The 72,089-nt window shown below is 41.0% G+C and overlaps 1 protein-coding gene across 1 annotated transcript; it reads left to right on the forward strand.

Moving 5' to 3' along the window:
• The first annotated feature begins 2,511 nt into the window (after positions 1 to 2,511).
• On the forward strand, positions 2,512 to 47,942 carry SLC16A9 (solute carrier family 16 member 9). Its single transcript, XM_068983077.1, has 5 exons — positions 2,512 to 2,707; positions 20,328 to 20,471; positions 40,477 to 40,572; positions 45,903 to 46,820; positions 47,755 to 47,942. The coding sequence occupies exons 1-5, from the start codon at positions 2,512 to 2,514 to the stop codon at positions 47,940 to 47,942; spliced, it is 1,542 nt and encodes a 513-aa protein (XP_068839178.1).
• Positions 47,943 to 72,089: the final 24,147 nt, after the last annotated feature.

Raw genomic sequence — 72,089 nt, forward strand, 5'->3', positions numbered from 1 at the left:
GGAACTAAGATCCCGCAAGCCACAAGGATTGGCCAAAAGAAATAGAAAGACTTAATTGTTAAACAAATTTGGTAATGGTGGGTGACTAGACAGATCATTGGAACAGAAAGAAAAATCCAGAAACACCCATATATACCCAAGAATTAGATACGAATTACAAATGACTTTTCACCTATGAAACAACACATATCTTTCAGAGAATGCTGAGAAATTCACGTTAAAGCCAACAAATTGGCAAAAATCCAGAAGTTTCGCAGCACACCCAAAGTTTGCTGGGGCTCAGATAAATTGGTTTAATCCCTTGAAGTCGATTTGCTAATACTAGTTACAATTACAAATCTATATTTGTAGTTGACTCAGCAATTCTTTTCAGATGTGTATAAAGATATATGTGAATGTGAGGTTATTCATTACAGCATTGTTTTTCATTGGGAGCAGTGGTTAAAGAATTAAGAATTACTGGGACACAACGTAGCCGAAAGAAAGGAGTAAGGATGGTTATTACGCGTTGATGTGAAAGATCTTCAAGGTATTTTTCAAGTGAGAAAAAGCAAGACACATACCAATATACATATAACATGCTATTTTTTTGTGTCTTAAAAAAAATTAGAGGGAATCTGTACTTGAGTTTGCTTATGTATTTATAAGGTAATTCTGTGTGAGTGTGTGCTAAGTTGCTTCAGTTCTAGAAACAAGAGAAACGAGAAGCGTTGGTTACCTTTGAAGGGTATGGAAATTAGACAGCAACTAGGTAGTGGGAGACTGTATATCTTCTGTCATTTTTTTTCCATTTTGAACCAGATGAATGTTTTGTTGAAAAAAGGATGTCTAAGACTATTTGCTCATTTTTGCTTGTGATATTCATAAAGAAACTCTTGAAGGGGACTTCCCTGGTAGTCCAGTGGTTAAGAATCCACCTCCCAGTGTGGGGGACATGGATTCCATCCCTGATCTGGGAAGATCCCCCATGCCGTGGTGCAACTAAGCCCGTGTGCCGTAACTACCAAGCCTGTGCCCTAGAGCGCGGGGGCAGGAGCCACGGTTACTGCATCCCAAGTCTAGAGCCTGTACTCTGCAGCAAGAGAAGCCCCTGCAGTGCGAAGCCTGCACGAAGCACAGGGAAGACCCAGTGCAAAAAAATAAATCAACGTGTTCTTTTGAAAAAAAGAAACTCAGGAGGGATATTTGAGTTGGTGAACATTGTGACGTGCTGCCTACCCTCCCTCGAGACCCCCTTTAGGAATGAAAGATTTCTTGCCCCTGAAACTGAAACTGAAGGGCTGCTGACAGATGGCTTCAGGTAACACCCCCCAGGGGTAATGGTTGCCCCTTTTGAATAGAGTCACCTCACCCGAGGTCACGTCCCCTTCCCAGGTGGCCTGCAACTGGTGAGTTATCAACATGGGGCTGTGAAGGGCCAGCTCCTCTTGCCCCACTCAGGGCAACTCTGAGAGGTCAGCCGGCTTTGGAAATCTCCTTAGCCCTTAACTCTGTATGGTGGCTTGCCTTCTCTTGCTGCTGTCTGTTCTCTTCCAATGAGGACACTTTTAATAAACCTGCTCTTGCTAAGATCTTCTTCATGGGGAACTCAACATGCAACAAGAATCCAAAACAGTCATTTTCTGTGGTTGGCTTGGGCTGGGAACCTGGTGAATGGGGATAAATTTGGGAAGGAGGCTTTTCACCCTATGCCTTTTAAAAAAATTTTGAAGTGTAGTTGATTTACAGTGTCATGTTAGTTATAGGTGTACAGCACCGTGATTGAGTTGTACATATATTATGTGTGTGTATATATATATGTATGTATATATACAACTATATATATATATATGTACACACACACATATATGTATTCTTTTTAGATTCTTTCCCTTATAGGTTATTACAAAATATTGATTATAGTTCTCCATGCTATACAGTAGGTGCCTGTTGGTTATCTAGTTTATATATGCTGCTGCTAAGTTGCTTCAGTCGTGTCCAACTCTGTGCGACCCCATAGATGGCAGCCCACCAGGCTCCCCTGTCCCCAGGATTCTCCAGCCAAGAAAACTGGAGTGGGCTGCCATTTGCTTCTCCAACGCATGAAAGAGAAAAGTGAAAGTGAAGTCGCTCAGTTGTGTCCGACTCTTAGCGACCCCATGGACTGCAGCCCACCAGGCTCCTCTGTCCATGGGATTTTCCAGGCAAGAGTACTGGAGCGGGGTGCCTATATAGTAGTGCATATATGTTTATTCCGAACTCCTAATGTATCCTTTTTATAATATAAAAACATTTTTTGGAACCATGTGGATATAGTACTTATTCAAATCAGAAATAAAGATTTTAAAGTTAACTTGATATGTCAGTGATCTCTTATCCTTTTCCTTGTGTATTTTTAGGGAACTTTTAATATTTTAATTTAGGAGGAGCTGTTTTAAATCTAGAATACCATGCCTTACCATACTCTAAATATGCTTTTCCTTTTTTTTGCTTAGGACCCACTGAGAGACGCCCACTTGACCTCACGTCACAATGGAATTCAAAAAGTCGCCTGACGGTGGCTGGGGCTGGGTGATTGTAGCTGTCTCCTTCTTCACTCAGTTTTTGTGTTATGGATCGCCATTAGCTGTTGGTGTCTTGTACATAGAATGGCTGGATGCCTTTGGTGAAGGAAAAGGAAAAACGGCCTGGATTGGATCCCTTGCAAGTGGAGTTGGCTTGCTTGCGAGTAAGTGGATTACTTTGTGCTTCTCCTCACTCATTAATCGTTTAATTACATAATTGTTTCCTGCCTCATTAACACTGTACAAGGCATAGGAGGCTACACTTTTTTTTTTTAAGTATAATACCTACTTTTCTGCCTTCACTGAGATTATAAACCTCTCCTTCACTGTAATAGTGTGTCTGACACACAGTTGTGTCTGACTCTTTGCGACTCTATGGACTGTAGCCCACCAGGCTCCTCTGTCCATGGGAATTTCCAGGCCAGAATAGTACGGTGGGTTGCCATTTTCTTCTCCAGGAGACCTTCCTGACCCAGGGACCAAACCGAAGTCTCTCGCATTGCAGACAGATTCTTTACTGTCTAAGCTACCAGGGAAGCCCTCACTGTACTAAATCGTGTGAAAATACAGAAATTCCACAAGATATTGAAGAATTCATATCTTTATTCATTTATTTGCTGCTGTGTACTAGGCATTGATGTGGGATATGAAAGGATGAATGGCTAACACATCATTTATTTCTGCCTTAAAGAGGTTCAGTCTAGTGAGACAAATACTTCCACAAGTAAGAAAGATACAAGGGCGTGAGGACAGTGATCCACGTATGTCCGATGAATGCTGGTGACCAAACGGCCAAGTGTTCTGCATTAGCCCTGGAAACAGTTCCTCTGTGATTCATTGTTACTCCTCTCTGATTCAGATACACTGTGATCAAATTGCACGTCCTACATTTGTGTCACCTTCTTAAGAAAAATTTGACATGGCAAAGGCTAGTCCCATCTCACAATGATGATGCCACTAAGGATTTAAATGTAGTGTTATGTATGTGATGCATTTTGTGTGATGTTTATATAATGTATCCAGAAGTAATATTCTTGATTAGCACTTATCAAGTATGATACAATAGTGATTCTTAACATCTTTAGAGAGCATAGTGAAGGGTTTTTGTTTTTTTTTAAGGATTATATGCACTTCAATTTCTAGAGTTGTAGTTTGAACTCTGCAGTATATTTAGTGATTGTCAGTCTAACTTACTTGGAACTGGTTAAGAATAGACATGCTAAAACGTAGCCCTGGAGTCTCTTTCTGTGCTTTGAACTTGACATGATGATTCACTGAGCAAATCACAATCTCTGTTCTTATGGGAAAATAAGGACAACGCATGTGGTGATTTATAGGATCTTTTTGCAGCTCTAAAATGATTTCCAAAGAAAATGCAATGGCTATTCCTTCTTTTAAATTTGTTGTCTTTCCTGATCACTAAAGGGGACTTCTTAGAACAAAATAAAACATAAACAGTTGCTTCCAACGGATGCATTACCTTGTTAAATTAAAAACAAGACTTGAAAAACAATGCTGGATCATCTGGCCATGTCAGATAAGATAACTAAGCATAACTAAACAAATGAAAATAACACTGTCATAAGCTTAAGAAAAACAGGAAACATTTGCCAAGATTTGTTTGCAAGAATTTTTCAAAATGTGGGCTGTTTGTAAAGCTGTCAGAGTACAAGTGAATAGTGGTTGATATGTTTGAAAGTATAATTTTTAGAGAATGATCTGGTGAGAAGAGAATTTTTAAATGTTTTCCAATTAGTCATCATTTCTATTAGCAAATTCAAAGTTAAATAGAATGCAATTACTTGCCTTCCAGCAAGAGTCAAAGGGTAATTGAAATACTATCTCCATTAGCACATACCTGGAGAACAGAGCTCTTTTCCATGAAGTTTGTCCAGGTAGGACTTGAGGGTTTGAGGGTTCAGGGAAGCTAAGATCATCTTAGGGATGGGTAAGGTGGTCAGAGCTGACGTTGAGATTTTGAACTGTGGCTCTCCACTTTCTGCAGGTTCCCAGGTGAATGATTAGTTTGTCTCAGGGCCATGAGCAGCCCTCTTCACTTATAGGCAGGAACAGATACGTAATTTGCAAGCCCATGTGCGAAATGAAAATTCAGGACCTTCTGTTAAAAAAGTTAAGAATTTCCAGATAGCAAGAGCAGGGCAGCAGACCAAGTGCATGGCCCTTTTTAGAGCCAAGTCCTGTCCCGCTGGTTGGGCTGGAGAGAGAGCATCCCACTGAATGTCCAGGGAGTGAACAAGTACTGAGGGAAATGTTGGGCTGAAGTCAGAGTTAGTCTGAGCCCTGGCTCTACTACCCTCTAGCTGAGGGGCCACATGCAAGTCACTTAGCTTCAGTGTCTACAGCTAGATGAGGAGACACTTAGACCAGGTAATCAAAACTTTTGAAGATAAACATAGACTATGGAGACCGGAGGGTTCCAGAACGAGGAAGCAGTGAGAAGAAAATGCTGACAGGAGACCTAAGACTTATGGGTGTGTGTGCGTGTGTGTGTGTGTGTACATGCAAACGTGCCTGTGTGCACTTTAGTTAGTGGCCACTGAATATCCGTGTTGTTGGCCTCTCTTGGCTCTTCATAGCATAAATTAGGGGACAAATCCTGAGAGCTACGGTAATACAATGTTAGCGAGAAGTGTTGAGCAGTGTTTGAGCCACATCCAGCTTCTACTTTGTCTACCACTTTGTCCTACGCAGAAGTAAACAGATCTGTACTACCTTGGAAACAGGGAAAGTACACCTCCCAATTTTTATCAGTGATTCTTTTTCTTTTAACTCTATTAACTTACTTACTCTTGGCTGTGCCGCGTCTTTGCTGCTGCACATGAGCTTTCTCTAGTTGGTGGAGAGTGGAGACTACTTTCTGACTTCTCCTTGCAGTAGCTTTTCTTGTTGCGGAGCTCGGGTTCAGTAGTTGTGGGGCACAGGCTTAGTTGTCCCGTGGAATGTGAGATCTTCCTGGAACAGGGATAGAACCTATGTCCCTTGCCTTGGCAGATGGATTCTGGACCAGTGGACCACCAGGGAAGTCCTATCAGTGATTCTAAAATAGGGAGATAATCAGAATCATTTGCAGAAAATTTCAGCATATAAATGCCTAGATTAGACCTTAGGTATTCTAATTCAGTTTATAAATGGGGCCCACATACATGATTATTTTTCCAAGAAGCTTCCAAAGTGATTTTCAAGTTGGAACTGCCACTGGCTTAAGCCCTCTCTAGTTAGATTTCATTCTGGCACTTTTTGATATTTTTCAAATATATGATTGCTGTTGACTTATTTAGAAGGATAAACACTGTAGATTTCTGCTTGAATGTGTCACTGTGCTCATTCTGTCTAAATCATGACAAATAAATTATGTCCAGTGGCTCCAGTCTGGTGTTTGCATCCTTTTTGATAAAAATTAATATAATTTGTACATATATATGTGTGTGTGTGTGCATATATGTATTTATATAAGTACATCTTTGATAGTTGTTCTTCAGTTTAGGAGTGTATATGAATTACTTGAGCTTTAAAAAGCCCATTTCTTACTCATCAGTGCTGTGACGGTGGGGATGGTCCCAAGAATCTTCATTTTTTATCATTAAAAGTATATATATGTATTTATTTATTTATTTGGCTGCTCAGGTCTTAGCTGTGGCATGCTGGATCTCTGATCTTTGTTGCTACATGTGAGACCTGGTTCCCTGACCAGGAATCAGGCCCGGGCTCCCTGCATTGGGAGTGCAGAGTCTTAGCCACTAGACCACTAGGGAAGTCCTAGGAATCTTCATTTTAACTAGCTCCCCAGACGATTCTTCTGCAGCAAGCTATATCATAGCTGAGAAACACAAGTTGTTTTCTTTACCCAGTTTTGTCCAGAGAAGGTCTGGTAGGTGTCATCCTTACCAATTTTGTGATCCAACCTCTGGAGATGATAGCTGAGCAAGTATATCTACATAGGGATATCACCAGATGGCCGACACCAAAATCAGATTGATTATATTTTTTGCAGCCAAAGATGGAGAAGCTGTATACAGTCAGCAAAAACAAGACCAGGAGCTGACTGTGGCTCAGATCATGAACTCCTTATTGCCAGATTCAGACTTAAATTGAAGAAAGTGGGGAAAACCACTAGACCATTCAGGTATGACCTAAATTAAATTCCTTATGACTACACAGTGGAAGTGAGAAAGAGATTTAAGGGACTAGATCTGATAGACAGAGTGCCTGATGAACTATGGACGGAGGTTCGTGACATTGTACAGGAGACAGGGATCAAGACCATCCCCAAGAAAAAGAAATGCAAAAAACCAAAATGGCTCTCTGAGGAGGCCATACAAATAGCTGTGAAAAGAAGAGAAGTGAAAAGCAAAGGAGAAAAGGAAAGATATAAGCATCTGAATGCAGAATTCCATAGAATAGCAAGATAAGACAGCCTTCCTCAGCGATCAGTGCAAAAAAATAGAGGAAAACAGTAGAATGGGAAACACTAGAAATCTCTAAGAAAATTAGAGATACATTTTCATGCAAAGGAGCATTTCATGCAAAGATGGGCTCAATAAAGGACAGAAATGGTATGGATCTAACAGAAGCCAAGGATATTAAGAAGAGGTGGCAAGAATACACAGAAGAACTGTACAAAAAAGATCTTTATGATCCAGATAATCACGGTGGTATGATCACTCACCTAGAGCCAGACATCCTGGAATGTGAAGTCAAGTGGGCCTTAAGAAGCATCGCTACAAACAAAGCTAGTGGAGGTGATGGAATTCCAGTTGAGCTCTTTCAAATCCTGAAAGATGATGCTGTGAAAGTGCTGCACTCAATATGCCAGCAAATTTGGAAAACTCAGCAGTGGCCACAGGACTGGAAAAGGTCAGTTTTCATTCCAATCCCAAAGAAAGGCAATGCCAAGGAATGCTCAAACTATCGCACAATTGCGCTCATCTCACATGCTAGTAAAGTGATGCTCAAAATTCTCCAAGCCAGGCTTAAGCAGTATGTGAACCATGAACTTCCTGATGTTCAAGCTGGTTTTAGAAAAGGCAGAGGAACCAGAGATCAAATTGCTAAAATCCGCTGGGTCATTGAAAAAGCAAGAGAGTTCCAAAAAAACATCTATTTCTGCTTTATTGACTATGCCAAAGCCTTTGACTGTGTGGATCACAATAAACTGACAAATTCTGAAAGAGATGGGAATACCAGACCACCTGACCTGCCTCTTGAGAAACCTGTATGCAGGTCAGGAAGCAATAGTTAGAACTTGACATGGACCAACAGACTGGTTCCAAATAGGAAAAGGAGTATGTCAAGGCTGTATATTATCACCCTGCTTATTTAACTTATATGCAGAGTATGTCATAAGAAATGCTGGGGTGGAAGAAGCACAGCTGGAATCAAGATTGCCGGGAGAAATATCAATAACCTTAGATATGCAGATGACACCACCCTTATGGCAGACAGTGAAGAAGAACTAAAGAGCCTCTTGATGAAAGTGAAAGAGGAGAGTGAAAAAATTGGCTTAAAGCTCAACATTCAGAAACTGAAGATCATGGCATCTGGTCCCATCACTTCATGGCAAATAGATGGGGAAACAGTGGAAACAGTGTCAGACTTTATTTTTCGGGGCTCCAAAATCACTGCAGATGGTGATTGCAGCCATGAAATTAAAAGACGCTTACTCCTTGAAAGGAAAGTTACGACCAACCTAGACAGCATATTAAAAAGCAGATACATTACTTTATCAAGAAAGGTCCATCGAGTCAAGGCTATGGTTTTTCCAGTAGTCATTTATGGATGTGAGAGTTGGACTATAAAGAAAGCTGAGCACTGGAGATGATGCTTTTTGAACTGTGGTGTTGGAGAAGACTCTTAAGAGTCCCTTGGATTTCAAGGAGATCGAACCAGTCAATCCTAAAGGAGACCAGTCCTGAGTGTTCATTGGAAGAACTGATGTTGAAGCTGACACTCCAATACTTTGGCCACTTGATGCAAAGAGCTGACTCATTTGAAGAGACCCTGATGCTGGGAAAGATTGAGGGCAGGAGGAGAAGGGGATGACAGAGGGTGAGATGGTTGGATGGCATCACCGACTCAATGGACCTGGATTTGGGTGGACTGTGGGAGTTCGTGATGGACAGGGAGGCCTGGTGTGCTGTGGTTCATGGGGTCGCAAAGAGTCGGACATGACTGATCGACTGGACTGAACTGAACTGAAGTATAGCAGGAGTACTTTGCCAAGCAACATACAAATTCTCCTTTTTAAAAAATATTTGTTTAACTGTATTTATCTGGCTGCACCGAGTCTTAGCTGTGGCACATGGGATCTTTAGCTGTAGCATGTGAACTCTTAGCTGTGGCATCTGGGATCTAGTTCTGTCACCAAGGATCGAACCTTGGCCCCCCTGAATTTGGAGCATGCAGTCTTAGCCACTGAACCACCAGGGAAGTCCCACAAATTCTGTTTTTCATCTGTTTGTCCCTTTAGTTTGAAAAGTGCCCCTTGTGTGTCTGGCAGTCACCTTCGCTTACTTGATCCTTATAACAATACACTCTGTGTGTGTGTGTGTGTGTGTGTGTGTGTGTGTGTGTGTGAGAGAGAGAGAGAGAGAGAAAGTCGCTCAGTCATGTCTGACTCTTTGTGACCCCATGGACTATACAGTCCATGGAATTCTCTAGGCCAGAATACTGGAGTAGGTAGCCTTCCCCTTCTCCAGGGGATCTTCCCAACCCAGGGATCGAACCCAGGTACAATACAGTGAAGTTGGCGTTATTGTCCTTAGGGTTTTGTGACCTGCCCAAGATGAAGTACACTGTCTAAGGGTTTTTTCTGACCTGTTAAGTCTGTTTCTTCATCTTTAAATGGGAGATAATGAAAGTACCTACTTCATAGGATTGCTTTGTAGGAAAACAGAGATGGTGCTTGGCATATGGTAAGTTCTCAGCAAATATTAGTAAGTAGAGAAGAGCAGTTCCCCACAAATAAAATTACTCTCCCAGGCAGTTCCAACCATGCTGTAGAATCTGCAAAAGAAAGGGGCCATTCAGAATGAAAGATGAAGACACTTCTAGGGTGATGGGCAGGCGGGGGAGCTGTCAAGATTGTACCGGCCTGTGTGCTAAGCTGTTTCAGTCGTGTCTGACTCTTTCTGACCCCGAGGACTGTTAGCCTGCCAGTCTCCTCTGTCCATGGGATTCTCCAGGCAAGAATAACTGGAGTGGGTTGCCATTTCGTTCTCCAGGGAATCTTCCCGACCCAAGGATCAAACCTGTGTCTTTTATGTCTCCTGCATTAACAGGCAGGTTTTTTACCACTAGCACCACCTGGGAAGCCCGAAGATTGTACCTAAGCATATGGAATTTAAAGCACACCAATTTTCTTTAACAAATCTAGAATAGTGAAAAGACATGCAATTCTCATCTTTACACTCTTTATAATCTTAATTCTTTTCCTTTGAAACTTGAGTAACTGAGAAATACTAAGAAGTAGGCCTCGCATCTGGGTTGTTTTCCCAGATGATCTTTGGGATGAATAAAGCTGAATGTTAAGGATTTGGTCTCCCTAGGTTATACATAGTCATTACAGACACTTAGAGAGCCTGGTCTCTATGTTAGGGATGCCCAGACAGAAGACATCTTCTCTGCTATGAGTCGTTTATAATCTCAGGAAAGAGACAGGGAAAAAGGGTCGTGATCCTTTGAGACATCACCGCAAATACCAGGAATAGCAAGAACAAGACAGTCTGTATGGGCTGGGCAAGGCAGATGGGCAGGGAGAGGGCGGTCCAAGGAGAGTCCATGTATGCGGAGCGCTGGTGTCCACACTGCACGTGACGTGGTCTGGTAGAGTAAATTTGGCTGGAGAAGGAGAGATTGTGTTAGGTGTGACACAGGTGTGTTAGGAATATAACACTGTGTTAGGTATAGCCAACAGGTGTGACAGTTGGTGTCAACTTGGCTAGGCTACATTCTGTGGTTGTTGAAACCCCCATGGAGGTGTGGCTGTGAAGGTGTTTTATAGATGTGCTCTAAGTCCACAGTCAGTTGACTCTAAGTCAGAGAGATTATCCTGAATAAACTAGATGGATCTGATTCAATTTGTTGAAAGACTTTATGAGCATAAGAGAGCTTTTCAGAAGAAGAAATTCTGCCTGCGGGCTGTGGGAGAGAGTTCCAACTTGCCCTTACTGATGCCTGTCCTGAGGACACCATACTTGCCTCACCAAGCCCCGCAACCGCATAAGCCACTTCCTTGCAGTAAATCTCCTAACGTACGTCTACTTCTGGTTCGGTTTCTCTGCTCAGAATCTGGAAGATACAGACGGAATGGAAGGTCACTGAACCAAAGGGCAACCATGGCCTTATATATACATATTTTGTTGTTATTGTTGTTGCACTGGATCTTCATTGCTGCACACAGGCTTTCTCTAGTTGCGGAGACTGGGGGCTACTCTCTAGTTGCCATGCACGGGCTTCTCATTGCAGTGACTTCTCTTGCTGTGGAGCAAGGCCTCTAGGCGTGCAGGCTTCGATAGTTGTGGTTGGTGGGCTCTAGAGCTCAAGGGCTCCAGTAGTTGTGGCACGTGGACTTAGTTGCTGCACCGTGTCTGGAATGTTCCCGGAGCAGGGATCAACCGTGTGTCCGGTGCATTGTCAGGCTAATTCTTATCTACTGTACCACTGGGGAGGAAGTCCCTTTATTAATTTTTATTGGAGTATATTTGTGTTACAATACTGTGTTAATTTCTGCTCTACATATATACAGTGGAATATTATTCAGCCTTTTATTAAGTTGAGAGAAAGCACTCTTTGGTAATTCTTCAAATTCAAGGAAAAGGGTGGGGCCATTTTCCCAACAACAGAGATGCTGATGGAACAGAGGGATCTTTTGTTCTGCAGTTTTGTACTCCAGATAGATTGAGTAGTCCCTTCCCTCTCAGTTTTTGCCCTTAGTTCCTTTAAAGGTCTTCAAATTGCTAAGGAGTCAGTACATCTATCCCTGGGTTAATATAATGAGTCAGTATAGCCAGCAGATTTGCTGCTTGAGTTGCAAGTGTTGGCAGAGCTGAGTTTGAGTGTAACCATACAATTTTACCCCCAAGTACTGAAGACTCCTTTGTCTAGGGCTGAATTTCTGCCTCCTGTTACATTGGCCCGCTCCCAGGGTGCTAGGCAGGTCTATGGTTGATTGGTGCGAATCGTGTAGGTTTTGCTGACTTGAAAAAAGCAAATGTGTGTAATATGCCAAACCAGCCCACAAGCAAAGGTGATCAGTATACTTGAGAGCAAGGATTTGAGCGGGTGTGGCTCCATAGTGCCTTTCTCTTCCTCAGGAAGAGAAACTTAAAATTTCTGGTGTCAGCAAGAGTGAGGAATGAAAAACCAGCATTGTTGGGGTCCCTGCATTGTAAGTGGAGGGATGGGAGTCCTGAACCCAAGCAGTCTACTCTGTTAGGGAACCTTTACAGCATTGTGAGCACACAGCCTGGTTATAATTTCATTACACACACACACACACACACACACACACACACACACACACACAGAATGTATGTTCTCAGTTGCTTCAGTCGTGTTCCACTCTTTGGGACCCCAAGGACTGTAGCCTGCCAGGCTCCTTTGCCCATGGTATTTTCCTGGCAAGAATACTGGAGTGGATTGCCATGCTCTCCTCCAGGATCTTCCCAACCTAGGAATCGAATCCACACCTCCTATGTTGTAGGCAGATTCTTTATTGCTGAGCCACCAAGGAAGCCCCATATATATATATATATGTCACATTTCAACCTGCTATAATTTCATTCTTTTTTTTAAGATTTTTTTTTGATGTGGATCATTTTAAAAGACTTTATTGAATTTGTTTCTGTTGTTTGTTGAAGCAAGAATAATATTGCTTCTGTTGTTTATGTTCTGGATTTTTAGCTTGGAGGCCTGTGGAGCTTAGCTCTCCAACCAGGGATCAAACCTGCAGCCCTTGCATTGGAAGCACAGAACCTTAACCACTGGGCCACCAGGGAATTCCCTATGATTTATTTCTCATTCTAATATGAATAGAGTGAGATATTTCTATGCCCTGTGGCAGGCCAGGCCATCCTACCACTCTGGGGACTCTCTGAATCTTTTTGGGAGAGAGGAGTTCATGGAAATTGATTCATTTTTCAAAGGAGATAATTTCTTTCCCAAAGCTTTCTTACAAAATTTATAAGCTGGAAAACTGCATTATGGTTCTGTTGCCTCCACTGAGAATGTTTTTCATTCCCTTTGTCAATATAACCATACTTCACAGCCCACTTCAAGACTCAGTTCGTTGGCCTATGATGATCTCCCTTTTCTGAAATTCCCAAACACATGATCTGAACCTTTCTTTTGGGACTTAATCCCCCATGGCCTTAGGTTTGGACCTTAGTCTCTTTTGCCTTTTGGCCTAGCTTGGAAACTGTGTGTTCCTCCCTGTGTCCTTTTCTACCATGATACGAGACAGGTGCCGTGAGACTGCACACCAGGGCTGTGTGGTCCAGAGCAGTAACTAGCCATATGTGGCTGCTGGGTACTTAAAATGTGGTTATTTCAAGATGAGATGTGATGTAAGTGTCACCAACACATACTGGATTTCAACGACTTAGTACAAAATAAAGGAGTGTAAAATATCTCTAATGATATTGAAATATTGAAGTGATAATGTTTTTGATACAGTCAGTTAGGTAAAATATATTATTGACATCAGTTTTACCTCTTTTTCTTTTTCTCATGGAGCTACTAGAAACTTTAACATTCCATGTGTGGCTTCTTATTTTTCTGTTTTGCTGCAGTGCTTCTCTAATGGATGCTTGGTAAATAGTGGGGGAATGGTAATGGTCAAATATTTGCTTTTTTGTTTGCTTAATGCAGACTTAAATTTATGTTACTATTCATAGCAAATTTTAAAATTTGAATCAGTGTATTCTTTCTCCTTGCTAATCTCAACCACCAGCAAAAGTTTAACACTGCTTCTTCCCACATCACCCTGAAGGGCTAAAGGAAACAATTTCATCCCTTACTAGGAGTTCATTCTGACTTCCTTAAACCAACTCATCCTTCTCGTTTTCTAATTCAACCCTTGGTTATAACAAAACACTTTTTCCATTGGAGTTTTCATTTTCATTTCCCTCATTGACTGAGAATAATATCAATCAGTCTGATCTTCAGTTGGCTATGAACAAATGGTTTTATATTTTTGTTTCATTTTGTATTTAAGAGGTTGTAGGGCTTCCCTTCGGAGAAGGCAATGGCACCCCACTCCAGTACTCTTGTCTGGAAAATCCCATGGATGGAGGAGCCTGGTAGGCTGCAGTCTATGGGGTTGCTAAGAGTTGGACACAACTGAGTGACTTCACTTTCACTTTTTACTTTCGTGCATTGGAGAAGGAAACGGCAACCCACTCCAGTGTTCTTGCCTGGAGAATCCCAGGGACGGGGGAGCCTGGTGGGCTGCCGTCTGTGGGGTCGCACAGGGTTGGACACGACTGAAGCAACTTAGCAGCAGCAGCAACAGGGCTTCCCTGGTGGCTTAGATGGTAAAGAATCTGCCCACAATGCAGGAGACCTGGGTTTGATTCCTGGGTTGGGAAAATCCCCTGGAGGAGGTCATGGCAACGCACTCCAGTATTCTTGCTTGGAGAATCCCATGGACAGAGGTGCCTGGCGGGCTACAGTCCATGGGGTCACAAAGAGTTGGACATGACTGAGTGACTAAGCACAGCTGTCTTAAAACTCATCTGTATCCTCCTTTCATTCTTCATTTCTCACTTTGGTTTATAGGGTTACTCCCTAATATGTAAGTTCTTACCTCTTTTGAAAAATTTATTTATTTTCAATTAGAGGATAATCACTTTACCATATTGTGTTGGTTTCTGCCATACATCAGCATGAATCAACCATAGGTATACATATGTCCCCTTCCTTTTGAACCTTTCCCCCACCTGCCACCCCTCTAGGTAGTCACAGAGCCCTAGTTTTGAGCTCCCTCTGTCATACAGCAAATTCTTACCTTTTTTAGAGGGAAAGTGTCAGCATTGTGCCAAAGATGTTGCCAGACTGCAATGCAGAAGAGTGGGATATCTTTTAGGACCCTGCCTACCTCTTACCAAGGAGGGCATGGCAACCCACTCCAGTATTCTTGCTTGGAGAATCTCATGGACAGAGGAGCCTGGAGGGCTACAGTCCACGGGGTTGCGAAGAGTCGGACACGACTGCACAACCGGGCATGCATACATGCTACCGCTTACCGCTCCCCCATCACCTGCTATCCTGAAACCATTCTTCTGTGCTGACTGCCAGCCCTGCTACTGAGCATTTTCAGTTCATCTAAGCAATCAAGATTAATTACCCAAACAGAAGGTAGTAATAGTAATAATGGCTCCTAAACCCCAATACGTATAAAATTATGAGTTCAAGAAAACTTTTCATGGGGTCTTCCATAGTGGTCCAGTGGTAAGACTCTGAGCTTCCAATGCAAGAGGCATGGGTTTGATCCTTGGTAGGGAAACCAAGATCCCATATGCTGCACAGTATGGCCAAAAAAGAAAAACAATACCAAAAAAAGAAAACAGAAAACTTTTCACAAAAGTCAAAATGAATATGAAGACAGTGATACATTGTATGTGTGTCTGTTTCCCACTATCGTACTGGCCTCCAGTTTACTCTGAAATTATATCCTCCTCACTATTTCCTTACTAAAATATTCCTTCTTCTGCCTTAATGATGAGGCAATGAAAATAGATGGTTATTACATTTAAAAAATGTTTTTATTTGTCGAAGTAAAAAAATCAGCAACCCGATGATGATGCTCCTCCCTCTCTTTTTTTCTAAAATTTTACAGATCCCAAGCAGTGGAATCCCTGGTTCACATTACAAGTTAACCAACTTTTGTTCCAAAGGTTCCTTCTGCAGAGTAAAACACCTGAAGCCTCATCAATCTCCCCTGAGAGTAGTCGTTTGATTTATTTAGTCTCTTGAATAGAAACTAGTCCAATGCTGAGGAGTAATCTATGGTTTACTATCTTGGAGAACTTGCCTGTTACTGTAAAGAGCTAAACACATAAATGTGTCAGGTTTTGTGGATGTGACTTACTGGTCACTTCCAGTTGTACTTTGCCCTAATTGTTATTGATGAAACCTGGGACTGTTGTGGTTTAAAGCTGTGTAAATCAAGTCTAGAAATACCCTGGTTCTGAGGATAAGAATAAAATAATTTGCTCTAAACCTTTAAGCATCAAAATGAGCATAAATGTCATGTTTTCATCTTCCATAAATTCATTAAGCTACTTAAACTGTGAGATAATACCAAAGTATGTAGGTGTTTTTTAAACATATTTCTAGAAAAACATTAAGGTGCCAGTGGAAACACTTCTCAGTTGGGAAGAATGTTGGGCTGACTTTGGCCTTAGCTCTGTCTTTGATTAGCTATGGATTCTTGGTCAAATCACATGATCCTTCTAGGCTCCAGTTTCATCATTTTACCTTTAGACCCTTTCCAAGGCCTCTTTCAGCTCTAAAATTCTTTGTCTTTAACCTCTGACATCAAGATTTTTTTTCATTTCAGTTAGCAGCAGTAGATGGTGTGAAAGTAGAGAATTTTTTTTTTCTAGTTTCATTCAGGAATAATTGACATAAAGTGCTGTATAAGTTTAAGGTGCATAGCATGATTTAACTTATATTTATCATGAAATGATTACTACAGTAAGTTTAGTGAACATCCATCATTTCGTATATGCACAGCATTAAAGAGATAGAAAACTTTTGTTTTCCCTATCATTATGTTTTAGTTTAGTGAACATCTAACATTTTATATATGGACAGCTTTACAGAAGTAAAAAAAAAAAAAATTTCCTTGCAATGAGAACTGTGAGGATTTACTCTCTTAACAACTTTCATATATCAGCAGTGTTACTTATATTTATTATGTTGTACATTTCTACCCTAGTGCTTATTTATCTTATAACTGAAAGTTTGGACCTTTTGACCACTGACCTCCAGTTCTTCCTCCCTCTACTCTCTACCTCTGGTAACCACATACTTGATTTCTCTTCCTATGAGCTTTTTTGTTGGCTTGTTTTTGAAGTATAACTGACTTACAGCACCATGTCAGTTCTAATACATAGCATAGTGATTTGCTATTTCGATGTGTTTTTAATTGAGCTTCCCTGGTGGCTTAGATGGTAAAGAATCAACCTGCAATGCAGGAGACCTGGGTTTGATCCCTGGGTTGGGGCGATCCCCTGGAGGAGGGCATGGCAACCTCCAGTATTCTTGCCTGGGGAATCCCCATGGACAGAGGAGCCTGGTGGGCTACAATGCATGAGGTCGCAAAGAGTTGGACACAACTGAGCGACTAAGCACAGCATAGCACATGTTTTTAAATGATCACCATAACAAGTGTAATTACACTATGTTACGATACTAAGACACTCTACAATTATTGACTGTATTCCCCAAGCTCTACATTTCATACCTGTGACTTGTTTATTTTGTAACTGGAAGTTTGCACCTCTTAATTTCCCTGATCTATTTTTCTCTCCCCCTACGCCACTCCCCTCTGGCAACCACCAGTTTGTTCTCTGTATCCATGACTGTTTCTGTTTAGATTTGTTTGTTTATTTTATTTTTGGGTTACACATATAAGTGAAATCATACAGTATTTGCCTTTGTCTGACTTATTTCACTTAGTGTAATACTCCCTAGGTCCATCCATACTGTCACAAATAGCAAGATTTCATTCTTTTTGATGGCTGAGTAACATTCCATTGTGTGTATATATATATATATACGCACACACATACACACACACACACCACATCCATTTATCTATTAATGAGCACTTAAGTTGGTTTCATATCTTGGCTATTATAAATAATGCTGCACTTAACATGGGGATGCATATATCTTTTTGAATTAGTGTTTTTGTTTTCATTGAATAAAGACCCAGGAATGGAATTGCTGGATGTTATGGTAGTTCTATTTTTAAGTTTTGGAGGAATCTCCATATTGTTTTCCATTGTGGCTACACCAATTTACATTCTCACCAACAGTGTATGAGGGTTCCCTTTTCTACACATTGTAACCAGAACTTATTTGTTATCGTTTTGATAAAGTCAGTCAGGTGTGAAGTGAGAATTTCTTTAAAAACAGTTTCAATTTGTTTTTCATTTGTTAAAGAATCTCTGCTTGCTTCTTCCTTAAGCTTAAGTTTTTTCAAAGAATCATTTATTAGACAGCATGATAAAAGAATTTATCACAAAATTATATCAAAATAATATCACATATTTTATAAAGTAGTGATTTTGACTGTACATGCTATGAAATTTATTACCCTTCATCCCACTCCCAGCTTCTGAAACTCTGGGTTTCCTTGTAGAATGCGCATGCATTAAGGAGAATAAATTTAAAGACCTACTCTGAGGGTGAAACTTGAAACTTTTCAAGTATGCCAGTTACAATCTCTGTTTCAATTCCATGTGACTGTTGAATTTGTAAACACTGACTCTCAATGTCAGTACATTTTGGTAAACAGCAGAAAACGGTCACGACTTTATCCATTTATGAAATTTGACTCTTAAAATCGTTTCTATTTTTGAAGTATCTAAGTGTTTCTTTTTGGGTATTCACATAGCTCAATAGCTCAACTGTCAGATAAAAAGTATGGTCTTTCAAATGGCTTCTCCTCCTAAAACACTGGAGTATAATATTTTCCTCTGTCGTGTAAATATATCAGTTTTCTTCTCTGTACTGGTTCACAGAAGAGGGCCTGAAATGACCAGGGAGGAATGTGGGATGTCTGTAGGCTTTAAAAGCTGATAGTATCTCAGTGGAGAAGGCAATGGCAACCTACTCCAGTACTCTTGCCTGGAAACTCCCATGGACGGAGGAGCCTGGTGGGCTGCAGTCCATGGGGTCGCTGAGGGTCGTACATGACTGAGCGACTTCTCTTTCACTTTTCATTTTCATGCATTGGAGAAGGAAATGGCAACCCACTCCAGTGTTCTTACCTGGAGAATCCCAGGGATGGGGGAGCCTGATCGGCTGCCATCTCTGGGGTTGCACAGAGTTGGACACGACTGAAGCGACTTAGCAGCAGCAGCAGTATCTCAGTGATCATAACCTAGTCTTAAATATGTGCTTAGCACATTGTTGACGGGGATTTTTGCAGAAACTAATCCCTGTGGCCATAATACACTATATGTATGTCTCCAGTTAATAACGTGTTGAATAAGAATGGGCCTGGTATTGGTAAGCATGGGCCTGGGATTGTCAGATCCTGGTTCCACCACGTACAAGACTGTGGATGGATGATACCGTTTCTCCATTTGCATTTTCTTAAAAACTTTTAAGATATGTACAGAAAAGTGTACGTGTCATGAGAGGATAGCTCTGTGATTTTCTTTCTTTCTTTCTTTTTTTTTTTTTACAAACCAGACACACTCATGTAATGAGCACATTCACATCCAGAAACAGGATGTTAGAGCACCTAGAAGTTGGGCAGCGTTCCCTTCTGGATACAGCTCCCTAACCCCTACCAAAGATAACTGCTGTCCCGACTTCTGACTAGATTAGTTTTGCCTCTTTTTGTACTGAGAAAGGCTAAGTACTGGGACTTTCCTGGCAGGTCCAGTGGTTAAGACTTTGCCTTCTAATGTAGTGAGTGCGGATTCGATCCCTGGTTGGGGAGCTAAGATGCCACGTGCCTTGTGGCCAAAAAAACCAAAAAAGGTAAAACAGAACAATATTGTAACAAATTCAATAAAGACTTTAAAAATGATTCGCATCAAAAAAAAATCTTAAAAAGTGCTGAAAATAATTGACATTACCCAACGTGTACTGTTTTCATGTTGGGTCTTCCACTCCGCCTTCATTTGTGAGATTACTCCTGCATTGCTGTTGCTGTGTGCAGCTGTAGATCACTCATTCTCGTGGCTTTATCATAGTCCGTTGTTTGAACCTGCTCATACCTTCTGACAAACTCATGCCTGGGTGAGTAGGGTCGAAGCATTGCCACTGCACCCGCCCCCCACCCCAAACCCCTGCCAGAATATTCTTTAGAAGGGGAGTAACCTCACTCCTCACTTCGTCTCTCTATAGGGTTGCTATTGACTGCATTGAGTCAATCATCAAGTTTATTTTTGTCATCAATTATATGACTGGTCTTGTGCTGGATAGGAGCTTAAAATCCTCAGAAGAGTGTGACGGTTAAGATGGTGGGCTCAAGGGACTTTCCTGGTAGTCCAGCGGTTAAGACTCTGTGCTCCCAGTGAGGGGGCGCAGGTTGGATCCCTGGTCAGGGAACCAAGCTCTCACATGCCAAGTGGCATGCTACCAAAAAAAAAAAAAAAAAAAAACCCCACCAAAACTGGTGGACTCAAAGAGTCAGACAGTCTGGGTTTTAATTTCTTTATTGCTACTGTGTGGCTGCTGCTGTTACCCTCATTGAGAATTTAATAAAGTCTGACTCCAGAACCCCAATTTCTTAACTATGTGACCTTACTCTTCTGCAAGTTTAATTTCCTTATCAAAAAAAAAAAAACAAAAAAAAAATGAGGATAACAAAAACACCTAGCTCCCAGGAATGCTGTGAAGTGAGATTGTTTATGTGAAATAGCAGGGTGTCCAACCCATAGTGAATATGCAGTGGCTTACTGTTATTTTGTTGTTTTATGATGGAAAGAATCATTTTAAACTTCCCATGGGATGGATAATAGGATTGTGGCGAGGAGGTTGCTGTTAAATAAGTGAAGGTTTCATTTATGATTTTAGGTCCTGTCTGCAGCGTGTGTGTCTCGTCTTTTGGAGCGAGAGCCGTGACAATCTTCAGTGGCTTCCTGGTGGCAGGAGGCCTGATGTTGAGCAGTTTTGCCCCCAATATCTACTTTCTGTTTTTTTCCTATGGCATTGTTGTAGGTAAGAAATCTGGTCACTATGACACTTTTCTAAGCTTTGAGAGTTAAATGTCGTTTTAATGAATGACATTAATGTAAGGAGTGAAAATGCTCAGGAATAATTCACTTTCAACCACCACTTCGCCAAAAATTGTTGCTTTAATGAAATGCCCACCCAGTGAATTACAGTATTTCAAGGGATAAGTGTTTTAACAACGCACATTATGTTTTCTTGCAAGGCATGGGAAGGTTTTTTTTTTTTTAATTTTAGCACTTGTCTCTCTAGCACAACAAAGGAAAAGAGAGAGGGAAGAGTGAAACTTAGATGTCACTGACACCTGCCACTTCTCATTGATGTAGGAAGTGGTCCCTTTCATATCGGTTGGTTGAACAGGGCTGTGTTGAACCATTTGTGTTCTAAACATCCTGCTGTTCTGCAGTAGCTGTCACCAGGGCCTCAATCACAAGGTCATAGCAGAAGTAAAAAGTAGATTTTAAAGTACATCGTAATAATGATTGTTTTTGTGAAATATAAGGCATGAGCAGACAAAACCGACTGGTTAATGATGATCTTGGTTATAGGAGAGGAAAGGGTACAGGACTCGGGGCCTGAGAACATTGACAGTTTTGGGGGAAATACTTTTGTGATGTATTGTACTTGTTGTCTCCTGTGTTAAACATCATGAGACTCATGATTCCTAGGAGCTGTTGGCAGAGAAGTTTTAAAAAACACAAGCTTTCAAAGTTTCTTCTGAATGTCTGAAAGAATTAATTATTTTTCCTTCTAAATATTAAAAATGTATTTTGTAAATCAGATAGTCACTTTCAAATATACCATCTCTGTAAATCCAAATGTTCAGCTATTAGATTTTTTAAAAAACAATACACCAGTGTTATATAAATTGGAGGGGAATCAGTTGAAATAAAGCGTAGGCAGAAGTTGTTCTAGTTTTTCATATTCAGTTTGAACAAATAGAAGTGTGTATTAGTCACGTAGAAATATTTTATTATTCATTTATTTCGTATTTTTGGCCACGCCTACAGCCTGCAGGTTCTTAATCGCCTGACCAGGGATGGAACCTGGGTTCTTACCAGTGAAAGCACAGTCCCAACCACTGGACCACCAGGGAATTCCTTAAATATTATATTTAGATTGTAAAAATGTTATGCCCACTCTTATTATCTGCTTCTGCTGCTAAGTCACTTCAGTCATGTCCAACTCTGTGCGATCCCATAGACTGCAGCCCACCAGGCTCCCCCGCCCCTGGGATTCTCCAGGCAAGAACACTGGAGTGGGTTGCCATTTCCTTCTCCAATGCATGAAAGTGAAAAGTGAAAGTAAAGTCGCTCAGTCGTGTCCGACTCTTAGTGACCCCATGGACTGCAGCCTACCAGGCTCCTCCATCCATGGGATTTTCCAGGCAAGAGTACTGGAGTGGGGTGCCATTGCCTTCTCCACTCTTCTTATCTAGTAAAATGTAATTAAATATTTGTTTAAGTAATGAAATGGTTAAGAAATAATTTGAGTTATAATCAGAGGAACATAAGTTATACATCTATAGGAAGATTGACATTTTCCAAATAAAATTCCAATAAAAGGCTAAATAACCTCAAACATTTGATGTAAAGAATGGGCTATTCCTGATTAACATGTTTTTGCTTTACTGTCAGAAAAGTTACAACACATTTGATAAATGTATGTCGAGAGCCTATTTTCCAGACAGGAGTTCTGTAGTACCATCTATATGACATTGGTTCAGAAGTGGTGCCAAAATTCTTAGAACACAGCGTATTTGGGTGGAGGAAGACGTGCCTTTCAATGCTGACACAGCTAGTTAATAGGAGGAGAGGCTTCAAGGGAATAGACTGGAACAGGGGGAAGATCTCATTACTACATGTGGCAGCAAAGGAGAGAGCACAGCTGGGCCGGACATGACCCAGACAGGGACTATAGTTAAGGATTTTGGTGTTTAAAGACTTCAGAGACAAATTCCAGCAAAGTGGCTGGTTTGAGTCCAACCTGAAAGAACCTAATTTTGTTGACAACCAATATTCTTCTTTTTCATGTAGGAATATTTCCCTAATAATAAATGATGGAAATAATAACCTCTAATATTTGAGTTGATACTGTGTGTTCAGCTCTATGCTTTATATGCTTCCCTGGTGCCTCAGTGGTAAAGAATCTGCCTGCCAAGCAGGAGATAGGGTTAGATCCCTGGGAAAAGGAAGATGCCCTGGAAAAGGAAATGGCAACCCACTCCAGTATTCTTGCCTGGGAAATCCCATGAACAGAGGAACCTGGCAGGCTCCATGGGGTCACAGAGAGTCAGACATGACTTATTGACAAACACCACCACCAACAACTGTACGCTAAGCTCTGTGCTTTATATGATCTCATTCAGTCTTCATATGAACACATTTCACAGAGAGGGAAAGTGAAGCTCAATGAAGTGAGATTACTAACTAAAGCTGCAAAGCTGGGAGACTTGGTGTTAAATCCATTCAGTCTGACATCAGGTCCTGACCTCTTTTACGTGTAGGTAATTGTTTTTAATGCTTTTAGAACCCTTAAAATTTATTTTGAATTTAACTCCATACTCAGATTCCACTCGGATCATAATCTAAATAAGCAGGTTACTTGTTAGTTCTTTGGGAACAGGTTATATATGTGATATTTTATATTACCTATTCACTATAGTGTTTTTTACAGTTTAAACCTGCACATGCAAATATGATCATCTCTGGTGTAAAATTTGAAAGTATTCGTTGAATAGTCATCTTGAATTCTTTTCTAAAATCATGAAAATAAAAATATTGCTATTTATGCATGGACATTTGATTACTTGTAGGACAAACCCCTTTTAACATAGAAAATTAAACCATTATGTTATTGGTATGACTTGGGCATTTTCTGCAAAATTTTGGACTAAGCATTTAAAATTTTGTGGGATTTTACTGTCTCACATGATTTCAGAGTTAAGGTATAGCCTTTGTGAGTACATATCCAAAGTTGTCACTGACTTAAAAAAATAATCTAAAGTGGGTGATACCATAGTATTTGTATTACCATAGATAAAAATGAATTTTTAAAAAGAAAAAATATGACTGTAGGATGTCCAAGATTTTATGTGCATTTGATTGTTGGAAGCATATCTAAGGGTATATAGAAAGACAGAGACAAAATTAACTAACTCCTATAATTAAATTTCATATTTTCTGTGGCAATGGAAAGGGCTTTATCAACTAGTACTACTGATTTTGATTTGGCTAATGGTGTTGTAACCTTTCAGTAGCTAATCCTGTTCCCTCTTGTCTGTGAATCCATGATCTTCTATTCATTAGATAGGATTTGATACTTTTCTTGATTTACTCTGGGATTCTCTGGTGGCTCAGACAGTAAAGAGTCTGCCTGTAATGCAGGAGACCCGGGTTTGATCCCTGAGTCAGGAAGATCCCCTGGAGAAGGAAATGGCAACCCAGTCCAGTATTCTTGCCTGGAATATCCCATGGACGGAGGAGCCTGGCCAACTACAGTCCTTGGGTCACAAAGAGTCAGACACGACTGAGTGACTTCACTTTCACTTTTGACTTACTCTACTGGCTGCTGCTGGTGGTGGACTTGCAGATCTTCCACGTGGCTTTCTCCACTATGGTGACTTTTACTCCCCTGGGCAAGGAGCAATGTAGAAAGAAGGTTATGCCAAATATCGTGCACATGGGCTTCTCACGTGGCACCAGTGGTAAAGGGCCGCCTGCCAATGCGGGAAACAGGAGAGACTCAGTTTCGATCCCTGGGTCTGGAAGTTCCCCCGGAGTAGGAAATGGCAACCTAGTCCAGTATTCTTGCCTGGAGAATTCCAATGACAGAGGAGCTTGGCGGGCTGCAGTTCATAGGCTTGCAGAGTCGAATATGACTGAGCACCCTCAAGTGCCCACACTGCTGTTGAACCTGTAAGCATCTTGGTGCTCCAATTAAATACTAGGAAATGGGTAAATAACTATATGATGTGCCCATGGACTCCGTGGACTCACTGTGTGCAAGACCAGGGCCATGATCCCATAATTCCCTGGCTCCCATGAGATCCCACTCTAAGGGGAGGCCATGTAAGTGCCTCAGGCCCCTAACTAACAGTGCCAGTTCATTTCTTGTGTCCTACCCTGCTCAACAGAGAAGGCAGTGGCACCCCACTCCAGTACTCTTGCCTGGAAAATCCCATGGACGGAGGAGCCAGGAAGGCTGCAGCCCATGGGGTCGCTGAGGGTCGGACACGACTGAGCGACTTCACTTTCACTTTTCACTTTCCTGCATTGCAGAAGGAAATGGCAACCCACTCCAGTGTTCTTGCCTGGAGAATCCCAGGGGCGGGGGAGCCTGGTGGGCTGCCGTCTCTGGGGTCACACAGAGTCGGACACGACTGAAGTGACTTAGCAGCAGCAGCAGCAGCAGCACCCTGCTCAAAGGCATCCCACTTTCTCTAGTGTATGATATCTAAATAAGTGATTGTAGTTCTCTTCAGGGAATGATCGAAGATGTTATTATCTATATATTTGTCACAGTATTTTTTGCAGTGTCTTTCCCTTTGGAATCCTGGCCTCTCCTTCACGTAATGGAACCTGGGGCAGAAAACAGGTCTCTGGGGACTTCTCTGGCACTCCAGGGGTTAAGACTCTGTGCTTCCATTGCAGAAGGACAGAGTTCAGTCCCTGTTCGGGGAACTAAGATCCTACATGCAGCATGGCCAAAACATAAAAACAAAAACAGTCATAAGTCTGATTTAAAAAAGAGCAAAACAAGCTATGTCTGAAGATTGTATATGACTCTGATTTGGCAACAGATTCTGAATCTCTGTGGCTAGGAGAAAATTATAAGCACAGGAGATACAGGTTCTTTGAGTTTGTGCAAAGCTCTTGATCTCCAGTAGTGACTGTCTCCTCATCTGTGAAGGCAAACTAAGAAACCTGCATCACACAGGTCTTGTAAGGACTAGGTGAAATCAGGCAAAATAAAAATAAGATATATAAGAGTGATGAGTTGGATTTCAACAGCAAAAAATCAGTTGAATTTTTCATTTCAATAATTATTTTGTAATTTCCAATCATTTTAAATAATTAAAATTTTTTCAAGTTTTAATTTCAGTAATTAAAATGTCACTCACTGTAGTAATAATTGGACCTCTTTGCTGGCAGATTATTAACAGTTCTTATCATGGTTGACTTCTTTGTGGTTTTATTTTGTCAGTAAGCTCAGAGTATAGGGCTCATAGAATATTCATGGGATAAAGAAATGGGAATTTAATGAACAATGACACTTTCATCTGTTCCCATTGAAAGCAGAGTATCCAGTTGAAAAGGAAGTGACAGGAAATTATAACATAGTCTAAACTTATAAGTTTAGACTGTGTATTATGAATTCCTTTTAAAAAAAACAAGAAAGATTCAGTCTAACGATAACATATATTGAGCACCCATTCTGTGCAGTATTCTAAGCATTCTCCTTCATCTGGAATGAACTAGACGGTCTCTTGAGAAAGGCAGTATGGCATACACAAGAGCAAGGACTAACAAGTAGCCTCTGGAGTTGGACCATGTGGGTTAATCTTATCTTACTCACTTGCTAGCCGCATGGACTACACACAAGTTACATATTGTTTTCTCATTTTTTGAATGGAACTTATCAATGGTATCTACCTTAGAAGGTTTTGTGGATGGATGAGTATTTTGCCAAAAGTTTTCACTTTCGTCTCAGGTTCAAGGGATTTGTTAACAAATAAGCCGCTCGTTGTATACAAATAAATACTACAAATATTTATTAGAATTATCTAGCTTACTTTCAATATACTGACATTAAAAGAGAACTAGAGCAGAGGATACATCACCAAATTAAGTTTTGACCAACATCGAGAGTTAATCAGCGCTGAGAAGTCCCGTGTCACCGCACATCTGGAGTCCCATTGGGAAGGGGTCCCAGGCAGCGCATCCGCTCCATGGGTGAGACTTCAAAATTGCAGTTTGGGGTTCCTGCTTATAATCCCAGGACGGTAGCAAACTGATATCATCCTCAATCTCTCACCAAATTGCAGCTGTGGTTTCCTGTTAATGCTGTTTCTTTTGTTGTGTAAAACTTGGAATGTAGGTAAGCCTGGGGCTTGGTTGGCCAGGCCCCCTCCAGGGGCTCAACAATCACAAGATTTCTCCCCCATTTTATCTATGGTCTGCGAGTCTTGCAGTCACAGCAGGCAGTCACTCATAGTCACTCCCAGGTAGGACAGTATCTAGGCAGCTTAGAAGCAAGGCCAGAGGCCTGCTCTGCTTTGTCTCTGAAACCTAAACAAGACTATTCTTTAAATTTCCCTAATAATGAGTTTTCCAAATTTGCTGGCATATTGAGTGCAGCACTTTCACAGCATCATCTTTCCGGATTTGAAATAGCTCAACTGGAATTCCATCACCTCCACTAGCTTTGTTCGTAGTGATGCTTTCTAAAGCCCACTTGACTTCACATTCCAGGATGTCTGGCTCTAGGTGAGTGATCACACCATCATGATTATCTGGGTCGTGAAGATCTTTTTTGTACAGTTCTTCTGTGTATTCTTGCCACCTCTTCTTAATATCTTCTGCTTCTGTTAGGTCCATACCATTTCTGTCCTTTATCGAGCCCATCTTTGCATGAAATGTTCCCTTCGTATCTCTAATTTCCTTGAAGAGATCTCTAGTCTTCCCCATTCTGTTGTTTTCCTCTATTTCCTTGCAGTGATTGCTGAGGAAGGCTTTCTTATCTCTCCTTGCTATTCTTTGGAACTCTGCATTCAGATGCTTATATCTTTCCTTTTCTCCTTTGCTTTTTGCTTCTCTTCTTTTCACAGCTATTTGTAAGGCCTCCCCAGACAGCCATTTTGCTGCTTTGCATTTCTTTTCCATGGGGATGGGCTTGATCCCTGTCTCCTGTACAATGTCGTGAACCTCCATCCATAGTTCATCAGGTACTCTATCAGATCTAGTCCCTTAAATCTATTTCTCACTTCCATTGTATAATCATAAGGGATTTGATTTAGGTCATACCTGAATGGTCTAGTGGTTTTCCCTATTTTCTTCAATTTAAGTCTGAATCTGGCAATAAGGAGTTCATGATCTGAGCCACAGTCAGCCACAGTCAGAAGGTCTTGTTTTTGTTGACTGTATAGAGCTTCTCCATCTTTGGCTGCAAAGAATAGAATCAGTCTGATTTCGGTGTTGACCATCTGGTGATGTCCATGTGTAGAGTCTTCTCTTGTGTTGTTGGAAGAGGGTGTTTGCTATGACCAGTGCATTCTCTTGGCAAAACTCTCTTAGCCTTTGCCCTGCTTCATTCATTTGAGAATGCTCAAACTACCACACAATTGCACTCATCTCACACACTAGTAAAGTAATGCTCAAAATTCTCCAAGCCAGGCTTCAGCAATACGTGAACTGTGAACTTCCCGATGTTCAAGCTGGTTTTAGAAAAGGCAGAGGAACCAGAGATTAAATTGCCAACATCCGCTGGATCATCAAAAAAGCAAGAGAGTTCCAGAAAAACATCTATTTCTGCTTTATTGACTATGCCCCTTTGACTGTGTGGATCACAATAAACTGTGGAAACTTCTGAAAGAGATGAGAATACCCGACCACCTGACCTGCCTCTTGAGAAACCTGTATGCAGGTCAGGAAGCAACAGTTAGAACTGGACATGGAACAACAGACTGGTTCCAAGTAGGAAAAGGAGTATGTCAAGGCTGTATATTATCACCCTGCTTATTTAACTTTTATGCAGAGTATGTCATGAGAAACGCTAGGCTGGAAGAAGCACAGCTGGAACCAAGATTGCCGGGAAAAATATCAATAGCCTCAGATTTGCAGATGACACCACCCTTACGGCAGAAAGTGAAGAGGAACTCGAAAGCCTCTTGATGAAAGTGAAGGAGGAGAGTGAAAAAGTTGGCTTAAAGCTCAATATTCAGAAAATGAAGATCATAGCATCTGGTCCCATCACTTCATGGGAAATAGATGGGGAAACAGTGGATACAGTGTCAGACTTTATTTTTTTGGGCTCCAAAATCACTGCAGATGGTGATTGCAGCCATGAAATCAAAAGACACTTACTCCTTGGAAGGAAAGTTATGACCAACCTAGATAGCATATTCAAAAGCAGAGACATTACTTTGCCAACAAAGGTCCATCTAGTCAAGGCTATGGTTTTTCCAGTGGTCATGTATGGATGTGAGAGTTGGACTATGAAGAAAGCTGAACGCCAAAGAATTGATGCTTTTGAACTGTGGTTTTGGAGAAGACTCTTGAGAGTCCCTTGGACTGCAAGGAGATCCAACCAGTTCACCCTAAAGGAGACCAGTCCTGGGTGTTCATGGAAGGGCTGATGCTGAGGCTGAAACTCCAATATTTTGGCCACCTCATGCAAAGAGTGGACTCATTGGAAAAGACCCTGATGCTGGGAGGCATTGGGGGCAGGAGGAGAAGGGGACGACAGAGGGTGAGATGGCTGGATGGCATTACCGACTCGATGCACATGAGTTTGGATGAGCTCTGGGAGTTGGTTAAGGACAGGGAGGCTTGGCGTGCTGTGATTCATGGGGTCGCAAAGAGTCGGACATGACTGAGTGACTGAACTGAACTGAACTATGAGTTAATGAAATGAGTATTGGTTAGCATAACCATCGTTATCAGTTTTGTGACCTTGGAAAATTATATAACCTCTCTGAGCGGTTCCGTTTGTATTCTTAAGAAATGAGACTAATAAGACTTCTCAGAGATATTGTGACTATTCATGAAATAAGGTGTGTAGAGAGGCACAAAGGTGTTTAATGCATACTTGTTCCCTTCTCCTTATATTCCTTTCTAAGGAAAGACCTTTCTAAGACCTCTTAGTTTAAGACCACAGCAGTAGATTTTTGCAACTGAAGAAGCTCTATTGAATCAGAAATATTTGTATAACAGATAAAGTAATATGAAGAAATGGAAGTTATGTAGTATGTTTATAATGTAAAACATCAAAAATAATATTGACGTGTATTAGTTGGCATGATTCTGTTTTACCGTTTTAAAAAAATACCATTTTGAAAATAGAAGATTATCTTGTTTTTGTTTGTAGCTGGAATAAAATGACAGCTTGCTTGGTTTTCAAGTGGCTCTATGTCACATTGCCAACAAACCCAGGAATTCAGGCTCCTGTTTTCTCAAAAACTTTCCTAAAATCAGGAAAATCAGGGACTTCCCTGGAGGCACTCTATGCCTCCAGTGCAGGGGATGCAGGTTCCATCAGTGGTCAGGGAGCTAAGATCCCACAGGCCGTGCAGCCAGAAAACATAAAACAGAAGCAATACTGTAAGAAATTCATTACAGACTTTAAAAATGGTCCACATAAAAAAAATTAGAAAAAACAAAGTGTAGTGGGAGATGGGGGGGAGTGGGAGCAGGGACCGCAATATTCCATTAACGAATTGCTCAAGCTTGTTCCCAATTAATTTTCTTTGCTTTTCTGAAAAGCACAACTGAAAAAATCAATTTCTTGCAGTCTCTTTTCTTCATATTATACTGATACTTGGCTACCTGGTTACTGTTTTGTTAATAATATCTTCTCGATTTTGGAAAAATCCAATTTTCTCTTCCTTCATTTTCTTGGTCATATCTTCATAGTCCATTGAGCTTGAGGAGGGCATAGCCCACATTCATAGACAATCTCATTCTCCTCTAGTGATGGCAAATTGTGTAAAGGTCATTTTCTGGATATTCACTTTAGCAGTTAGACTTTTAGAAGCCTTTTTTGGTTTGTTTGTGATGGTTATGCCTAAAGATCTCCTTTTGTCTCTCGTGGATGTTCAGTTATAATAAGGAACTCTGATTTTCTAATTAGTCTGAGGCTATATAGCTATGTAATTCCGTAATACTCAGGTGAAAACTGAAAAAATATATCAGTATAATGTCTATTTCAGGATATTTTATTATAGTCCAAGCACAGATACTAAAATATTTTACATTTTTTAAATGTCTCTTAATCTTTGCAACTAACCTATGAGATTGTTTTAAAGATAAGGAAACTGAAAGTCACACAGCCAGTAAGTGTTAGAGTTGAGATTTGAATCCATACCTGCTTGATCCCAAACCTGTGCTTTTGACCAGCTAATGTTATGTTCAGAGTACTCATGTTAAGCATATAAAGTTTGTGCTTTAATCAAGCCAGTGTCAAACCCATATGCCTGTATAAAACCATGACAATCAGAAAGCTAGCCAGTTGCTTAAACTTTTAAACTTTTTCCATGCGGATGTTTTAGGCTAGAAGCATAACCAGTAATTGCATTTGGATGATCTAAACTTATCTTTTTTAGCATCTGAAGTTCCGTTCTCACAAATTCATTTCTAAAAGTAGATATTTCTGGAATACTATATGCAATTGCCTACCTTAACCTTTGATCAAGAGGATAAATCCTCTGGCTCAGCTATTTTAAGAGGTGCTCAAATGCTTGTTCCAGAACATGGAGAGAGGGCATTCTCCCAAATGAGACAAGAGACTTGTCTCCTTACACACGGTGGCTAGCTGTTCTAGTTTGCCCAGGATGAAGGGTTTTCCAGGATATCAGACTTCTAGTGACCAAACCGAGAAAGTCCTAGGTGCTACCCCTGACCCCTATTTCACACGTAGAATCTGGATTCTGTAACTTGCCCCTCATCACTTTTGAAGATTGCTGTATTAAAATGAACTAGTACTAAACCATTTCCTTTCTGTAAAGATAATACTGCAGGGAGAAATTTTCATAGAAAATACAGGGGCTCGATAGATGTCCGTTAAGTTAGGTATATACAAAGATATGTATATAATGAAAGGATAGTTTAAAATAATTCATAAACAATTTTCAAAATGTGTGCACAATTTCCAATATTTTGTTGCTTGTCCTCCTAAAATAAATGAAAATTCCATTCAGTTATATAGTCTTCTGATGTACATATCTCTTATCAGTTTAATTGGTCTGGGTGTTTTTTAGTTGTAGATAAGGACTAAGAAAACTGAAGGGGACTTCCCTGGTGGTGCAGTGGCTAAGACTCCATGCTCCCAATGCACGGAGATGAGGTTTGATCCCTGGTCAAAAATCTAGATCCCAAGTGCTACAACTAAGACTCAGCACAACTAAATAAATAAATACAATTAAAAAAAAAATTTAAGAAAAATGAGAAAATGAGGCTGTTTAGTAAGATTTGCTCAGACCATCACCCCATAATGCATACAAGTTTTAAATCCTTTATTCAAACCATATAATTCTAATTCTATATTTCTAATGATTCTATCCTGTTACATGAATTATTGTGAAATAAAAGAATCTTTAATATTTTTTAAGCTAAGATGTATTTTCTGGCCTAACTTTAAAAAGTCAGCACAATTTAGTTGGAAAGCAGACATAAGATACTTTAAAATATATGTATATTCACACACAAGCATGCATGTATGTAGTTTGTGTATGTTTGTTATATGAATAGAGAAAAGGAGACAAAGAGAGGAAGAGAAAAATGCAAGAAAGAGTGACAGCCAGAGTAAGAATAGACAGAAATGGTTGAAATTAGCCGATGTAACTTAAAATTGGGAATCCAAATGAAGTTGATGGGAAAAAGAAGAAGAATAACTTTAACACTCTGTGCCAGGCTCAGACCCGGAACCAGGAGGCCCAAATGAATAAGGCACAGCCTGCCCTCAGGTAGTGGCCTGGCTCATTGTCTAGTTGGCGGATGAGACTTGTAAATATGTAACTCGTAACATAGCAAAATTAAATGCAGTAATAAAATGAAAGCAACGTTCAGTGTAGGTATAGTATGTTGGGGGTGGGGGCATGGAAGAAGGCTTCATGCAGGAATTGGTGCTTGAGCTAAGTCTTCAAGGGCAGGTGGGATGTGATCAGGTGGGCACAAGTTGGAGGAGTGAGGATGGTGGGAGGACATTCCAGGAGCTCAAATGCTCAGGGGCATGAGATATAGTGGATAATAGGGGTCTTTTTCGGGATATTTGTTTAAGAAACACACAGATCCTGAGTGGAATTGCAAATATGTCAAAGCTTTGTTTGCTTTATAAATAAGATCATCTATACCAATTTTTTCAGATTCCATATAGATCCAGTAATATACGGTATTTGTATTTCCCTTTCTGACTTTAGTCTGTATGACAGTATCGAGGTCTATCCACATCTCTTCAAATGATAGAAATAAAGAGACAGACATAACGCACAAGCATAGAGATACCAAGGCGGAAAGGGGGAGTGGGGTGAATTGGGAGACTGGGATTGAGAGACATACATTACTATGAATAAAACAGATAACAAATGGGAACCTACTTTATAGCAGGGAAAACTCTACTCATTGCTTTGTGGTGACCTAAAATGGGAAGGAAATCCAAAAAAGAGGGGATATATGTATATGTATAGCTGATTCACTTTGCTGTACAGCAGAAACTAACACAGACTTCCCTGGTGGCTTAAACAGTAAAAGAATCTGCCTGCAGTGCAGGAGACATTGGTTCAATCCCTGGGTCCGGAAGATCCCCTGGAGAATATTCCAATGCTAAAATATAAAATCTAAAATAAAAATATAAAACACAAATTTAAAAAAAGCTTGATTTGCAGCAGAGACCTGATGATGAAGGGTCTTAATGCAGAAGAGTGATGTGATGAGAACTGGATGATAATTAGAAGACAGATTGGTGGACAAAGTACTGGAGGCTGAGACAGCAATGAGGAGCACATTTGTTCAGAACAGAAAAGATCTGGAGGAGATGAATTGAGGCAGTGGCAGTCCACAGAGTGGGAGGTTGATAATTTAGGCAGTGGGTGTGATAACGAACTTGATGTCTGGGGGAGGAGATGAAGGCAAAAAGGCCTCTGAGGTTATGGTCTACCCAGAGATATGTGAAATAAACATAAGGTATGGAAAAGAAATGTAAGAACATGTAAATATGTTTCAGTTTAGTCACTCAGTTGTGTCCGACTCTTTGCAACCCCATGGACTGCAGCACACCAGGCTTCCCTGTCCATCACCAACTCCTAGAGCTTGCTCACACTCATGTCCATAGAGTTGGTGATGCCATCCAACCATCTCATCCTCTTTCATCCCCTTTTCCTCCTGCCTTCAATCTTTCCCAGCATCAGAGTCTTCTCCAAGGAGTCAGTTCTTCTCATCAGGTGGCCAAAGTATTGGAGCTTCAGCTTCAGCATCAGTCCTTCCAGTGAATATTCAGGACTGATTTCCTTAATGATTGACTGGTTGGAGCTTCTTGCAGTCTAAGGGACTCTCAAGAGTCTTCTCCAACACCACAGTTCAAAAGCATCAATTCTTTGGCACTCAGCTTGCTTTATGGTCCAACTCTCACATCCATCCGTGACTACAGGAAAAACCATAGCTTTGACTAGATGGACCTTTGTTGGCAAAGTAATGTCTCTGCTTTTTAATATGCTGTCTAGGTTGGTCATAAATTTTCTTCCAAGGAGCAAGCGTCTTTTAATTTCACGGCTGCAGTCACCATCTGCAGTGATTTTGGAGCCCCCAAAAATAAAGTCTCTCATTGTTTCCACTGTTTCCCCATCTATTTGCCATGAAGTGATGGGACCAGATTCCATAATCTTAGTTTTCTGAATGTTGAGTTTTAAGCCTACTTTTCCACTTTCCTCTTTCACTTTGATCAAGAGGCTCTTTAGTTCTTCTTTGCTTTCTGCCATAAGGGTGGTGTAATCTGCATATCTGAAGTTATTGATATTTCTCCTGGCAGTCTTGATTCCAGCTTGTGCATCATCCAGCCTGCCATTTCTCATGATGTACTCTGCATAGAAGTTAAATAAGCAGGGTGACAATATACAGCCTTGACGTACTCCTTTCCCAATTTGGAATGAGTGTGTTGTTTCATTTCTGGTTCTAACTGTGGTTTCTGGACCTGCAGACGGATTTCTCAGGAGGCAGGTAAGATGGTCTGGTATTCCCATCTCTTGAAGAATTTTCCACAGTTTTTTTGTGATCCACACAGTCAAAAACTTTGGCATAGTCAATAAAGCAGAGATAGGTGTTTTTCTAGAACTCTTCTTGCTTTTTTGATGATCCAACAAATGTTGGCATTTTGATCTCTGGTTCCTCTGCCTTTTTAAAATCCAGCTTGAACATCTAGAAGTTCATGGTTCATGGACTGTTGATACCTTGCTTGGAGAATTTTGAGCATTATTTTGCTAGCGTGTGAGATGAGTACAATTGAGCAATAGTTTCAGCATTCTTTGGCATTGCCTTTCTTTGGGTTTGGAATGAAAACTGACCTTTTCCAGTCCTGTGGCCACTGCTGAGTTTTCCGAATTTGCTGGCATATTGAATGCAGGATTTTAATAGCATCATCTTTTAGGATCTGAAATAGCTCAACTGGAATTCCATCACCTCCCCTAGCTTTGTTCGTAGTGATGCTTCCTAAGGCCCACTTGACTTCACCTTCCAGGATGTCTGGCTCTAGGTGAGTGATCATACCATCGTAGTTATCTGGATCATGAAGATCTTTCTTGTATAGTTCTTCTGTGCATTCTTGCCACCTATGTTTATGTTTAGTTTCACCTATATAAGTAAAAGATAGCAATTATATTTTACTAATGATTATGCTTTGAATTGTTAGTAGTATAGATATTTCATTTAAAAAATTATTATGCTATACTGGAGGTTGATGCTCAAAATTTTTTCACTGGTCACAGTCTAATCAGAAATAATTTGAGACCAAGAAAGGCTTTATCTTTATGTATTTATTCTTTTCATTAGAGTATAGTTGATTTATAATGTTGTGTTAGTTTCAGATATATAGCAAAGTGAATCAGTTATACATATACATATATCCACTCATTTTTAGATTCTGTTCCCATATAGGCCATTACAGAATACTGAGCAGTGTTTCCTGTGCTATACAGGAGATCCTTATAAGTTATCTATTTTATATATAGTAGTGCATATATGTCAGTATTGATTTCCCAATTTATCCCTCACTCCCCAAGGAAGGCTTTAAGGCAGCGGTTCCAAATTTACTATTCTTCAGACTCTTTACACTCTTTTATTTAGAACCCCAGTTCAGTTCAGTTCAGTTCAGTCGCTCAGTTGTGTCTGACTCTTTGCAATCCCATGAACCACAGCACACTAGGCCTCCCTGTCCATCACCAGCTGCCAGAGAATACCCAAACCCAAGGAACCTTTAATTATGTGGATTATTCTTATTTAGACTTACTTTGTTACTGTATTAACAGTTGAGAATTTTAAAGTATTTGTTTAGTAATTCATCTAGAGATAATAATAACAAATCCAGCATAAATAACATGTGCTATGTTATATTCAGTTGCTTCAGTCGTGTCGGACTCTTTGTGACCTTTTAGACTATGGCTTGCCAGGTTCCCTTGTCCATGGAATTCTCCAGGCAACCCATGGACTGGGTTGCCATGCCCTCTTCCAGGGGATCTTTCCTACCTGGGGACTGAACCTGCATCTCCAGTGTCTCCTGCATTGCAAATGGATTCTTTACCCACTGGGAATTCTTTACCTGGGAAAAGTCAGCTTCTTTACCTGGGAAGGGCATTAATAACATACTTATTACAAAAACCAATTCTGTTTTCCAAAACAAAACAAAGTTTAATGAGAAGAATGGCATTGTTTTACATTTTTGGAAATCTCTGTAACATCTGGTTTCATTGGAGGAATCTGGATTCTCTGATCTGTTCAGTACTCAAATTTGTGGTAATATGTTGTTTTTGTTTTTTGATTGAAGTGTGTCAAGAAAATCTCACACAAAGGTGTAACTGGAAAAGGGAGAGGTTTGTAATACTCTCCTCACGTCAGTGTAGATACTTTTCTTTGCTCCTTCAGAAACTTCATATATGATAGTTTTCAAGGGTTAATTGCAATATGGAAATTGAAACCACATCAGTATACTTTTCATGCTGTGTAATATTAAATCAATTTATTTAGATCTGTAACTTTGACTAGGTCAGCATTCAAGTCTGATTTTGTAACACTGTGAATTGGATATGTGAAAAATATTGGTTCTCTGAGTTAGGCAGGATCTTTAAAATGTTGACACATTTTCTTAAACAACAGCTAAAAATATCACTTCTGTTAGTATCACCAATAGGCTTGTCAGGCGAGTGTATGCTCCTCGGTTCTGTCTCGTCACAACAAAGATTTGGAGTGACGGACATTAAAGCCCTCGACGTGTCACAGCTCTCGGGTCTTGGACAGACCGTGTTATAGCTCTCAGGCCTCAAATGGGCCGTGTTATAGCTCTTAGACAAATTAGTGTTACAGCTCCATGTTACAGCTCTATTTTATTTAGATAATAGCAGGAAAATCCATCCTTGAGGTGTGAGGGCATGTTGACCCGAAGACGCAAAGAGAAGAGTTCCCCAGCATGCAGGAGAGAGAGAGAAACCCCAGCCCTTTGGCTCCTCTTTTTATATGTTTTTTCTCCCCCTGGGCCTGCCCTGTGTAAATTGGGCTAGCCAGGGGTGTTGTTTGGTCTGCCTGAGGTCCTCACTCCCGTCCTCCGACCTTCCTTTGTTCAATTTTCACGGGCTTTTCTCTTCCTTGTCTTTTAGCCACCGCCATTCTGGACTCCTGTTGCCTAGTCTAAGTACCTGACAGGCTCATCAGAAAATATTTATGTTTTGGGAAACTGTCAAATCACGGTGTTAGATACTAGTTTCAAAAAATTCTAATTTTTACTGGAAAATTCTAATTTTATCATTGGTAACCGTTATTGTCAGTTATTGTCCTTGCTTGTTTTCAAGAAAATGTATGCCCAACATATAAGTCTGAGTAACCATAGTCTGTCTATCAGACATTCTTTCAAATACATGCAGGGGTACATGGAAAATTTGGCTACTTTAGCTGGCTACTAAAACAGTTGAGTAATTACTTTTTCTGCCTCAATTGTTGCAATTCAGATGAAGCATTTAAAAATTTTTTCTTTGTTTATTTTTACTGTGAATGAGTGGTTATGAAGCATATAAGATAAGAAGCTGGGTACCAATACCTTGATTTGTACTAAGGCTCTTCCAGTTTTACTCACCATCTCTTTTGTACCAATAGCATAAATGTGAACAGAGTGGAAAAAAAGCTGAAAATATGATAGTATCATTATGAAAATAGTTCTGACTTCATGCACTCTGAGAAAGACCTTGAGGTCTATCTCCTTAATAACTGATGGTTTCAGTTCAATTCAGTTCAGTCGCTCAGTCGTGTCCGACTCTTTGTGACCCCATGAATCGCAGCACGCCAGGCCTCCCTGTCTATCACCAACTCCCGGAGTTCACTCAGACTCATGTCCATCGAGTCAGTGATGCCATCCAGCCATCTCTTCCTGGGTCGTCCCCTTCTCCTTCTGCCCCCAATCCCTCCCAGCATCAGAGTCTTTTCCAATGAGTCAACTCTTCCCATCAGGTGGCCAAAGTACTGGAGTTTCAGCTTTAGCACCATTCCTTCCAAAGAAATCCCAGGGCTGATCTTGTTCAGAATAGACTGGTTGGATCTCCTTGCAGTCCAAGGGACTCTCAAGAGTCTTCTCCAACACCACAGTTGAAAAGCATCAATTCTTCAGTGCTCAGCCTTCTTCACAGTCCAACTCTCACATCCATACCTGACCACTGGAAGAACCATAGCCTTGACTAGATGGACCTTAGTCAGCAAAGTAATGTCTCTGCTTTTGAATATGCTGTCTAGGTTGGTCATAACTTTTCTTCCAAGGAGTAAGCGTCTTTTAATTTCATGGCTGCAGTCACCATCTGCAGTGATTTTGGAGCCCCCCAAAATGAAGTCTGACACTGTTTCCACTGTTTCCCCATCTATTTCCATCCTAATCCTGATCTGGGAAAGTGTCCTGTCACCTTCTGTGTTTTAAAAAGTTTAGAGAAAAGGCATTTAAAATTTCTGCTACATTAAAAAAAAGTGAAGTGATCTTATCTGAAACCCATGACCTTGACATAACTTTTAAAAATTTCTTTCTTTTTAGTCTAAGGGAAAACATTTAAAAGTTACTGTTTTAACTTTTCTGCATTGGCAAACAGAAATGTCCTTTTTATGGAGCCCTGACAACCAGATTACCCAAAAGTAAATTCATTCCCTCTCCAAAACTTTTTGAATTACAATTTTAATTAAGGGTGGCGTTTTTTTGGTTTCACAAAATTGATTGTTCAGGAACAGGTCTTATTTTATTGAAGTATATTATATGTGATAGTGATAAGTATATAAGTCAATCCAACTCATGTTTTAATTTATGAGATACAGTATCTGTTCCCTTAAATCAGGCAAAAGGGTGCTGTATTTGAAAAATTTAATAATATTTAAAGTGTAATTATTTTAGTCTACCTTGTTTCTTTAAGAGTACTTTTTAATACAGTCACAGATGATCATCTGAGTCTTGAGTTGTCTTAAGTGCTAATTTCATAAAATGTTTATGCAGCATATTTGTTAAACCCATGTATTCTTTCTAATCATAGTCCAGGTGACAATTGAAAGTAATGAAAATGACTTTAATAACTCACCTAATGAGTCATGGTTAAAATTAGTTTTTAGACAATGGCTTTTATGTTGTTTATAGAGTGACCCTCAAGAACAGATGATATTGCAGAAAGAAGGCACATGTTATAAGTTAGAAGTCAGAGGAATGCTTTATGGAAACCAAAACTGGGGTTATTAGATCCTTAATAGGGAGAAAAAGATTAAGCTAACAGACAAAAGCCTTAAATATTGCCCTAGGGTCTAAAGAAAGGGATATTGGATTGTAAGGTATTTTTTTCCTAACCATAAAAGAATTTCAAATTCACAGAGAAATAAAGAATAGTATAGCAAGGAACCATATGATCACCTCTTAAATGTAACTGCTGTTAATATATTATTATATTTTCTTCCTCTTTTTTTCAAAGAGATTTTAAACTAAAGACGTGACGTTTTATTCCTATATAAAACAATTTGCATCTGTAAAAGATTAAAACTTACAAATACACACTTTACAGTGATGGGATGATCTGAGAGCCCCAGAAAGCCTTTGTTTTGTAGACTGGATGTGCCAAGCTGTGAAGTCTAGTGAAAGAGCTTGGAATGATGAAGGGGATTTTATAAAATTGTTTAGAGGACTTAGAGGAGGAAGAACACAGAGTTGAGGGTAATTATGTGGAAGAGAGCCAGAGAGAGATAGTTAATGGAGAATTTTGGTTAAATTTTGCTATTGGGTGTGTGATTTAACCATTTTCTTTATCTCTCCATATGTCTTAAATTAAATTTACATTACTCCTTTGTGCTTTAGAAATTGGATTTTTTTTGACCCTGACCTTAAGGGTGGGTGGGAGTGAAAATCGAGGCTGGCCAAAATGTGTTCATTGGAGCTGCACCGCTAACATCAGAGGGATCTGGGAATACACACTTTGAAGAGTTTTAGCCAATCAGTAGCAGAATGTCCTATTAGAGTTATTTATTTATTTTACAAATACATTTTTTATTGGAGTATAATTGCTTTACAATGTTGTGTTAGTTTTTGCTATACAACAGTGTGAGTCAGCCATATGTATATATCCCCCTCACTTAAGATATATAGATATATAGAATTCTATATAAGATATATAGAATTACATATATATCCCCTCCTCTTAAGCCTCCCTCCCACCTCCCCCCATCCCACCCATCTAGATCATCGCAGAGCGTTGAGCTGAGCTCCTGTGGTATATAACAGCGTCCCATTAGCTATCTATTGGTAGTATATATACATCAATACTAATCTATCCATTCATCCCACCCTCCCACCCTCCCCACCCCTTGTCGGTGTTCAAACACAGGTCTGTTCTTTACATCTCCATCTCTTTTCCCTCCCTGCGCATTGGTTCATCAGTACCAATTCTCTAGATTCCATATACATGTGTTAATGTACAACACTTGTTTCTCTCAGAGTTATTTAATTACCCTTCTTTGTTTCTTGCATTGAAATAATATAGTCTGTCTTAATTTATGCAATGTCTTCTTGTGTGTAGGTCTTGGATGTGGTTTATTATATACTGCAACGGTGACCATCACGTGCCAGTATTTTGACAGCCGTCGTGGCCTTGCCCTTGGCCTGATTTCAACAGGTACATTTTCAATATAAGTACAGCACTGCCGCTCTTCAGCCTTGTAATCAAAGTTGAAAGTTACCAAGCACAGATAGGTTTAACCAACCACCCCACAGCTACCACTCAGGAGCACAACTTTTTTTTTTTTGTTTACTCTAATCCTAGAAGGAAATTATTTTCCACTGTAAATATGGGTGTAGCTTTCAAAACACCCTAAAGATACATATATAAAAAAAGCTGGGGCATTAGATGTCCAATATAACATAAGAAAAGAAAACTTATGGGTCCAATAGTTTGAGAATCACATCCTGGTGAGAGCCTTGCTAAAAGAAGCAGAGAGCACTTAAGTAAAGCACCTGAACCCTGAGAAAGACAGGAGAAATGAAAGGAAAATGGAGATCCTTTAGGTGACTGTCAAGAAGACCAATGCTGATACCTCTCCGACTTCATATATTGTGGAACTTAGTTTTTCTAAAGTAGTGATTTGTGAATACATCCAACTAGTCTATGTGCATATCCAAATGACAGACTGTTTATCCTTATTATTCCTTTAATAATCAAGACCATCACTGGGTGGGGGGGCGGCGTGTAAGTATAAAACCTTCTGGACATCAAGTCTCTGATATTTTTGAGTGGTGTTTTATTTTTCAGATGTATTTTTTTCCTAAGCCATTTAGAGAACTTATCAAAATTTCTGTGGCCAATATTTTATGAGTTTGTTTAGGAGATAAAATGTCCAGGCTTACTGAAACTTGTACGTTTACATTGCTACTTGCTAATGGGTGGCTATTCCTGAGAGGTCAGACGTTCCGATAAGCTGAATTACTTCAGTAGTGTATCTGGCAGCAGGATCCAAACTAATGTTTTGTTCCTGAGGCCAGTGCAGCAAAGTGACTCCAGATCAGATTAAATTAAGCTGGATATTTACCCGAGGTGGTTTAAGAAAGCTTTACCAGGTACGAAATGTGAATCATGGCCCAGGAGGAGAGAGGACCAGGGTCTGAGGGCATGGTTAAGGTAGAACTGAGAGAAGAAAGAGAAAAAACAAAAAGATGGAGAATCCAGAGCGGTTCATTAGCAGTCTAAAGAACTGACAGCATCTTCCACAAGTGTGGGGAGAACTGTGAGATAGGCATGGCACCTTAAAGGACAATAGGTCTTACCTATACTGTATTTTTTTTTGGCCATGCAGCATGCGGGATCTTCCCTAACTAGGGATCAAACCTGTGCCCCCCAGCATTGGGAGTTTGGACTCTTAACCACTGGGCCACCAGGGAAGTCCCACCTATACTGTTTTTTTTTTTTTTTTTTTGGTAAAGTCACTGTAATGTAGTGACAAACCCAGACCCTGAGGCCAAATCACTTGGTTTTGAATCCTCTATCACTCAGTAGCTGCCTGGTGACAGACAAGTTACCTAACTGTTCTGTGAAATTAACTGTTATGCCTCAGTTTTCTGAACTATAAAATGAGGATAATAATAGTTTCCATCTTTTGGACTCCACCCTGTACAGCCTGTATTGGCCCAGCTTCATGACTGAAGAAAGAACCCAGTGACATGTGAGTAGGTATAAGTGAAGCAGGCGCTGGTCAAGCAGGGGATGTACAGAGAGCAAGAGAGCAGCCACTTTGAGTGGCTTGAGCATACACCATCCCACTGGGGTATTAGGAATATGAAAGGAACATATGCATAAGGCACATGGCAAGGGCTGTAAAAGTGTTAGCTATTAAAACTATCACCTAGGTTTCCCTTAACATCCAGATTTATCTGGGATGAAGGTGTTAGAAATCATATGCTGAGAGAATTGCTCTTGCTTTCAATTCCGTCTAAAGAGGAAACCATAAGGGCCTGGACCTTAGCACACTGAACCAAAATGGACTGACTGTGGACAATCCAGGTTTGGCAGAATTAGGGAGTTTTCAGTTGCAACACATAGGAAGCCAGGTGAGGCAGAAATCAGGGAGAAGTATGAATCCACTGTCTTAGTCTGTTCAGGCTGCTCTAAAGTATCTTAGACTGAGTGGTTTATAAACAACAGAAATGTACGTCTCAGAGTTCTGAGACTGGAAGTCTGAGATCAGGGTGTCAGGGTTAGCTGGGTTGGGTTCTGGTGAGAGCCTTCTCCTAGGTTGCAGACTGTCATCTTCTTCCTTTGTCCTCATATTACAGAAGAGGGAGCTCTCTGGGGTTCTCTTTAATAAGTGCATTCATTCCATTCACGGGGGCATCACCCTTTGACCTAATCACCTCCCAAAGGCTGTACCTACTAATTCCATCATGTTGGGGGTTAAGATTTCAACTTACAAATTTTGGAGAGACACAAACATTCAGTTTATAGTATCTACCATCAGTGAAAGAGGTGACAAGAAAAATAAAACTCACAGTAGAAATTTTTAACAATTGAAAAAGAACCCCAAATCAAAATAACTGAATTAATGTGACTTAGTTTAAATATTGTGACCTAGATGAAATAAAGAATCATGGGCATAAAATGGACATGTTGGGAATAGTCTTACTCCCTGGTGAACAGGGATTGATAAACTAGCGTCTGATCTACTAAGTGTTTTTTGGACAGGTCCTGCATAAAGAATGGTTTTTACACTTTTGATTGGTTGAAAAAAAATCAAAAGAATATTTCATGGCACATGAAAATTATGTAAAATTAAAATTTCAGTGTCTATAAATAAAGCTTTATTGAAACACAGTCATACTCATTCCTTCATGATTCTTCTCTGGCCGTTTCATGTTTCAAGGGCAGAGTTGAGCATTTGTGACAGAGCTTGGATGGCCCACTGTGAGTTAATGATTTCCTCTCTAGCCCTTTTATAGAAAAAGTCTATTGACCCCTGGTCTTGAAGAAGAGTTCATCAAGATGTAGGTGTATATCTTACCATTTCAGGTTCCCTGAACATCAAATTCATATTTTGCCTTTGTGATCATGTATTCTATAGACATGCATAGAAGCATAATTAGTGCTTTATTTCACTTTTTCCTTTACATTGATGATTTTAAAATTGGGATTTTCTTTTTAAAGATTAAAATTTATAGTTTTACAGTTTACACAGTTCCACAAGAGAGCTCTAGTTACTCTTCATTGCCCTGAAAGAATTTCTGCATTTTGTCTTTTGGCTGTGCCACATGGCTTGTGAGATCTTAGTTCCCCGACGAAGGATTGATCCCAGGCCCTTGACAGTGGGATCATGGAGTCCTAACCACTGGTCCACCAGAGTATTCGCTGCCGTATCTTCCTAAGCCATGACTACATTTTCATGGCATGTGGGCTGAAAACACTAGTGTCCAAAGTGGAATTTTATTTTGGTGCCCTATCGTACACTTAGCATATCATAGGCTTTTGATAAACCACCTATTGAAGGGATTTGATATGATTCCCTTAATATTTCATAATGTTGATAGATAAACTTAGTTGGTGAGCAGTGGGGAATTGTTTACTTTCTCAAGATCAAAATATTTAACTTTCAAAACATCAAGAATATTTTAAAGTAATTATGACACTTTGTTAGAACTTCTACAAAGAAATGATGTTAGAGAAAACATGAATTAATAGTAAATGGATGCTAATGCACTATGGAAGTGCATGAAATGTAGTCCTCTTTTCAGTTCTTTCCATTTGTTTTCTGAAGTGCTTTTAACCTTTGAAGTATGTGCCACTTTTAAAAAGATAAGGAAGGATTCAACTTGTCTGCTTTTATTGCTTAATAGTCAGCACAGGGAGATGTCCTAAGTAGCCACAAAAGGACACTGTATTAACTGTCCTTACACTAATGTGAACTACTGATTAATGTTTGTAAGCAAAGTTTTTTTCTTTGGGGATAAAGGTGTTAATTTTAAATATGTTAGGAATGGACAACTGTGGTATCAAATTTTTTTTTAATAATTCTAAGAGTCATTTGGTTATTTGTAATTTTTACAATAAGCTTGGCATCCTGTTGGGATTATGATGTAATTTGGTGTAGATTAACGTCTTTAGACTATTTTTTTTTTAATTACAGATCACTTTCTTTTTTTTTAATTACAGATCAGTTTCTTTCCTATTTTTTTTTGAGTTGACATTTCTCAGTGATATTTAAATTTTAAAATAGTCAATCAACAGCTGAAATCAGAACCAGATAAGAACACTTCAAATTAATTGGGCTGATGTAATTTGCCATTCCAGTGTGGTTTGTGTGATCTACTAAAATGTGGTGTATTTACAGTGTTGCACAAGTGTGCAAGCAGGCATACTTTGTAATTTTAATATCCTATCGAAGTTCACTTTACTTTCTCATAGTTTATTAATATCAATCATTCATTCTGATGATTAGCAATGGATTTGAGCTTTCCTTGTGTCTCAAATGGTAAAGAACTAGTCTGCAATGCAGGAGACCCAGGTTCGATCCCTGGGTTGGGAAGATCCTCTGGAGAAGGAAATTGCAACCCACTCCAGTATTCTTGCCTCAAGAATGCCATGGACAGAGGAACCTGGCAGGCTACAGTCCATGGGTTCGCAAAGAGTTGGACATGATTGAGTGACTAACACACTTGAGTTATCAAACCACTATAAATATCCTACAACTTAAAAATTAATATATTCTTCATCTCAAAAAATAAAATATGAAAACTCTTCTTTTCCAAAAGGAATACATATAAAGCATGGAGCCTGTAAGTACTAAAAATGTAGTTGTATAACGTATTTGTTAAGAACATAGGTTCCTGGGGTCAGACTGAATGCAAATGCTACTTATGCCACTTGTAGCTTTCTGAGCTGTGGCAAATTTCTCAACCTTTCTAGCCTGAGGTCACTTCAAGTGTACACTGGGAATAATAATAGGACATACCCAACAGGAGGGGCTTCCCAAGTGGCGCTAGAGGTGAAGAACCCACCTGACAATGCAGGAGACACAAGAGATGTGGGTTTGATCCCTGAGTGGGAAGATTCCCCTGGAGAAGGAAATGACAACCCACTCCAGTGTTCTTGTCTGAAAACTTCCATGGACAGAGGAGCCTGGCAGGCTACAGTTTACAGTCACAGAGAGTCAGATATGACTGAGCAAACACAGGCACTCACATGCACCCAATAGGATTATTGTAAGGAAACATTATTGTGCCATGTAAAGTATTTAACACAGTGTCTGAACTGCAAATGCTAATTTTAAAAATAGATCTATCAGTGTTACTGTTGTTGAGGTCATCATCGTCATCATCTTCAGTTTTCTTGTTGTGATTTTAACATGAAGGCACACTCATGAATGCCAGTGTGACAGAGAAATTGAACTGTAGTACTAATAATGCTTGTTCTGAGAGTCCCGATGATAAGAGGTTAAGATTAAACAGTTCCCATTTCCTTTTTAGGTTCAAGTGTTGGACTTTTTATATATGCTGCTTTGCAGAGACTGTTGATTGAGTTCTATGGACTGGATGGATGCCTGCTGATTGTGGGTGCTTTAGCTTTAAATATATTAGCCTGTGGCAGTCTGATGAGACCCCTCCAGTCCTCTGATTTCCCTTTACCTGAGAAAACAGCTCTGGAAAATGTACCAGATAGGTACTCGATTTACAAAGAAAAAGAAAAGGACCCAGAAGAAAACATAAACATGCTTGAAAAGAGCTACAGTGGGGAGGAAACATGCAAGAACATCTTAGCCAATGGCGACTGCAAATCAGAGAGTCTGCTCCACAAAAACCCAGCAACAGTGGTACACATAAAAGAGACTGAAACGTACAAGAAGAAAGTTGCAGAACGGACATATTTCTGCAAACAGCTTGCCAAGAGGAAATGGCAGTTATATAAAAACTATTGTGGAGAAACTGTGGCTCTTTTTAAAAACAAAGTATTTTCAGCACTCTTCATTGCCATCTTTCTCTTTGACATCGGAGGGTTTCCACCTTCGTTACTTATGGAAGATGTGGCAAGAAGTTCAAATGTGAAAGAAGAGGAGTTTATTATGCCTCTTATTTCTATTATTGGCATTATGACAGCAGTTGGTAAACTCATTTTAGGGATACTGGCTGACTTCAAGTGGATTAATACCTTATATCTTTATGTAGCTACCTTAATAATCATGAGCCTGGCCTTGTGTGCAATTCCATTTGCCAAAAGTTATGTTACGTTGGCACTACTTTCTGGGATCCTAGGGTTTCTTACTGGTAATTGGTCCATCTTTCCTTATGTGACCACGAAGACAGTGGGAATTGAAAAATTAGCCCACGCCTATGGGATATTAATGTTCTTTGCTGGACTTGGAAATAGCCTTGGACCACCAATTGTTGGTAAGATATTTATCTTACAGTAAGCCCATTTTCAGAGAAGGCAATAGCACCCCACTCCAGTACTCTTGCCTGGAAAATCCCATGGACAGAGGAGCCTGGAAGGCTGCAGTCCATGGGATCGCTAAGAGTCGGACACAACTGAGCTACTTCACTTTCACTTTTCACTTTCATGCATTGGAGAAGGAAATGGCAACCCACTCCAGTGTTCTTGCCTGGAGAATCCCAGGGACGGGGGAGCCTGGTGGGCTGCTGTCTATGGGGTCGCACAGAGTCGGACACAACTGAAGTGACTTAGCAGCAGCAGCAGCAGCAAGCCCATTTTACTGTTCTTCTTTGCAATGTTTCTGAATATAGGGATTGCTTTTGTAATAATAGCACATATTTATACAAAATAAATCTGCTTGGAATGCCTCTTGATCATGATTTATTCAGAATCACTTTGCTGTAGTTGGAAAAGCCAATACACTTGCTCAGGAATTTGTGTTTATTCTTCGTTTGGGAGAAACCCAAAGTGCCTGCTTAGTCTTGTCCAATTATTTAAGAAATTCTCCTCTAACTCCCATTAGGCCACTTTGGGAGTAGAACTGGGTAATTTATATCCTAATCCAAACTGTATATAAATTTTTTAATTAACTTTTTTATTAGGTTATAGTTGACTTACACTATTGTGTTAGTTTCTGCTGTACAGCAAAGTGAGTCAGTTATACATATACATATATCTACTTATTTCTTAGATTCTTTTCCCATGTAAGTCGTTACAGAGTATTGATTAGAGTTCCCTGTGCTATTAAGTAGGTTCTTATTAGATATCTATTCTATATATATAGTAGTGTGTATATGTCAGTCCCATGAACTGTATATAAACTGATGAGATTAGAGTATTCCTGTATATACTATGTCTATCAAACTCACTCTTTTCTTACTCTCTTTTCAGGTTGGTTTTATGACTGGACCCAGACCTATGACATTGCATTTTATTTTAGTGGCCTCTGCGTCCTGCTGGGAGGTTTTATTCTGCTGCTGGCAGCCTTGCCTTCCTGGGATACACGCAAAAAGCAACTCCCCAAGCCAGCTCCGACAACCTTTTTATACAAAGTCGCCTCTAATTCCTCTAATGTTTAGAGGAATATTGGAAGGCGCTAAAGACTGTTTTCACACAGCAGAATTTCACTGTGTCTGATCTGAATGATTTTTTTTTACATATCCTTTATGTACTATATATGTAGACTCGATCTCCTATATTTTTTCTTTTTTCCTCCCTTTTTCCAAAAAGTTGGACAACTCTGTTTTACTATTATTCATGAGTTCTGGACATTGTGAACATTTTGGCCAGCCTCAGAAGGCTTTCTCTGTGTAAAGAAATATCATTTCTCTGCCGACTCCATTAGTTCCTTTGCAGGGCAGCCAGAGGAGACTCTGGCTATTTTAAAACTGATGTAAGCAGTGTGATGAGTTATGTGTGAAGGCCGCCAGGGACTAAAACACTCTCTTCTCTCTGTTAGACTCACTAGTACATAGAAGACTTCGAGCCAGTCAGGAAATGAAAGTGGTTCCTAAAACAGCGTTAAGAATTGCCATGGCACAAACTGGTCATTTTTTAAAAACATGATTTTTAAATTACCATCCCCCATTTTCATGATTCTGTTTACCTTGATGAAGCGCCCGCATGTTTGGTGCCCACCAAGGACATGTCCTTTCCATTCCTAAGGTGTTTGCTGAGATCCAGGCAGTCTCCAAACAAAGGGGTAGTCACCATAGCCTTTCTTCCTGGTTGGTCGCTGGAACCTCGCTCACTTTTGTCAGCAGCCACTCAGTGACGTTTCCCAAGAAGTGCTGACTTTACCTGTTTCCAAATTGGAAATGCATATTTAAAGCATTCCATTCCGGCAAATGGGAAACATCCATTTGCTTTGGGCACAGTGGGGATGAATTGCCAGTCTTTGCATATCTTCTCAGTGAGGCGTTTATTTGCAGCTATCAGATTTTACTGCTATCCAATTTTAATTCAAGGGTATAACTAAAAAGTGTGTGGTGTCTGTGCGTGCATGCATGTGAGCATTGTGCTCTGTGTCAAGGGAAAGGGGCAACAAGATACTGATACCCTCACCCAACTTTATTCAATTGTAAGAAAAATATTCTAGGAAGAAAATCAGCATTTGATAAATTGACGTTTTTCTAAAGAAATGTTTTTTTAAACTTTGCTATGCAACAGAGTTTTCTATAGATCCTTTTTAAAATGTACTTGTTTGAGTATCACTGGTAGAGATTTTAATTATGTACGTCTAGGCTGTGGGCTAAGCATCTATATTTTTAATGAACTCTTCAAGTGATTCTGAGAGCACAGCCTGACTTGAGAATGACTGTTGTAAGACTGGCAATAGAGAAACATTTTTTTCTCTTAAAAAAATAAAACCAGTAAACCATTGAGGTTAGGATTTTTTAATAAACAGCCAAGTTTAGTTCTTTAAATAGGAAGCACTCTGCCCATTGTGCCAAAATTGTCTTTTCATTTCTTTTGAAATAGGTAAGGTTATTTTATACGTCTATGTTGCCTTTCTTCAAAGGCACCTGAAGCACTTTATAAGCTTGAATCCCCACAAAACCTCAGTGAGGTCAGTAAATAGTGCTCTTCTAGGCAGGAAACCTGGAGTTGTGGGGAACTTCATACCTGAGTGAATCCTACTCAATAACCCAATCATGGGGCTCCAAAGCGCCTTGGACTTCTGCTCCATATTCCGACTTCTGGAAGGTTTTCTGTACCTCATTCTTTAGTCACTATCAGGGTAGTAAGTAAAATAAGCAACATTCAAAAAAAATTAACTGAAATGTTTTTGTGATAAAAGTTCTTTTTTGCCAATATCATGTTCAGGAAATCCTATAACTTTTTTTATTTTTTTTAAACTTTTATGCCATCCCCACATTCATCAACGTTGATACCTGTCCAAATGCATCTTCACCATGTCTACTAATATCATCCAATGTGTGGATTATCCATTGTCTTGGGAATAAATTTTAAGTTACAATAAATTTTTTTTGTTTGTTTTTCATCAGTGTGGTTGCTTTTTCTCTTCTTAGCCGCCATACCTCCAGCACTGAATTACAGTCACACTTGAATGTAAAAATAAGAATTCTCTGATTTCACTTCAGATCCAGAATCTGGTGATTTAGATATTATTAGCATATTCAAAATCACTTCATGGCTAATAGATGGGGAAAAAGTTGAAACAGCAGCAGACTTTATTTTCGTGAGCTCCAAAATCACTGTGGACAGTGACTGCAGCCATGATATTAAAAGATGCTTGCTCCTTGGCAGAAAAGCTATGACAAACCTAGACAGTATATTAAAAAGCAGAGAGGTCACTTTGCCAAAATTGGTGACTTTGACCCTCACTTTGACTTCTATATAGTCAAAGCATGATTTTTCCAGTAGTCATGTACAGATGTGAGAGTTGGACCATAAAGAAGGGTGAGTGCTGAAGAATTGATGCTTTTGAACTATGGTTCTGGAGAAAACTCTTGAGAGTCCCTTGGACTGCATGGAGATCAAACTAGTCAATCCTAAAGGACATCAACCCTGAATATTCATTGGAAGGACTGATGCTGAAGCTGAAGCTCCAATACTTTAGCCACTTGATGGGAAGAGCTGACTCACTGGAAAAGATCCTGATGCTGGGGAAGACTGAGGGCAGGAGGAGAAGGGGATCCAGAGGATGAGATGGTTGGATGACATCACTGACTCAGTGGATGTGAGTTTGAGCAAACTCCAGGAGGAGTAAAGGACAAGGAAGCCTGGCATGCTGCAGTCCCTGGGGTTGCAAAGAGTTGGATATGGACTTAGCAACTGAACAACAAAATTATTTTGACCATTAGTTTCCAAAAAAGCTAAAATGTCATTCCTACAGAATCCTTTTGAGGAAAGGGGGATGGACTCCCCTTTGGAATTCTTAATATTGATCTTGCTAATCCTTAATGGAATTCTTGGTATGTTCCAAGCACATTATGTTATTCATCCCTCATAATAGCCCTGTGACATGGGGATTCTGACCCTCTTTGTATGGTATAAAACATAGTTGTCATGGTATAAACGATGTACAGAAGTCATTTCCAAAAGCAAAATGAGAAATATTTCTAGCAAGCCCTTTGATTTCTAACATGGCTAGGATAATAGGGCCTAGTTGGGAAGATTGCTGCAAAGCCAGTCCTGTAGTGAATAGATGAATCATGTTTATGAAGACAACTATTCATGACTTGCTTATTTCCTGAGTATTTAAAAACACCATTTAATAAAATTTTATTGATTAGAATATGATCTTTCTTTTGTGACTCAGAAGATATTTCCTGACAGTTCAAGTGCCTAGGGTTGATTTTGGGAAATGTATGAAATAAGAAAGTTTGTTAGGGACCCTCTTCCCTGACTTAAACAGCTCCTCATTCTCCTTTCTGCTTCCTTCCTCTCTCTCTCTCTCTCTCATGAGCCTCCTAGGAGCCAGTTGATGATCTAATTTTCTCTAGGGTGACTAGGTCTTCAGAGGAGAAGTTTCAGCTACCATCTTTTAAAGGCCTCATGAGGAACAAGCCCAAGAATCAGGAGTTCCAGAGGTCATGATCGAGCAGGATAGTTTTCTTGTGCTGGCTGAAAAGTCCTGTGACCTGAGATAGCCTCAACTTCTAGCAATCATCGTAGGATTATCTCAACCCAGGATGTTACGGGAAATGAAGAACTTTGTTTTGAATAAAAGAATGGCTCCTTTTTTCTTTGACTTGGACAGAGTATTATATTGAACATGTAAAATACACAATTTACATGAACAGTGCTGTACAATTTCTCTTTTGTTAGTAAGAATCATGGGACCTTTTGTGCTACCGTCAATTGTGTCTGAAGAATGTCAGTAAAATGCCTCTTTGAGTAAACAGTTTAACCACAATCAGTTAAATATCCAAGATCTATAAATCATACATGGATAATTGGAAAGATGGTGTACATACTTATTAAGGTTGTGATTCCAGTTCCTGTGGCTGGGTGATTGTGAGCAAATTATTTAACCTCTGAAAGCCCATCCCCCTATATGTATAACTGGCCGATGTTCATAAGTATTATCTATTATTGTTTCTGTTATAGTCCTTACTCTTGAGTGTGTGGCTTCTAAGTACTGGGGCAAGTATCGAGTATTCCTGGGCATAGGAGTGGGGTAAATGTTTGTACTGAAGGGTCTCATTTAGGAGAATAAGCCTTCTGTTATCTACAACTTGTACAACTGTCACAGTTTTTGCCCTCCCCCAAGCATGTTCTTCTGAAAATCTTTCATCCTTAGGGATTCATGACTCAGCACATTTTTCTGAAATTGCCATTCAGAAGCTTTGACACAGAACAGAACAAAACACACGCTGTTCTTGCACAAATCACATAGAATCCACTTTGTAAACTGGGAATTTGAACTTTTTTTTTTCCCTTAAGAACTCATCACCCAAGCTGCTTGGAAGGCGGGACTGAAATTGGGCAGAAAGCAAAAGGCTCCCGTTTGTTTATTGAGCACTAATTGGCTTCAGCTCAGGCCCTTTACCTCACTGCCTGCCCAGTATGCCTTTGAGATTTACCCTTGAGGGAGTGTAATTCCTTGCCAGGTCCTCTGGGATTCTGTTCCTAGCAAGTCTCAGTCACATTAGTAGCTTGTTGCTACATATATTCCTTGTTTCATAAAATTATTTACTTTTGTCTCCCTTCAAAAATAATAAGAATGTATTTAAAAAAAAATTTGTCAGTTTTCTCTAAGTGATAGTCTAAAACTTTTGGTAAACAGCACATTTTCAAAAATGAATAATGAACTGTGGTTAAGGTGTTGAACTGCTATAGGTCACCTTAAAACTACATAGCCACAGAGCTATGCCTGTTTTTTCCTTCCTGGGAATCATTCCCAATGTGATAAGACGAATTATTATTTTGGATCTGGACTCCCGAACATCTAGTTTTCAGAGGCAGTTTCTAAGACTAGTCCAGATAACTCGAACACCTAAGGGGACCAGGTGGGACTGGTTAGATCAATCTCCAAGGAAGGATGGAACAGGGTCAGCAACTCATTTGCAAATAGCCACTAAGGCTGCTGGGAAGCTGCCATTTTGAAGAGTCCTGGGAAAGGTTAAGCGAGAATAAGAACCAGGTAGAGGAATCATTTGAAGCCAGTGAGAGGGCCATGGTACGCACAGAGCCAGGATGAGCTCAGGTCCCTGGACAGAACTGTAAGTAGAGTATAGGTTTGTTCCATGAAATGGGAACGTTCACTGTCCAAGACTGAAAACAACTGTAACTTCCGAGGGGCATTTTAGCAGTCACTAGCTGAGGAAAAGAGCTCTGTCCCTGCCTTGTTCTTAAAGCCCTGGGAAGCGGTGTGAACCAAGGAAAGGTAAACAGAAGCAGCAAAGAACCTGAGCAGTCAGCTTTGATGCGACTAGGTAGGGATGTGCGTAAGAAACGTGAGAGAAAGCATGTGTGTTTGTACCCATGCAGGCACGCATGCGCCCGTGGATGTATGTGCTTGCGCGCATGCGTGCCTGTGTGTGGTGCGTGCGTGCGTGCGTGAGAGGTTGAGAGAGACAGGGAGGGACGGGTGTTCATTACCTCAGCCCACAGCCCACCATGAAATTTCTCAGGAAGATCTGGTCTCCGGACCTGGAGCCTCCCAGTCTTTCCAGAAAGACCTGAACATTGAAGACCTCTGCGTTGTTTCTAGGCAAGAGGAAGATTCTTTTTAGCTGGGCTTCTTCAGGAAGTTCAAGATATTGATAGATTTTCTCTGTGGGTCATTGACTTTGCCTTGGGAGGAGTTGCCTAACCCCACCTTCAGGGGATCTTCAGGAAGGCCGTGGGCTCTGGGTAACAGCAGAGACAGTGGCTCAGCGCCTAGTGAGCTGGGACTGGTCTGTGAGTAGGCGCATCTTCCCAGGGCACCTGCTGGAACGCGGATGGCAGTGGTAACTCCAGGGTCCTGGTAAGCTAACCATTGGAGATAGGTGGTAGTAAGGGACGAAGCATGGGATCTGGAGTCCTGCAGAACAGGCTTTTACTTCCGAGCTCCTCCAGTTACCACCTCTCTAGATGGGTACTCTTTGGTTTGTTAAGCTTTCTGAGTTGATCTTTTGTTACTGGTGAACTGTACTATCGGAACGTTTAGAAATAATAGATGCAAAATGTCCAGTGTGTAATTGTTTCTAAAAAAGACATTATTTTTAATCCCTGCTCCCACTTTTCTCTTAAAGGAAACCTCAGTGTCATAAAAATAAGTATATGGTAAAATAGTAGATACACAATATACACTAGATTGAATTCTTGTCTCACTGGGCATATTATCAAGCGATTGTTCTGCAAAACAGTTTTGTGTGTGATGGTGGGGCCATCGTTTTTATAGCAGTAGAGGACGGTGTATTACTACTAGGTTTTGCCCGAACTGCTAGAAATACAGGAATAATTAAGAAAGCCTCTTGCCCTGAGGAGTTAATGGTTTAATAGGAACAACTGATATCCAATTAAGTATAAATGAAGAAGCCACTTTTAAAAACTTGTTAATTTATGTATCCATTCAACAAATTTTTATTTAGTACTTACTGTGTGCTGAGTATTCAGGGCTTCCCAGGTGGCGCTAGTGGTAAAGAACCTGCCTGCCAATGCAGGTTATGTAAGAGACGGTGGATCGATCCCTGAGTCGGGAACATTCCCTTGAGAAAGGACTGGCAATCCACTCCAGTATTCTTCCCTGGAGAATCTCAAGGACAGAGGAACCTGGCGGGCTACAGTCCATAGGGTCGCAGGACTGTTGGACACGACTGAAGCGACAGCACAGCACAGTGTGCTGAGTATGCAGGCGTTGAGATAATGGTGAGGAACAAGACAGACGTAGCCTTGTGTTCACAATTATTTCTTAGAACACAAAGCAGATCCCATGCCAACTCAGTATTGTAAAGCAGTTACCCTTCAATTAAAAATAAATTGTAAGAAAAGTAGATTCCATGGTATCAATATTCTAACCAGTACTTGTGCTGAAAGGTCAGTTCTCTCTCTGATATGTGTCTAGGGAAGAAAAAGGTATCTGTGTTTGTTGTCTGTGTCATTTCAGTATCTCTGCAGGACCTTGGCACTCATTCTCTTGGGGGCCAGGATTGGTAGCTAAGGGCCCACAGCAGAGTCGTGCTCTGGGCACTGCCTTCAGCTGAAGGAATTACCTCCCTCCTTAGGGGAAGCTGACTTCCCTGATGGCTCAGACAATAAAGCGTCTGCCTACAATGCAGGAGACCCGGGTTTGATCACTGGGTCAGGCAGATCCCTTGGAGAAGGAAATGACAATCCATTCCAGTACTCTTGCCTGGAAAATCCCCTGGACGGAGGAGCCTGGTAGGCTGCAGTCGTCCATCGGGTCGCAAAAGAGTCAGACGAGATTGAGTGTCTTCATTTTCACTTTAGGGGAAGCTGAACTTCAGTAACCCTGGCCTCAATGACTAATGAATGGCTTCGTTGGCTCTGTTGGGATAACTCTGAAGTGCTATCCTCTCTCTAGGGTTTTCTGTAAGAACCGAGTCCTCTGTTGCAATTGCGTCACAGCTTAACTTTTCCTACTGCCCAATCCTGTTTTCCCTATTCTCTGGACGGTGCTTTTCTACATGCCAGTCAACATCCTGCATACAAACTCCATTGCATAGTCAGCTTTTCACCAGGAAACCTGACTGAAGACACCCGTGATCCCAGTACAGAGAGATAATGCCCTGCTCACAGGGTCATCAGAGCAGAGGGAGAAGGGAGACATCCTTCTTGGGGGCCTATATGTGCCTAATATTGTTGCAGATACTTCACAACCAAATCTTGGCCTGTTTAAGTTCCTAGGACTTTGGCAAAGATCAAGTTTTAGCAGGCAAAACCTGCTGCGATGCCACAAAGATGCTTTTTGTTTTTCCTAATTTATGTACTTGGCTGCACCGGGTCTTAGTTTTGGCACACGTGATCTTCATTTGCAGCATGTGAGCTCCTAGTTGGGGCATGTGGGGTCTGGTTCCTTGACCAGGGATTGAACCTGGGTCCTCCGTGTTGGGAGCACAGAGTCAGCCACTGGACCACCAGGGAAGTCCCAGCACAAACATGCCTTTTAACTTGGTACATTGAGGGCCCATTTTTCTTGTGGCAGATTCAGATTCTTCATTTCTTATTCACCCAACCCACATTAACTGAGCACCTACTATGTGTCAGATACTCTCCCAGAGACCAAGGATGTAACTGTGAGCAAGGTAGACAAGGTTCCCAACCTCCTTGAGCTTGTCAGAGCCCTGGAGCTAGTTGAAGCAGAAGACCCAGGTGTTATGGGAAGCTCTAGGTGGGATGGCTCTTTAGCATTGTCCCATTTTGGTCAAGTCACCTCTGAGTCACTAAGATTCCCAAAAGAATGGATATCGGGGCCAAAATGCCAATTTATTAATTTGTATGAGAACTTTCCAGCTCACTTACTAGTCACCCTTTCCCAGTAGGTAAGTCCAGTGGGAAGCCAAGTACCAATCAGAAGGTGTTTGACGTTCCTGGGATCAGGGCCATGGTGGCTTATTGAGTGACAGGTGTGTTTTTAACAGCATCATGAGAGGACAGCCTGATTCTGCTTTCACCTCTCTAAGCACTGTCTCTGGACAGTGCTTGTTGGGCACAGATACTATTTGCCTCCATGGAAACAGCACCATGGCTGACCAATCAGTGTTCTCTCCTCTGATGTGTTAATACCTTTAGTCAGGTTACAGCCGAGTGCTGCTGGTCAGAGCCACTGTGCAAATGTCTGCTCAGAGGCATGATGTTTGATTCATATTGCTCAGAGGACAGTCTACTTGGGCAATACACAACTTTTGCTGAGGGAGCCACCATTACCAAGGACAGTTGCAGAAACTGAGGAATCAAGGAAATCAAGCCGTGTGCTTCAGGCAGAGGCCCAGCTCCTACCTATTGACGAAGGTGGAGAAATGATCTGACCCACCCCTCTGACCTCATGAAAGAAAACACCATGGGCCAGAAAGAGACAGGGTCCCGAATGGAACTCTCCTTCCTCACTCTTTATACCTAGAAATTCATGACATCATTCCCTCCCCTTGAAAATAAACATGGGTTTAATATGTAGGAAGAATGTCATGATTAGTAAGAACCTTTTTTGTTGTCCAATATGGTAGCCACTGGCGAAAGTAGCTAGTCAGCTCTTGAGATGTGTGAAAGTAAGGCACCAGTTAATAATTTAAAATATTGAGTATATATTTGATGATTATTTGATAATTAGATACTATTTTGCCTATATTAGGTTAAATGCATTATGAAATTAATTGCATCTGTTTCTTTTTACTTTTTTAATGTGGCTGTGAGAAATTTTAAGATTACACATATGGTTCATATTATATATTTATTGGGCAGTATTATTGGTCCGCTGTCTAGTCAAGGCTATGGTTTTTCCAGTGGTCATGTATGGATGTGAGAGCTGGACTGTGAAGAAAGCTGAGTGCTGAAGTATCAATGCTTTTAAACTGTGGTGTTGGAGAAGACTCTTAAGAGTCCCTTGGACTGCAAGAAGATCCAACCAGTCCATTCTGAAGGAGATCAGCCCTGGGATTTCTTTGGAAGGAAGGATGCTAAAGCTGAAACTCCAATACTTAGGCCACCTGATGTGAAGAGTTGACTCATTGGAAAAGACTGTGATGCTGGGAGGGATTGGGGGCAGGAGGAAAAGGGGACGACAGAGGATGAGATGGCTGGATGGCATCACTGACTGGATGGGCGTGAGTCTGAGTGAACTCCGGGAGTTGGTGATGGACAGGGAGGCCTGGCGTGCTGCGATTCATGGGGTCGCAAAGAATCGGACACGACTGAGCGACTGAATTGAACTAACTGAACTGAAGCTGCATTCAGGGCTTCTCTGAAAGCTTAGTTGGTAAAGAATCCGCCTGCAATGCAGGAGACCCTGGTTTGATTCCTGGGTTGGGAAGATCCCCTGGAGAAGGGAATAACAACCTCCTCCAGTATTCTTGACTGGAGAATTCCATGGACAGAGGAGGCTAGCAGGCTACAATCCATGGAGTCACAAAGAGTTGGGCACAACTGGGTGACTAACACTTTCACTTTTTTTCATCACATTATATTAGGTTGATATACATCTTCAATCTCTCTTAAGATTTTTCTTTAATTTATATATTTTGTTGCTATGAACCTTAAGATTTTTCTTCAATTATTTGGTAAACAAATCAGATTTATTTGGCCTGTAGAGTTTCCCATATTCTTGATCTTGTTGATTGCACCCTCCTTGTTTCATTTAATATATTCTTTTGTAGCTTGATACCCAGAAACTGGGAGTTATATCTAAAGGCTTGGTCACATTGAGATTTGATTTTTCAGGGAAGAAAAATTCATTGGTGGTGTGTACTTCTGTCTAAATATCTATCTGGTTGCCTCAGTTTTTTGGTGTTAAGGTTGAGCAGTGGGTTCAGCATGATTATCTAGTGTACATTTCCCCATAATATTTTCTTCATATAATGGTTTTTGTACTTTTTTATGATCATTGCTTATGCTCATTATTTCACTAGAGGTTGCAAAGTGGTGAATATTCTTTCATTCCTTCATTTGTTAGCTGACATGCCCCTATAAAGAGATGATTCCCCTTGTCAAATTATCAACTTCCTCAAGGAGCAGCAGATACAAGAAAGGTAAGATACATACTTGATTCTTTGTCTTTATTTATCAGTTGCAGAAAAATAGGTTGGCTTTCTGGAATCCTCCAAATGTCCCCAGTGAGTTCCCCTGCCCTGTCTTGAGGGAAGACTGCATTATGAACTCATAGATTTAAAATTTCGGGGGCAGTAGATTTCCAGCAATTGCAGAGTTTTCTTTTTTGATGCTCAAATTTTCTTATCAAGTTGCCTCCTGAGTCCCACTGATAAAAATTCAGTAGTCTTTTATTAGTTTCTTTACTTTTTGAAATGCCACAATATTTTAGGCTGATCTTTCACATTTTCTGCCCCAGATCTGGAATTAGTCATTCCTCCAAAGAGTCATGTGGGGTGGTTTTCAGACCATAGTCTTGGCAGTAGGAATGTTCATCAACAGTGGGTCGAAAATTGTTTCTTCAAAATAATATATTTGTTTTTCAATAGAAAGTGCATCATGAGTTAATAATAATTCTTATTTAAACTGAGGATCACATATTTCATTGACTTTATTTTTTTATTGAATTATAGTTAATTTCCATTGTTTAATTTCTGCTTTACAGCAAAGTGATTCAGTTATATACATATCTACATTCTTTTTAAAATATTCTTTTCCATTATGGTTTATCATAGGATATTGAATATAGTTTTCTGTACTGTACAGTAGGACCTTGTTTATCCATTCTATGTATAAAAGCTTACCTCTGCTAATCCCAACCTCCCAATCCACCCCTCCCCCAACTCCTTACCCCTTGCTAACCACAAGTCTGTTCTCTGTGTCCGTGCTTCTGTTTCTGCTTCTGCTTCATAGACAGGTTCATTTGTGTTTTAGATTTCACATATAACTGATATCATATGATATTTATCTTTCTCACTTCACTTAGTATGATAATCTCTAGTTGTGTCCATGTTGCCCAAATGGCATTATTTTATTCCTTTTTATGGCTGAGTAGTGAAAATTCTGACTTTCTAATGATAGCATTTATTATATCTTAGCATTTATATATTATTTTAAAAATAATGATAAAACTATCATTGTGAATTACATGATTACTGAAAACACTTTAAAATAAAGATCTGGCACTAGGAAAGTCAAAGCATTAATTTTGTAGCCCAACGGTGTCATCTGGGACTCAGTCTCTTTACATCTTTTTGTTTTGCAATCGTGAGAGCAATAGTTTATCCTTGTAGGCTGGATCTTCTGGCCTCAGAGAGCCACCACTGTTCCAGCTATCACATGCAAACAATTATAGACACAGGGAAAGGAGGTACCTCCTCAGATTTCAGGTTTTGAGAATATGAAAATCATTCTCAAGAAGTCCTGTGGCAAGTCTTAAGTTTGAATTGTGGCCTATGCACATTTCCAGTGTAATCACTGGCATTGGAATTTAAATTGGCAAAATAACTTAATGAAGATTTAACCCTGGGACTTGAGAAAAGCCTAAGGCAAATGATCATGAGCAAGAAAAAAGGAAGGAATCACTTGTGTGGTTTTGCAGATTTACTTCTAGCATAGGAATCTTTGATCCACCTAAAATATATGTTGGTATAAATGAGCTAGGATTAAGCTTATTATTTTTTTCCTTGAACAACTAGTCAAGTGTCTGACTTGTTAAATAATTTATGTTTTTAATCAGCTATCTTATGACAGTTTCTAAGAGGAAACATTGAGGAAAATCTGCTGACACTATGAGAATTTGGGGTCAAGGATTTTCAGTCCAGGATCTCATATAAAACTTTGTGAGACAGCACTTTCAAATCACTTTCTCACACGTACCAAATCCATGGTGTAGGAACCCGATTTATGATATTCTCTCCATCTAAAATCTAGATAGACAATATGGAATACAGCTTTAAAATCTGAAATCATCTGTTAAGAAGTCACATGATATGCTAGCTTCAAAATAATCGAATGCTTAAATGTATGTGTGTTAAGTTGCTTCAGTCGTGTCTGACTCTGCGATCCTATGGACTGTAGCCTGCCAGGCTCCTCTGTCCAAGGGATTCTCTTATTTGTTATAAAACAAACTAAATGGCTACTATGTGTCTGCCATATGCCATATTGTACACATACAGTGGAAAAAAAGAGTACGAGGGATGAGAGTGTTTTTAAATACAGCTGTTAGGGAAGATTCCACTAGGAGGTGACATTTGAGTAGAGGCATGAGGCAGAACAAGCTGTATGGCTGTCTAGGGAAAAATCAGCCTGGGTGAAGGAACAAAGTGCCGAGGCCCTTAGGCAGGACTCTTCTTAGGACTGATGGGCGGAATAGGTGAATTGAAGAGGTATAGAAAGAAAGCGGAGTTGCTCAGTTGTGTCTGACTCTGTGACTCCATGGACTGTAGCCTACCAGACTCCTCCATCCATGGGATTTTCCAGGCAATAGTACTGGAGTAGGCTGCCATTTCCTTCTTCAGGGGATCTTCCTGACCCAGGGATCAAACCCAGGTCTCCTGCATTGTAGACAGACTCTTTACTGTCTGAGCCACCAGGGAAGTCGAATTGAAGAGGATGAGATCAAAGAAGTGAAGGAGCTTACAGGCTTTCTTCTAGGGCCTTATAGACTGTTGTAAGGATGTTGGCTTCTCGTATTGTATTCTAGTCTGTGACATGCCTTTTCATTCTCTTAGCAGTGTGTTCCAAGAACAGAAGATTTAATTTTAATAAAAATCACTTTTTTCTCTTAAAAAAAGGGATATTGGCTTCTTCTCTCAATGAGGTTGAGACAACTCTGGTGATGAGGGAGAGAGAGGGAGAAAGGAAAGAAAGGGAGGAGGGAAGGTAGGGAAAAAGAAAGGGATAAATCTGAATCATGTTTTCAGAGGATCATCCTGGTTCCTGTGTTGAGAATGGACTGGGGAGTCAAGGGTGGGAAACCAAGAGATGAGATAGGAAGCTGTTGTAGTGATACAGTTGAGAAGTGATGTGGAACAGATGAGAGGTGCTGCAAAGGAACCAGATTCTGATTTTACTCTGAAGGTAGAGCTAAGAAGATCTGCTGATGGATTTGGTATGAGGTATGATAGAGAGGAAGAGAGAGGCAAGGATGATGTCAAGGCTTTTGGCTTCAGTAGCCGAAAGGATGGAGTTACTGTTTGCAGAGGTGTTTCGTAGGCTGTGAAATAAGCATTCTGCTCTGGACATGTCAGGCTTGAGAAAGCTACTATGCACTCACGTGGAGCTGCTGAGCAGGCAGTTGGATGGAAAGGCACAAAGTTTAGAGTCATGTTTGTGCATTTGGAGTAAAGCCATGAGTCACGAGGAGATTTTTAGGGGATGAGTGTAGATAGAGCAAGGAGTGGGTCTGGATATTCCATGATTTAAAAATTTGGAAGATAAGATGGAACCAACATCTTAAGGAGCAATTTCTGTAAAACAGGTTTTGCAGAAGAGAGAATAATGTCCCCTAAACTAGGATGTGATTTAAAGAGGAGGGAGTGATCAACTGTGTTAAATGATGCTGATGCATTGTTTGCTTGAGTGGCGTGGAGATCCTTTGATGGTCTTTTAAAAATTTTTTATTTTATTGAAGTATAGTTGATTTGCGACATTGTGTTAGTTTCTGCTACACAGCAGAGCGATTCAGTTATATGCATATATTCTTTTTCACATTTTTTCCATTATGGTTTATCATAGGATATTGAATATAGTTCCCTGTGCTGTACAGTAGGACTTGGTTGGTTGTCCATCCTATATATGATAGTTTGCATCTGCTAATCCCAAACTCCGAACCTACCCCTCTCCCCCTCCCTTTACCTTGGCAATCACAAGTCTGTTCTGTATGTCTGTGAGTGTATTTCTGTTTTGTGGATAAGTTCATTTATGTCATATTTCAGATTCCACATATAAGTGATATCATAGGGTATTTGTATTTCTCTTTTTGACTTGTTTCGCTTATGATAATCTCTGAGTCCATCTATGTTGCTGCAAGTGGCATTATTTCTTCTTTTTTATGACCAAGTAGTACTCTTGCCTGGAAAATCCCATGGGCGGAGGAGCCTGGTGGGCTGCAGTCCATGGGGTTACGAAGAGTCGGACATGACTGAGCGACTTCGCTTTCACTTTTCACTTTCCTGCATTGGAGAAGGAAACGGCAACCCACTCCAGTGTTCTTGCCTGGAGAATCCCGGGGACGGCGGAGCCTGGTGGGCTGCCGTCTATGGGGTGGCACAGAGTCGGACATGCCTGAAGCGACTTAGCAGCAGCTGCAGCATTCCATTGTGTGTATGTGCCACGTCTCCTTTTCCATTCATGGATGTTTGGGTCGTTTCCATGTCCTGCCTATTATAAGTAGTGCTGCAACGAACATAGGGGTGTATGTATCTTTTCAAATTATAATTTTGTCCAGATACATGCCCAGGAGGGGGATTGCTGGACCGTATGGCAGTTCTATTTTTAGTTTTTTGAGGAACCTCCATACTGTTTTCCATAGTGGCTGCACCAGTTTGCATTCCCAGTTTACATTCCTTTGGTGGTCTTGATAACTCATTTGGAGAAGCAGTCAGTACAGAAGGGTCTTATTAGAGCAGGTTCAAAAGAGAATGGGTGATGGGAGATCATGAGTATAAATGACTCTTAAGGAGATTTATTCTTATGTATGATGAATAATCTTTGTGACCCCGTGGGCTATAGCCCACCAGGTTCCTCTGTCCCTGGAATTCTCCAGGCAGGAATACTAGAGTGGGTTGCCATTCCCTTCTTCAGGGGATCTTCCCAACCCTGGGTCTTCTGCATTGCAGGCAGATTCTTTCCCAACTGAGCCAGCAAGGAAGCCTGAAGTGACTTGGGCCTGGTGTTAATTAGCCCCAAATTACTATGTTTGTCCCTCTGTGAGCCTTCAAGACAGGGCCAATTAGTTTTCCTTTGTTTTGTGGCCAAAAACAAATTCCTGACTTTGATCATGCATGTTAATCACCTCTGGGGATAACATGAGAGAGCTGTATATAAACCATTACAAAGTCATCCTTAGTTCTAGAGAACCAGCTTGAAGTGTTTGTCTGATTAACGAGTGGCTGCTGGCCTTGTCTGCTCTGAAAGTTCTCTCTATAACGTGAAGTAAACTGGGGCAAATCATTCTGACTGGGCCTGCTGAACGGCAGGTGCCCTGGATGAGGGTAGAAAATAGTAGCCCCCTTTGATTGTACAGCACTGCCTGGCTTACAGACTGCTTTCCTATCTAGTATCTCATTGGATCCTCATAAAAGCCATGTGATGTCAACCAGGCAGATGATGCTCTCAGCATCTTACAGAGGAGGAAACAGAGGACTCCGCTTCAGTGACTGAGGTGTTGCTTTAGAGCGCAGAGCTGGGAGTAGCACCTAGGACTTCTGACTGTTTTATTCAGTCAGATTCCACTGGCCAAATCAGCACTGTTGTACTTAGCTGGAGTGATCAGAGCCTAGATCTGCTTCCCTGTGTCACGTGTTCCTGGTAAGATGAAGGGAAAGAAGGGCAGCACTTAGCTCTTACTGTGGTCCTTGAACAGCCTGAGGCTTCCTTGCCCTGGTTTCTGAAAGTCATCAACTCTAAGCTCTGCTCTCTTCTCTTGGGCTCTTCTAGGTTAGATTATCTGTTTTTCGCTGGTTGTATCTCAGCGTTTGATGGGCTTTGATAAGCCTCTCAGATTGTGCTGGATGATTCCACTTCTGTTAAAATCAAACGTAGCTCCTTTTAAAACCAAGAGATTAAAGCATTAGATAAAATGACAGGAGGCCCTTCATTTTATGTTCCTGAAATTAGGTAACTTTTCTTCCATTTTCCAAGAATGTTCCAGAACTAATTTTAGAGAGTGTAATTTACATATCAGTGTCCCCAGTCAAAACAAATGAAATGCAGCTATGTGTTATGCTTGGATAGGAGGGCATTAAAGGGGAAATTGGAGCTGAGGTGGTAGAATTGATGAAGCTGAATTTTTTCTGCCATGGATCATGCCTCCTTTAAGATGTTGGTATTTAAAAAGGCATCGTTGTGAGATTGCTCGTATCCTCAAGCGGCAAACCCATATAGAGTATGCGAGAATGTGTAGAATGTGGGATACTGGTCTGATTACTAATTACACAGTATGGTGCATTTACGCATGCCAAGTTTCATTATTCCAAGTGAACTTCTGGTTTTCTGGCTCTAGACACTTGATGGAATTACTAAGTGGCTCTGAACTCTGAGAGGAGAGAGAACAGATGGATATTCCCTCACTCATCACACGACACGTGGCCTTGAGGCCACAGTCAGCATCACAGGTCAGTCTACATGAAGGAAGGATAAAAAGACGCTGGGAAAAATGGCTGGCAAATCCGTGCTTGTCTTAGTGGGTTCTCTCTGCAGGCCAGTAATAAGGATATATCCAAAAAAGTCATGTGGGGCAGGTGAGGAACGAGAAGTAGAGGTAAGAGGTAGATGTACTTGGGAGATCTCAGATCCAACCGGCTGCCTTGAAAGTGGTGAACACATGTGGTACTGATATAACCACTCTCATATGCTCACGATAACAGACAACAAAGTGAACTATTCATGGAGGCAATATCTATCACAATTAAAAGGTACATACTCTTTGATCCAGTAGTTTCACTCTGAGGTATTTATCCTTTTCTTGTTGGTGTGTACAAAAGCTCATTGCAGAATTGTTTGCAAGAGCAAAGCTGGAATTAGCCTCAGTGTCTAAGCAGTTGGTAATTGCATTATATTCTGTTGAAGCAGTGAATCACAGTGCAGCCATTTGATAATTATAGACGGAGATGGAATGTGTTTCAAGGCATATTACATGAAAGTGTGAGTCTGTGTGTGTGAGTAGAGGCAGGGGTTTCATGTATTGTAGGTGTGTTGGTCAGGATCCCATCGGGAAACAAAAATTTCCCCAGCTGGTTCAGATGTTGAGATTGTAATGAATGGACTGTGTATAGCGGTATGGGCAGAGGCATTTAGACACCAGCATCAGTGGGAGAAGCCACTGCCTCCTTATAATGGAAACGGAGGCTCTCCACCCAGGTCTCCTTTCTAGGGCTGATGCACCTGTTCCCAGGGGCTGGGAATATCAACCCCAGCTGGCTTGCAGCTGTCTGCTCACTTGGTTGCCTTCAGCCATCACAGGGACAGCTTCTTTCAGGTTGCACTCTCTCCCGGGGATGGCCATGGCCAGTGACTATCTGATGTAGGCCTACAAAAGCCCAACGTCCTTTTCTCAATTTGGGGCATTTCTGAAGGACCACCACAGGTCCAGAGCTCCCTGTAGCATCATCGGAGGTCTCATTGAACTGTATTTCATGTTAACTTCTTCTGGCCAGTCCTGCTTTCTTCCTTTCCTTACAGTTATGTCTCCGAAGATGCTCCTCATTAAGCTATGTGCATGTACCTCCCCATCTCAATCTGTTTCCAGGAAACCTAGATTAAGGTACATCCTTGGAGCTAAAGGGGCTGAATGCTGGAGCCTGGAGTGTGGGTTGCATGTTGGAGCTTTAGGTGTGGAGGTGTGCAGCAACCATCAGGGACAGGGGGCCAGAACAGGGAAAGAAGCGATAACCAAATCTCTCTCTCCATCCTCCAGCTTCCTTCCTTCTGTGCCAGTCATTGGAGACTCAACTGGAAACCAGCCAGCAAGGGAGACTGGGTAATGAAGTATGCAGGGACCACCTCTTGGGGGCTGTAAAATAGGACGTAAAATGGCTTAAGAATGGGAGTGGCAAATGGCGAATAAGCAGCTCAGTTGTGTAGTCACCAAGCAGTGTCCGAGTTTTGCGACCCCATGGACTGTAGCCCACCAGGCTCCTCTGTCCATAGGATTTCCCAGGCGAGAATACTGGAGTGGGTTTCCATTTCCTTCTCCAGGGGATCTTCCCAACCCAAGGATTGAACCCATGTCTCCTGCATTGGCAGGTGGATTCTTAAATGCTGAGACACCTGGGAATCCCAAGTAGCACAGTATCTTCCATTTATATAAATGGGAGGAATATGTAGATATATACATATATGCAGGAATATATGTATTCATAATATATATGCATATAATTCATGTATATACATAAGATATGCTTGCTTATGCATACATTTCTGGAATGATCTAGAATAAGATGTAGTGACTATTTCTGAAGGTTAAGGCAACTGTGCAGCTAGGATGTGAAGGAGACTTCTTCATTCTTTTCTGACCATTTGAAAATCTTTTATGTGTATGCACATGTATTTAATACTGTATTTGAAAGAAGTTTAAAGTATTGAACTTCTTGTAGGGAATTAAGAGATTGGAGTTGGTTCCTTCTTCTGTGGGTTGTTATAATGGTTACTAGGTGCTTTATATTTATTGCCTGCGTGAATTCAAAGTGGAGAGGTCTTTGCCCTCCAGGAATTTACAGCCTAGGGTAGTGTAGATGATGAGCGGACCCCTTCTAGGGCCTAAGAGTGGGCTCTTGTCTAACATTGGAAAATGAGTTGTCTGAGGAGACACATACTGACAAAGCAAAAGACTTTATTGGGAAGGGGTGCAGGATCATATGGTTTGAGAAGGGTCTCTAGAGCAGCCACCTGGTACTTGGGATATTGTGTCCTGGGTTGGATCCTTTCTGTGCTTCTTATCAACTATGTGAACAATTCCAAAGTCAGCCTCTCTGGGCCTCTGTGCTGTGAAGGTTAGATTGAAGTGGTGTGTATATGTACCCTGATAAGCTTGCTTTTTCTTCCCTCCTTCTGTACCTTTCACCAGTAGGTGACCATAATTGTCTTTCTCATTCATAATTGATTGGCAGGTATCATGCTCATCAAACAGCCCCCCCAGTCAGCCACATGAACTCAAAAAAGAGTCGTCAGGTGTTAACTTGACCCCACACCTGCAAGGTGGTACCCTTCCCCTCCTTCAGTGCAGAGTCTCATCCCCTCCACATCACTTGTGTAGAGAGATGTTGCTGAGACTTACCTTTCTGCCAGGCATAGTTGTGTGTAGTCCCTTCTTGGCTAATCCATACCTCCCATGTATGAGGAGTAACATTTTGTAGTGATTAAGAACATGGACTTTGAATTTTGATACACCTCAGCACTGATTTGCTGCGTGATATTAAGCAAGTTGCTTAACCCCTCCAAGCGTCTGTTTCCTCCTTTGTAAAGTAGGGATAAATGAAAGTACTCATCTCTTTGGAATGATGATTGAGGTAAGGTTTGGAAATACCTTAGCAGGGATCTTGGGGCCTCATGAGCACTCAATAAAGGGTAATAACTGTGATGCTGGCCACGGCTGGGGTCCTATCTGGAAGGCACGATGTTCCTCTTTAGTCAAAGCCACCCTGCTTTTGTTACTGTGGGCTCACATCTGCTGCTTCTGCCTCATCCAGTGACAGCCCTGGGAGTCTGGGGGATCACTTCAAGTGCTGTGCACTTATATGGGCAAGCCGTTTCCTCCATACCTTCTGTCAGCGCCATGGCAGCTATGACTGGAGGGCTGAGAGAGAGCCCTGGGGGAGTTCTTCCTCTCCACAGTACTGAACGCCTCTCTGTGCTTGCCAGGTGTGGGGTCTCTGAGTCTCTTCCATCTCCCCCACGGGGCACAGTAATCCAGTCTTTTCAAGCTGACAAGGGATTCATCACTGGGGAGCAAGGGCAGAATCTCTGTTCTTTCAAAGATCAAGGTTAACATGGCTTCATTTCTAAGACCTTTTGCTGCAAGGATTATTTCAAATTTACAGTCTGAGAAGTGAAAACTTAACTGTCCTGTGTCCTGGAAATTTTTAGTCCAGTGACAGCTTGGAGGTATTACCAAACTGGACTTGGGTCCATTGGCTGACATGCAGCAAAGCCAGCCTGCTGACAGCAGGTGTGGGGATGGAAAGTACCGTGTTTATCGCATATGCCAAGTGAAAGGGTGGGAGATGAGCCTCAGGTCTAATCCACTTGGTCTTGGAGTGAGGAGGTTTTTTTTTTTTTTTTCGGGAGAGGAATATGGAGGCTGGGATTAATCATGGTGACATTTCTGTGACATTTCTTAATCGTGGTTTCAGGAGTCAGGATGTCTCTGGTTTAGGATACTCTGGCTAGGTGGTTCATCACTTGTGGGCCTGTTAGCTCATTTTGCCCTGTAGAAGGGACCTGAGTTTGTTTGTTAATGATGATGTCTGTAATAGCAACTTCAGTACATTAATGATGTTATCCGCAACCAGCAATTTCAGTCATCTAACTCATGATTAGTGCTCAGCGCAGGATTGAGGATAAGATTGGGAATAAACTTTTGGACAGAGACATTAATCATGAACTGGGTTTTAGGGGGACTTGACTTCAGAGAGACAACTATAGGTGAGAAACTGAACAGGGATTTGAAGAATCAGATTGATACCTTGAAGTACAGACTAAAAGTGACTCTGTCATCTTAGTCCATGAGGATTTTCAACAAAACAAACTGGTAGATTCTTTCCTCACCTTGCAAAGCCTTCAGAGATTTCCTGCTCCTTGTTTTTCCCAAGTAGCATAACCCCAAGAGGGAAACTGACCTTGAAATCTCTTAGGGAGAAGTCAGCCTCCTTTCTGGATGTGGAGACTGATCTGAGGACCACCGTGTGGGCTCCTGACGCTGCTCAAGAGTCTTCCCATTTCTTACTTTCACCAACGTATATGCAAAGAACATACGTGTAACGGATATCTATGCATTTACTCCTGGTACTGTGAACACGGAATAAAAGGCTGCTTAAGATTTGCCCTGCCACCCATGAGCTCACGTTCTACTTAGGTAAATCAGTATAAACAGAGCGCAAATTGAGAAAAATCACGATGGAGCCAAGTGCAAGCTTTATAGGTGTGGGTGAGATGCAGAATATTTGACAGGCAGAGTCACTGTGAAGTCTGCATTTCTCACCAAGGCAGGATGACTAGGAGGAGGCCAGATGGACACAGGGCATTTGTCTGCAGGGGGCTAGCACCACCCCCAGGACTGTCAACTCTCTTGTGGATCCAGGGTCAATCTGGGATTGCTGGGATGGACACAAGGAAATGAGGGGCTTACCACGAGCTGGCTGGGTGGCAGGCACTGCAAGACTGAGGGACTTGAGCAGCCAAGGCAGTGAGAACTCAAGGAGGAATTGGAGGACAAGGGCAGGGTTACCATTCCACTGGTATTTCAGTATTTTACATGAATACTGGTACACGGTTGTACCAGGGCCTTGCTCCTAGTGTGTGTTCATTGCTTGCTGGTATCTGACCCTTTGCAACCTCATCGACTGTAGCCCGCCAGGCTCCTCTGTCCATGGAATTCTCCAGGCAAGAATACTGGAGCAAGTTGCCATTTCCTTCTCCAGGGGATTTTCCCGACCCAGGTATTGAACCCGGGTCTCCTGCATTGCAGGCAGATTGTTTACCATCTGAGCCACTAGGGAAGCTCTTGCTTCTAGAGCAGCAATATGCAGTAGAAATACAATGAGAGGCACATATGTAATTTACAGTTTTTTAGGAACTAAATGGGAAATTAATTTTAATATTTGATTTCACTCAGTTGATCCAAAATGCTATCATTTCAACATGTAACTAATACACGGTGTGCTTAATGAGATAGTTTGCTTTTTTTCTTAATCTAGTGTATATTTGGAAATTACAGCCCTTCTCAGTTTAGAAAGTACCCAGTGGGCACACGTGGGTACTGTATGACAGCACAGGTCTAGAAAGACTGTGGGGAAAGCTGTTTTCTTTCTCTCTCTCTGCTTCCTGGATTTTGGGGGAGGTGACCTCCCAGTTGTCTATGATTTTCTGCAGGGTCTTCCCAGGGTTTTTTCCCCCCACCGTTCAGCTCACCTATATGTGCACACATCCCTTAACAGGTGTAGAATTTATGACAAGAGGCCTGGTGGCTTTTTCAGTTCGGAGCTCAGTTACATTAATTACCTGCCCCATTGCTTAGTGCTGGCTTCATTAACAAACCAGAGCATGACTTAATTGCTCTTTAAGCTTTGCATTTTCAGATGTAATTTACCTGCAGCCTGAAACTTGGGCACCTGTGGATTTAGACGTCTAACTGGGAATTTGCTGCATGCTGAGACCTTCTTTGCTAGGCCTCCTGAGCTGGTGTGCTTTTCAGTTCAGCGACCTCAGTTGAGTTGTTTGCTTTCCTTTTTCTCCACTGCTCCTGGCAGGTGACGCCCAAAGCTTCAGAAGCATTTCCTGTGTTTCAGTGCCACCTTGTGGTTTAGAGGAAAAAGTCCTGAAGTAGGCTGCATCCATCTTGGGATCCTTGAGCATAATTAACAGCCTTGAAGGGCCATCTGGCTTTTGTTGTCTCCTTGAGTCTGAGAGGAAATGAGATTTGTTATTGGATATGGAACATCTCCTACAGGCTGACTGCCCACTGAGAAATCAGGCAGTGTAGTGGGTTCAATTTGAACTAAGCAGAGAGTCACACAGAAACATAAATCCGGGCTGCTACTGTTCTATTATTTAAATTGAATTGTGTCCACATTTCACAGATGACTTGGCTTAGCCAGGGAACTTGGCATCTCCGGCTGCTGTTACTGTAAAATGTTGAGCTCATGTTTTCAGTTGCTCCAAGTCAGGAATTAGCCCCTGGCCGTTGATGATACACCCTGGAAACTGCATTCACTCGACCTGCAGATGAATTTTAGTAAGACTTGTGGGTTTGGCCAGGACTGGTTGAAAATAAATGGCATTAGAAAACAGAAAGATGGGGCAGAAGCCTAACCTCCATAACCTCACTTATTCCCTATTATCTGGCACCCATACTCCTTTATCCCTGTATCATTTACTTCTGGCAGAAAGGTATGACCATTTGCAATTTCCTTACTGGTTCAGAGAGAGACAATTGATTGCCTGTGGTCACACCATTAGTCTCTGGCAGATTCTTCCTGAGCAACTTAGCACTCTTAATGATTGACTGCTTCATCCCACAGATTTCTGTTAAAAATAAGTCCTCAGATTTTTTTTTTTTTTTTTTTGCAGAGATATGCTCATACTAAAGAGCAATAAATAGAGTCGGTATCCAGAGGCCCCAGTGTCCAAACACCAAAGCCTTAGGGGACACATTTAACTGTTGTCACCCGTTCAAATCCAAACTCTATTCTTCATTAGCTCTGTAACTTGGGCAGAATGTTTACTGGTGAGATTTCTGTGCCTCAATTTCCTCTTCCCATTAAATGAATTTATGAACATGTAAAGGCCTTTACTTGAACCTGCTAAGAATTCACTGATGTTGATAACTAGGGCTAGGACTGAGATGAGATAAGTGAGGTGCAAAATGACTCTGAAAGTGGGTGCCTGATGATGATGAAGCTCATACTGACATGGTGTTTGCCTTAGTCAGTCTGGGCCGCTGTATCTAAGGACCATAGACTGGGTGGTTTATAAACAAGAAAAATGTATTTTTTGTGGTTCTGGAGACTGGAAGTCTGAGATCAGGGTCTGTCTGGTTTGTGGATGTCTTGTTGGATCCTTTCATGGCAGGGAGGAGAGATGGCTCTCCCTCTTTATATGGGCATTAATCCCAACATGGAGTTCCACCCTCACGACCCAGTCACCTCCCAAAGGCCCCACCTCCTCTTCCCACCACATTGGGGGTTAGGGTTTCACCATATGGATTTGGGGGAGACATCCTCAGAGGAAGG

The sequence above is a fragment of the Capricornis sumatraensis genome, chromosome 10, assembly GCF_032405125.1.
Source record: "Capricornis sumatraensis isolate serow.1 chromosome 10, serow.2, whole genome shotgun sequence".
NCBI lineage: Eukaryota > Metazoa > Chordata > Mammalia > Artiodactyla > Bovidae > Capricornis > Capricornis sumatraensis.

Coding starts and splice junctions, on each gene's coding strand:
- SLC16A9 (XM_068983077.1), top strand. CDS start 2,512: ATGGAATTCAAAAAGTCGCCTGACGGTGGCTGGGGCTGGGTGATTGTA. Junction 40,573..45,902: donor CCTTGGCCTGATTTCAACAG/GTACATTTTCAA, acceptor TTTCCTTTTTAG/GTTCAAGTGTTGGACTTTTT. Junction 46,821..47,754: donor CCTTGGACCACCAATTGTTG/GTAAGATATTTA, acceptor CTCTCTTTTCAG/GTTGGTTTTATGACTGGACC.